The sequence below is a fragment of the Equus przewalskii genome, chromosome 4 (genome assembly GCF_037783145.1).
Source record: "Equus przewalskii isolate Varuska chromosome 4, EquPr2, whole genome shotgun sequence".
Classification (NCBI taxonomy): Eukaryota; Metazoa; Chordata; class Mammalia; order Perissodactyla; family Equidae; genus Equus; species Equus przewalskii.
The window spans coordinates 91,406,502-91,478,590 of NC_091834.1; the positions used below are offsets into that span (position 1 = coordinate 91,406,502).

A 72,089-nucleotide genomic window follows, 5' to 3' on the forward strand; every position below is an offset into this window, starting at 1 on the left:
GTTACCATAAGAGAAAAGATTTCCTTAAATCTGAGAAAACAAAACACATCAAAAACAATATTTCAAAGTCATAAAACATTATAATCATCCTCATCAGTTCACAGTCCTGTATAATCAATTCTTGAGCTTAATCTTCTGTTAGCAGATCGATGAGCTCAGTTTGTTAGAATTCCGTAATTTCTTACCCAGTTCAGTTTTACAATCTGAAAGTTTATCAGAAAGCTGTAGTTTAGAACCTTTGTGTCAGAATCCTTTCCAGGAATTTCTCTAAAGATGAAACATATTTGCAAAAGCAAAAAGCATCACAGTAAAACAGCAACTATCTGTAAATGGACAAAAGACTCAAAAGGGCAATTGACAAAGAAACTTGGCGACTTCTGTGACATATAACACTTTAAGATAATAACTGGAATTATGACTGATAACAGAACAGATTAGAATTTTAGGAATGCTATATAATATTAAGACACATATATTAATAACATTCACCCACATAATACCAACTAAGAAAGTTTATCATCGCTTATTTGACAATGCTTCCCATGTAGTTTAATAGACCAAATAAGCCTAATTAGTTTAGCATTTTTCAAAAGAAACCCTTCTATTCAGGACTCGAATAATTTTGACGAGAAGCTTGTCAAGAATATCAAAAGACTTTAAAACACTTGTTCAAACAACGCTCACTGTGAAACAATGCTCAGGTATCCATTCAAAGTGACAACAGAAACAATCAAAAATCTTAAGAGTGACCTCAGTCATTATTTTAACAAAACAGATTTGTCTTTTAGGCAGACTTACTCAAAGGAACACCTTTTATAACCTCTTTATCAAGAGCAGACCAAAAGTTCAGGAAAATCATCTTGAGAGAAAAACCAAATTTTAATTTCTGCACCAGCTTATTATTAAAACTCATTTACTTAGTTGGATTTACTTTAATCTACTTGACCAGGTATAAAACTCCTTTCAGAATTTCTCCTTCACAAACCTTCTACAACTTTCTTTTTGCCTTCAGAATTTGTCCCAAATGATGCGGGGTCGGTGAGCCGAGGAGTCGAAAGAAAGATTTCTTAGACTCTCAAGATCTGGCAGTAGTGCTCTTTTATTTAGAGAGTAGAATAGCATGGGAACAGGACCCATGGGCAGTCAGAGCTTCTGCTGCCGCCGCTTCTGCTGCCCCCGCTGGCATGGGGACAGGACCCATGGGCAGGCAGAGCTGGTGCGTGGGGACAGGACCCACAAGCAGTCAGAGCTCCTGCTGCTGCCCCGAGTTGAGGGTTAGGGCTAATTTTATAAGGCATAGGTATATGATTCATCTCTTCACAAGACAAAGGAAAGAACATGAAAAAAAGTTAAAATGGTATCAGTGCGGGTGGGGTCTGGTCATTGGGTGATCCCATGACTTTTAGACAAGAATCAAATCGGATTAAGTAAAGGTTAGAAAGGTTAGACACCACCACCCTAAACCAGTTACATGAGATTGCCAGACAGCAACCAACTTAAGTTCTTGCCTCTGGCATTGACCAAGAGCCTCTAGAGATAAGACCATCCCCGCCTCTTCCTGGCACAGAGAGGGAGGCATCTTCACAGATAGAGGTTTCCCTTAGAAATGTAAATGTTTCCCGACAAAGGGGCAAACAAATTCCACTCCTTGGAGCCTGAATCTCATCTGTAGTTTTAAAACTAACCAGCCTCAAAATCCTCATCATAAGCCATTTTAAAATTAAGCAGCCTAAAAATCCTCATCACCAAAGTCTTTCTTTTTTCCTTTCTAGTACATTAGGACAAATTTATCTTTCTTAACCCAACAAAAATACTTCCAAGCTTTATACCTCTTTACTGAAAACATACATTTTAACTTTCCTTGAATACAGAGCTGTTTTCCTTATTAATTTCCAGTAGCTTTAATTATATAGGTTAATAAGAACTTTTAACCCTTAACAGGCCATAGTAAACACTAAAAGGTAAGCAATTACGACTTGTCTTTTATATCAGCATTCTAAACACTTCATACGTTCTAGAAACATGCCACTTCACAATAAAACACAAAGCATGTTTTTAATAGACCCAAACGCTTTTAGCCTCTTTACAATAAGAAGCCAAAATAACTTAGATGTGTTTAGCAATAATGTTTCAGTGTTCTATCCAATTCAAAAATTACCCAGCTACTCAGATTTTTATCATTTAACTTAACTTGGCAAAACTCAAGATTGTTATCAAAAAGAATTTCAAAGCTTTTTGTCCCCCCCCCCCCAGTATACAGACCATAAAACAGTTATTGTACCCACTTTTATCTATTTAAACCGTTTGTTTCCAACAATGATGTTCAGATTACCTATGAAAACGTCACGAGACATTAGACAAAACTGGTCATCATTTAAAGCTACTATTTTGCTGACGAATTTAACAGACAAGTGAACTTATTTGACTAGTAAACCCAGGCTACATACCCGCATCATATGCAAATACCGACAACTCTGACAAGACTATTTTCAATCAAGCCAACAAATTTAAACAAGCTTTCATTTACCAAAGGTTAATTCACATCACGTTAACTTGAAAGACATTGGATTAACTTCTACTACATTTAGAATTTATGTAAGCGCTTACTTTAAGCCAATTAAACAGATCTCTTGATTTCGGCCATACCGGCTGGAGGTAAAAATATCACACATATAATGTACACATAGACACACGTACACAGAAACTGCACAGCTATTGTTTTAAAAATTACTGCTGTGAATCAGGTACAGTAATACAAAAGCTCACCAGTTATGAATCCAAACTTTGTTTTGAGCCTTTTTACTAATACTTATGGAGAAGACACTCAAGATGCTAGATTTTTTTGCAAGGGCAGCTTATGGCTGTTTTTTCCTTTCCCCCTTTTTTTTTTTTTTTTCAGTCTTAGGAATCAGTGATGGGCTAGACAGTAGTTCCTGGAGAGGGGAGATGATAATCCTTTATGAGATAAAGGCACTGGGTGGAATCTGAACTGCCTCTAGAGCTGTATTTCCAGTCTTGCAAGGATTTTCTAAGGACAGTTGCTCTTGATTTCCCAGAAACTGGATTGTAACTTGAATGACATTCTAGGTTGATCTACCTGTCCAATTACATCATAAAGGCACAGAGAAACCCCTCAAGTTTTCTCCCAGAGGGAGTTAGAACGCATCCGCTGGGTGGGCTCTGGGGTGCTTAGGGGCGTTCCCCATGGTGGTAAAGCCAGGGTCCAACTGACAGCACCTGGAGAAAGGGTGCAGAGGCCGATTGCGGGTGTTGACATAGTTATAAGATTGAGTCAAGTCCCGCTCAGCCTGGGCACTTTGTCTCCAAGCCAGCACAGTTGAGGCAGGGAAGCAAGAGGCAAAGGCCTGGAACTGGCTGGAGGCTGGGGCTCCCAGTGCCAGGGTTGAGAGTTAAGTCCCTGGCAAAAGCGTTTCAAGTTTTCAATTTTACAGATGGTCCAGGTTCTGCTCAGATCCAGCCTGAACTTAACCTTGACTTGGTGACAGCAGAGAAGGTGATGAAAAAGACAAAGAAAGGAAAAGAAGAGCTCAGACCTCGCCCTCATGGCCTCTTCCAGAGGGTTATCAAGATAAGAGTCACACAACAGTTCCCGTGCTGGGACACACTACCCTAGCGCGACAGTTCACAGAATGAATCACAGGTCTCCTACCCTCGTAACTGACTCAGTAGGTGACTAAAATACTCAATGAGTCAACCATCAAGAGAGGGCACCCACTTAGGGTTGCTGGGGTGATCAGGCCCAGAAACCCAAAGTTGGGGCTCCCAGGGGTGGAGCCTTTTTAAAGATTTCTTTGTTTCCCAGTTGCAAAGCTCAAAAGGAGGCAAAAATGGCCATGTAACTCCAAGAGAGACAAAAGAAATGGGTCCATTACCTTGAAAATCCCCCCTGAACCTAGGGCAGCATCCTGCCATTGTTCCTCCTGTGGGGTTCCTATAGCAAGGGGTGATGGTGGTGTCCCCAGGCATTGCATCCCTTGTATACCTTCCCTGTTATGCCTGGCGGTAACAGGTGCCTGGTGAATGGTCCCTGAGAGAAAAGGAGAACTTTAAGAGAGATGAGAGAAAAGGAGCCATTACCTTGAAAATTCCCCCATCGGGGTTCCTGTAGCAAGGGATGATGGGGGCATCCCTTGAACATCTTCCCTCTTCTGCCTGGCAGTAATATCATTTCCAAATAAGATATTAGACATTAATTATTAAATGTAAGTTTATCTACTTTTGGCTTCTTATTGCAAAGAGGCTAAAAGCGTTTGGGTCTATTAGAAAGTGTGCCTTGTGTTTTATTGTAAAGTGGCATGTTTCTGGAAATTATGAAAAGTTTTTAGAATGCTGATATAAAAAGACAATTCGTAATGCTTACCTTTTTAGTGTTTGCTAGGGTCTGTTAAAGGTTAAAAAGTCTAATTAACCTATATAATTAAAGCCACTGGAAATTAATAAGGAAAACAGCTCTGTATACAAGGAAGTTAAAAAGTATGTTTTCAGTAAAGAGGGTATAAAGGATGGGAATATTTTGTTTGTTGAGTTAAGAAAGATAAATTTGTCCTAATATACTAGAAAGTAAGAAAGAAAGCATGGGACAAATTCTGAATGTAACAAGAAAGTTGTAGAAGGTTTGTGTAAGAGAAATTTTGAAAAGAGTTTTGTAACTGATCAAGTTGGTTAAGATTAAAATGAATCTAATTAAGTAAATGGCGTTTAATATGAAAAAGTAAACTGGTACAAAAGTTAGAATTTGGTTTTCTCTCAAAGGATGATTATCTTGAACTTTTGGCCTGCTCTAAGTCTACCCAAAAGACAGAAAATCTGTCTTGTTAAAATGATTTCACATCTTCAGAAAGAAGTCTCTTAAAATTTTGACTGTTTTAGCCATTTACCCTTGACTAATTCTGTTGTCATTTTATATACCTGAGCATTGTTTCACAGTGAGGGTTGTTTCCTATTTGAACAAGTATTTTTAAAAAAACTTTTGGCACTTTTGACAAGCTTCTCCCTCAAAAATATTCAAGTCCTAAATAAAGGCTTTCTTTTGATCTGGATGAAAGAAGAGGATTTCTCTGGGGATTTTCAGAGGGCCCCTGGGACTTCACAGAGAAATTTGCTCTCTTCCTATAAGGTGGAAGATTGTAAACTAATTAGGCTTATTTGGTCTGTTAAATTACATTGGAAGCATTGTCAGATAAGTGATGATAATCTTTCTTAGGTGGTATTATGTGGGTAAATGTTATTGATATGTGTTTTGAAAATTATATAACATTCCTAAAATTCTGATGTGTCCTGGCTATCAGCCATAATTCGAAATATTATTATAAGGTGTTGTGTATCACAGAAATAACCAAGTTTCTCTGTCAATTGTCGTTTTTAAGTCTTTTGTTGTTTACAGTCAGTTGTTTTACTCTGATGCTTTTTGCTTTTGTAAATATGTCTCATCTTCAGAGGGATTCATGGAAAGGACTCTGACACTTACTCTGGAACACAGTTTTCTGATAAAGTTTCAGATCATAGAACTGAACTTGGTAAGAAATTACAGGAATCTAACGGAGAAACTGAGGACCTCATAAAACTGCTAACAGAAGATTAAGATCAAGAACTGATTATACAGGACAGAAAGAACTGAGGATGATTATAATTTTTGTGACTTTTATTTGAAATATTGTTGATTTTTTGATGTTTTGCTTTGTTTTTTCAGATTCAAGAAAATCTTCTCTTTTTTCTTGTGCTATGACTTATAGCAATTTGGTGAAGTTATACCTTTGTGAGCAAAACTGAAACATTTGTCTTTTTCTCCCTACCTGATCCCTCCAGAATTTGGAAACTCTTTGTGAGTATGGTTATTTCGTGGCAATATAGTTATTTGCACAAGTTCAATAAGAATCTGTTCTCCTTATAACAGGACACATTGGTTATCTTGCCAAAGCTTTGACTGGAATGTCATATTTGAAACATACAGGCTCGGATATGACAATGCTGCCTTTGAGGAACAAGGTTGACTTTGTGGAAATAAGCCACTTGGAAATACGGGCCTGGTACCTTGTTTACAGAGATTCTGGCAATCTTACCTGGTAAGTAAGGAAGCTTGCTTATCTGGCAGGTGCAAGGAACCTCGAAATATTTTGGGGAATCTCAAGAGAAGAGAGAAATCCACCCAAATCTAAGGTACTGCAGGCAAGGCCTGATGGCACAAACCCTTGGCTTAGCTTTCCTGACCTCGAGAGGTCTTTAAAGTGCAATCTGAGATTTCTCATAAAAAATTCCAGCAAAGCAGATTTAAGAGCCTATATGATCAATAGCTATTCTTGCTGCACTTATGTAAATAATTGGGCCAAGTTTCTTGAAACTAAACTTATTTTGCAAACCAATTAGTCTTAATTTGGCTATCTTTGGTAAAAATGAGGGTGATTTTAGAGAGAAGAATTGTATTTCAGTGAAAAACTATAATATACATTTGCGGATCTTAGATCCTAGTTTTGTTAATTGTCTTTGAGGTTTTTTTTCCTACCTGTGAATTGGACTGGATCCTGAATTCTTCTGCTGAAATATCTGGTTACAAATCTCCAAACTAATGTTTTCAATGTTTTTTTTTACCTCATTTTCATTTGGAATCATTGAGAATTGAACCTGTTCTTTATCCTGAAGCCTTGCAAACTAAAGCTGAACGACTTGATAGAAACTTGAGAGATTCCTGTCTGTTGCTTTGTAAGATGTAAGCCACTCAGAAAGATACCTGAATGCCTGATGACATCATCAGAGACGTTTCAAGCTGCTAAAGATGCTTCACTCTGACATCTAGAAGTCTTCTTGACTGGCTGCCTCCTGGACTCAGGAACTAGTTTATAATTTGCTCCAAACATTAACCTTGTTTTTCTTTTTATTTCCATAGAAATACTTATTAAATACCTGATTGCTTGCTTCCAAAATATAGGCCTAACTTTGGGAGCCCACCTGCGTTGCCGCCTTCTAAAATGACTTTGGACTGATCTATTACCAGGACTAAGAAATGTGTTCAGTGAGATGAAACAATCTACCACTCAGCTTCTGGACTGTGAAACTTTTAGTTTCAAAGGTGGGACTGTAGGGGACCTGGAAATGGCCACCCCAAGATATGTCTCTTTGGCATCAGGATTATTTGAGGCTCATTGCTTTTGATAAACTGGGACAGGGAAGGAGGCTCTGAGGAATGGAACTTGCCCTTTGTTAGGACACATTTACATTTGTAAGGTAAACCTCTATCTGTAAAAGGTGCCTCCCTCTCTGTACCAGGAAGAAGAAAGGAGATGACCTTCTCTCTAGAAACTCTTAATCAATACCAAAGGCAAGGACTTAAATCTGCATTTTATTGTGCTTGTCTGGTAACCTCCTGTAACTGACTTCCCTCCCCCTCCCAACGCTGGCATTTCCTTAAGGATTAAGCATCTTTCCTTAGGCTAGGAACTGATTGCTGTGCTCACCTGTGACCACCCAGCTCAAGACAATAGACTTGCCTCCTGCTTTGCCCACTGAGATAGCAGACCCACTACCTGCTGTGTCCATCAAGCGCTGTGCCTACAGGGCAATCTTGTGACTATTGTGGGAGGGACATTTCAATCATATGTGAAATATCCTGTTTGGGGGTATATAACCACTCTGTGCACCCCACTTCTTTGGTGCCCTTTCTTCCTTCGGGAAGAAAGTCCCCGGGCCATGGTTCCTCATAAAGCTTTGTTTAATTTTCTCTTGCTATTCTGTCTCATGTGAATTTAATTTGTTCTCCGGCCAGATGAACCCACATTTGGGAAGAGGAAATGTCTTCCTCCCCTACACAACCATTCTGAAAAGCAGCTTGGCAGCTTCCTACAAAGTTAAACACAGCTACCACAGGACCTGGCAATCCCCCTCCTGGGTAGTTAGCCGAGAGAAAAGGAAACTAAAAAAAACTGTACACAAATGTTTACAGCAGTTCTATTCACATTCACCAAAAACTGGAAACAAACCAAATGTCCTTCAAATAGAGAAACAAACTGTGGTACCTATATATACTGGAATACTACTCAGCAATAAAAACGAATAAGCTATTGATACAAGCAACAACCTGGATGAATCTCAAAGGCATTATTCGGAGTGAAAGAAGCCAATCTCAAAAAGTTACATACTGTATGATTCAACTCATACGATATTCTCAAAAGATAAAACTATAGCAATGGAGAACAGGTAGTGATTTCCAGTGGCTGGGAGTGGGGGAGAGTGTGATTATAAAGAAATAGCATGAAGGAGTTCTCTGGGTTATAGAAAGTCTCAGTATCCCAGTTGTGATCTGTACATGTGCTAAAATTCATAGAGCTAAATACAAAAAAAATCAATAATAATAAAAATAAAGAAATATATTAGCCAACATCTCAGCACACAAAGATGCACAGTAAGTGTGTGCTGGATTGATTTACAAATGACGTTGAAGATCACTATTGCCCATGTTCCACACTGCCCCAACTTAGTTGAAATTATTGTGTCCACTGGCTGATCGTGCATATGTAAGCAAGAACGAGTGTTCTGGAGAGAGGGCAAGTTAATTATAGACAAACTTGAGGATGCTTTCATCATAGTTGACACAGTCACCTTTGATGTCACCAGGTCCAAAGTTCTCATTTTATACACAGTACAATCCTTTACAGGAAGACTTCAATAAACATTTATTAATTATTTCCCTAACTGCTACTTTTTTCCTTTTTCTTAACAATCTCCGGAATCTTCCCAGGTGAGATTAACCCCAACTCCAAACTTAGAAATAGCTTCTAATTATCTTAAAGCAATCAGTCTTTTATTTCCTTTGACCACCATAATTGATTTAGTGATGGATCCGTGAACCAAGAAAGGCAATTGAGGCCAAAAAGACTGCACTTCTGAATTACTGTGCGAGCTTTGGAGTCAACAGATCTCTTTTTGGTTGTGTTTGAACCTGGAACCATGTCACTCCAAGGACGGGTTACCATCTTTCAATGAGAAGGGGAGAGTCTGCTAAGAGAGCGAGGAGGTGGAAAGCTGAGAGATGAACTGGAGCGTGAGAAACTGGTTCCTGGGCATATCATTTGGTTCTCCAGTCCAGTGTCTCCCAAACTTAATCAGGCGATAAAAATCCCAGGACTCTTCCCAATCGTGCTGCATCAGAGTCTGCAGGGAAGCCTCTCGTCTTACGTTAAGCTAGCCCTAATGTTGATGTTTTCAGGAATACGAACCAGTAAGTTTCCTTTATAGTTTAAGAGAATTTGAGATAGTCCTGTTACTTGCCAACAAAAGCATCCTAACCCATAGAAGCCAGCTAGATTTCTCTCCTTTGTTTTTTCAGTCTTCTCTTTGCGGAGAAGAGAGCATAGGCTCTCAGTGAGCTATGTAATTTACGTGCCCCAGTGAAGTTCAAAAGACAATCTCAGATGGGATTTCCAGAACAACCTGGAAAAACATACAGATTGAGAAACACATCTGTTAACCTCTTTTCCCTCCCACCGCTCCTCCCTCCGGCCCTCCTCTCTTTGATTAAATAGGCCCTGGGACTCCTGTTCAGAAAGACTTCCTGTGGTGCTCAGAATTACTTCTAGAAATCTGAAACCCCAGACTCTCTCCAAGATGTACCTCAGCGCTGAAAATCACCGCATACCTCTAAGTGATGGAAACAGCATTCCTATCATCGGACTTGGTACCTACTCAGAACCTAAATCAGTAAGCTTATCTCTTTTTCTTCTGTTTTAGTTTGTTTTTAAGAAACTTTCATAAAGCATAATCTGTAATTTATTTTGAATGGATGTCACCAATTTACCCCTTTTGTAACAATGAGAGCAACCTCCAAGGACTACTGTTTGGCTAAATGGGTTTTGGACTAAAGGTTAAACTAAATCAGTTTATGATAAAAAATTATCTTAGATTAGAGAATGGGACCTTTCTGCCTCATTTATTGAAATTCAGCTGAGTGCTGATTATTAGATTGAACTGAGACACACAATATTTCTGAGTTATGACTTGTGATTTTTTTTTGTTTATATTTAAGATTTTTTTTTTTTGAGGAAAATTAGCCTTGAGCTAACTGCTGCCAATCCTCCACTTTTTGCTGAGGAAAACTGGCCCTGAGCTAACATCGTGCCTGTCTTCCTCTACTTTATATGGGGAACAACTTACCACAGTATAGTGTGCCATCGGTGCCATGTCCGCACCCGGGATCTGAACTGGCGAACCCTGGGCCACCGAAGTAGAACGTGCACACTTAACCAGGCCAGCCCCTATATTTAAGAATTTTTAGTTCAGTCCAACAAACATTTAGTGAAAACCCACCATGTATGAAGCATTAAGCTATAGAAACTTCAAATATGAAGAAAACAGTATCTCTGCTGCCTAGGAATTAAAAATCTTATAGAAGAGGCAGACTCTCTAAAACTAATTGTAGAACAACGAAGAGAAGAGTAAATGCTCTTCTAGAATTGTACACCGTATCTCTCTGAAAACACAGGAAGGGAATAGTTAAATTCGACCATGAAGATTGAAGTGGGTTTTCGTTAAAATATAGTAAAGTTTCTACTTATAAGAAAAATGTCTTTCTGCTTTCCTCATTGCAATTCAACATTTAATGCTGATTACCAGAATAAACAGTGGTATGTGGAGAATGCTACGGAAATTTGAGTGCTCATGCATAAATGAACTCTGTAACGCTAAGTATGAGTTGGTCAGGCAAAGAAGCAGAGCTGAGGCAGGACATTTGAGGCAGAGGGGAAGTATACAGGTGCAAGGATGTATGGCATGTCCAGGAAAGGCCAATCCCACAGTGGCTGGGACATGGAATTAGCGATGGAGGCAATAGCAGCTGGATCTGGAAACTCAAGCTGAGAGTGGATTATAAAGGACCTTGAATACCATGCCAAGGAGTTGGAACTCCATTCTATAGAACAGGAGAAATTATCTGAAGTTCAGTGTTTTTGAAAGATAACTCTGGGGCAGCATGGAGAACGGAAGACAGAGGAAGAAAAATAAACGGCAGACACCAAGAGTAGTTAACACTTGCATCACGATCCCGCATTCCACTTCAACTGCCAAGTTCCCCTGTTTTTGCTAATGCAAAGGGAAATCACTGTTGGAACAACGACAAGAGTCGGTCATTGGCCCCTTCCTCTTCTTACTTTGCCCATTGTCTCTGTGTGACCTCATTCGGAATCTTGGCTTCAACTACATATATGCAGGGACTCCTGAATTGTATTTCCTATTCTGTTTGTTATATCTGCCGTACACCTGTGGACTGGCTACATAAGAACCACCAGATTTTTTAAAAGTACAGCTTTTTAGGCCTCACCTTTGGTCAACTGAATCTGAATCTCTAGGGACAGAGCCTAAGAACCTGCATTTAACAAGCTCTTTGGCTAATTCTGTCGTACAATCCAGTATGTACTCCATCTTCCACAGGCACCTCTAACTCAACATGACAAAACTACCCTCACCATCTCCCCTCCCCCCCAAAATACTTCTCCTCCTAGCAAATCACACTACCACTCCCAGCCACCCAAGCCAGAAATCTGAGTATATTCCTTCATTCTGCCCTCTTCTTATTTCTTCCCTTCTCCACATTACATCCAATTGATTGTTAAATCTCTGTTGAATTTATCTCAGAAACATTTCCCCAGTTCATACTCTCCTCTTCATCTCCACTGTCACTGCCTGAGTTTAGGCTCTTAATTTATCTTTGAGCTATTCTTCCAGTTTTGTCCCCTTCCAAATAATCATCCAAACTGGGGCTATCAGGATCTTCCTCAGACCCAAATCTGATCGTGTCACTCCTCTGTTTAATTACTTCAGTGGCTCCCTATCACTTATAAGGTAGAATCTACACATCTTACCTTGCGCACTGGTCCTTTATGGTTCAGTGGAGACCTGTCTGTCCAACAGCATCTGCCACCACTCTTCCACCTCTCCCTATGTGTAAAGTACAACTACCTAAGTTCCGTAAACAACTCTCCCACCTCCATGCCTTTGAATGCACTGCCTTCGACCTGGACCACCCTTTCTGCTGCTTTCTTCACTTGGATAACTTCTACTAAACCTTCACGACTCAACTCAAGGACACCTCTCCTTAGAAACCCATTCCCAGCCACCACAACTTGCCACTCCAGCATATTCACATAGCCCCTTGTGCTCAACTCTATTGTAGCACTTATCGCACTATACTGTAATCACTGTTTCTCTGCAATCTTCCCCACGAGACTGTGAAATCCATTATTCAGCTCTGTATTCCCCATATAGTGTCTAGGTGTAATGGGTGTTCAGCTAATGCTTGCCAAATTAATGAATGAATTTGTGAAAGGGAATATACATGTATGTGAGCATCAGAGGGAATGGAGATGTAAATGGATACAACAGTAATAGATAAAATTTTTCTGAATACTTAACCATCTGCCAGGAACTCTTTTAAGTACTTCACACTGCATGCATTTTCTAATTTAATGCTCACAAAATTATGAAAGAGATACCATTTAACCCCATTTTACAGATAAGAAAACAGGCATAAAGAAGTAAAATAAATTGCCCCAAACTTGTAATGCTAAGGAACAGAGCTGGGATTTGAACCAGAGTAGTTTTGGCCCAAATCCTATGCTCTAATCCCTATACTATACTGCCTGTTATGAATATATCTTATGAAACTGCATATTTCTAACTACAACTTTCTATGTGTGTTTCTGTATATGAAAGTATCTAGGAGATATATATATATATATTCCCTTAATATATATATATCTCCTGAAACTCAGTGGGGCTCAAAGTGCTATGTCTACCAATAAGTATTATTGAATACCTATGTGTCTAGTAATATTAAATGCTATGGGTTGGAGACATTCCAAAGCAGTCATGTGACATTTCCCAAAAGGAATTGTAACTCACTTCAGAAGATAAGACATACACCAATTAGAGAATATGACATACGAGGAATACTATTGGAAATGAAGATCATGCATGCACCAACCACATTGTGATAAGAAATATTACCAGTGTTAAAGTACTATATAGAGTCAATAGTATGTCTCACAAAATCAGAAACTCTTATGTGAAGAAAAATACACAGCATGCAAGTGGAAGATTTGGGGTATCTGGAGGAGTTGGGGTTAAGTGGGAAGATGGGGAGTGGAGAGAATGGAGTGTCTTGGATAGAGCAGACTCATGGCTTTCTGTTGCAAACCACACAACTGACAACTCCTTTATCACCTGCCCAGGGCTGAGGAGGCAAAGGCTAGAACTGTCAGTGCTCAGCCAGTCACCGTGAAATAAAATCACCAAGTTAGATTTAACTTCAGAGTCAGTCAGAACTAGAGGTGCAGTCTGATGCCAAAACTTAGTCTTCTCCACTTGACACGCCTGAGATTCTTTTCAAAACCTTTCATTCCACAACAAGAGAGAGAAGGCAGGTGCTGGGCTGAGATTACTCTTTAACTGCAATTCGTTCATTTTTCAGGGATATGGTCAAGTCAGCCAATATTTGCCCTGGGATCCTGTTCAGTTTTGTTTTGCTATAGAAGTTAGAGAGCTTCCAGGCACCAGGGGAAGACTCAGGCTGTCTTCAGGAGGGGATGGAGCGGGAGCAGAGATGGAAGCTAAAATAAGGAAGACTAGTACTGTCTCCTCCAACTTCTGCCCTGTGGACATTCCACCAGAACATGAGGAGACAGGAACTGTGGGAAAGCAGCTTGGAAGAATGTTACCATGGAGCTGCGTGAGGCTGACCAGCCCAGGATCTCCTAACTTACAAAAAAATTTTTTTCTTAATATGCTCACTTTCTTGTAAAGGGGTTTCATGCCTGCAGATTCAGGGAATTTCAGATGGAACCAACATTTAGTAGCACCAAGCACTCTGTGCATTACTTCACTTGATGATCACTAATGAAAACTAAAATGTACCAGTTCTCCATGTGATGTTTCCCTCTGACAGTGTCCCAGAATGCTTTCACACAGGGATGAAATGGTCTGTAACAGCCTCCCAACAGACCTCCCTTCTTTCTGCCACCCTCCCTATAGCTCCAGCTAGGTAAGTCTGATAGTTCCTTGAAATTTGTTCCCTTTTTCTGCTTTGATAGAAATTAATTCAGTTTCTCTGAGTATCAGTCCATAGAGTTAAAAGCCAATATTTATCAAAAACTTTAGGTCAAACTCAAGAATACTGCTGAATGAGCAGATGACACAAATCTGAAACCAATGGTCAGTATTTTGGGTAATTGGCAATAATTCAATTCAATGAATATTTATTGAGAGCCTACCATATGCGAGACATTTTTCTAGGTAACGCAGGTATGGAAACAATGTGCTAGAAACAGGGATTTAAAATCTGTAAGTGGAATGACTGAAAGCAGAAAAAATAAATACGCATATAACTTAAAATATAAGCAAAAGCTGAAGTGCTTTAAGAGAGACAATCCTTGTTCAAAATGAAAGTATCAATGAACAACTCTAGTTGTGAGGTAGGTCAAGAAAGATTAATCTCTGGGGAAAGAGTGGCCTAGGAAGGTAGATTGGGGTTGTAAATGAGCCTGTATTCCTTCCTGGGTGGCCTTGGTTGAGATTTCTCTCGCTGCAGGCAGTTTTCACAATCTGGAGAGTGAGTCAAAGGCTTTGCACTTTGGGCAAAGGAGAGGCGATGTCCAAACCCTGATGAGTAGCAAGGAGGATCCTGAAACATCAAGTCCATTCTGCACCTGAGCTGGAGGAGGTGGAGGGTGCCAGGCTCAGGACCCCTTCTCAGGAGTATGCCATCCTTTAAATAGCCCTTCCTTTCTCCCCAGTGCCCATCTAATTCCCCTCCTCTTTTCAACCCAGGGAACCTCGTTCACCTGGAGAGGGCAAAGCCTTGCTTTTACACCAAGGATTTTTAGATCTTTTTTTTGTTAAAGGTATGCTTTTTTTGGTGAGGAAGATTGGCCCTGAGTTAACATCTGTTGCCAATCTCCCTCTTTTGCTTTTTTCCCTCCACAAAGCCCCCTAGTACATAGTTGTATATTCTAGTTGTATGTCCTTCTAGTTCCTCTACGTGGGGTGCCGCCTCAGCATGGCCTGTTGAGTGGTGCTAGGTGCCCCACCAGGATCCGAACCAGCGAACGTGAGCCACCAAAGCAGAGCATGTGAACTTTACCACTGGGCCATAGATCTGTTTTTAAGCTGAGGATGGGGCGTTGAAGAAAAATAATTATTCAAAGACACTTGTTAAAGCACAGTAAGGAAGACCGTGTGCGAGGGAGGAGCTGTTGTGATGGGTATAGGGACCACTGTGATGGAATTCTGCTAGGGGAAAGATTGGGCTCAACTCTGAACAGCAAGGGCAAGAAGGAATTTACAGCCATGGAGCAGGGTAGGGGTCAGTGGATGGAGAATTACTAGGAGGAAACATCAGGGGTAAGAGGGGATTCTGGCTAAACCGACCTCACAGGATTCTTGCTGAAGACAATCTATATGATCAGACATCACCTGGGGGATGGCAGATGATGAGGAACCTGGAACCTGATTAGATATCAACAGTGGTCAGATATGGAGGGTGAGGGGTTATTGCTGAACTGACTTAGCAGGATTCTTGCCGAAATTGGACAATGCAGAGACCAACATGGAAGCCCATGCTGAAAAGCGTTCAAGGGAGCCTGCTTAGAGTTTGGTCAATGAAAGAATCTTTGTCAGGGATGAGGGTGCTTTCACGGTCTCTTCCTAAAGGGACTAGGGACTCTGCAGGAAGCATGGATAAGTGGTCCTGAGTAGCAAAGACTATTTCTCAGTTTTGTTCTGCTTTCCCATTTTGACAACAGACAAGAGTGCAAGAAATGTTTTATTTTCTTCTCTGCTACGATCAAGAAGAAAACTCATGCAACTAACGCTCAGGAGGCTATCGTCAATACACAGTAAGCAGAGGACTAGACACCCTACCCACCATTCTAAAAGAGGGTGGTGACTTCTCCACTATGCCAATTGTCTTGCATCAACTAGGGTCCAGTGTGGCCGGGTCTTCAACCATTTTTCAGAAAATTTTGTAAAGTAATTATTAATTTTTAAATAATAGCAACTCATTTAGATTTTTGTATGACGTTATATGGGCTAACATTTTGAGGGCCAAAGAACAAAGAACAATTCAATTGGTCATTTTTACTTTTAGTAGAGTGCATATTTTGAGTTCTTTCCAGTACCTGTGACCCCTTCACACTTGCATTCCTGCTGCACGGATCTCGGCTTTGAGAAATCAATCTGCATTTTGTTATGTCGTTCCTCTCTAGAAGCAATGAAGGCTGCACATCCAGCAGCAAAAGTGGTTTGGTGGTGAGGGCAGAGGGTAAAAAAAACACACCAGGGAGAAAAACATAGGTTCATCCTTCAAAAATGTTAACCTGCCAAAGTTAAAATGAATTCAAATGAGAAGAGATGGAACGCATGGACTTCAAGTGAGAAGGCTTCTGAAATCAATCAGGCAAAAAAATAATGAGGACTTGAACTTGGTTGGGGGCTTTGAGGAAAATAATTTGGTTGGAGCCTAGGAAGGAAGTAACTTGGCTGACGGTTACAAATCATTAGCATGAAGTCTACAAAGCTTGGCAACCGAGTGGATCAGGCAAAGAAGAACAAATGGTAGCTGAAGGCCGAAAAGGATGTTTCAGGCCCAGCTTACTACATTCCTTGGATCTAAGGTTTCGAAATTTAGTTGAGTCGCTTACCCCTTATTTTTCATCCTCCTCCTTTTCTTTTTCTAACATCCAAAATCTTGAAGTACGATGTCCTTAGAGAGGGACACATACTTTTAAAGCCAGCATTTGTGTAACCACTGCCCAGCTCCAAAATCAGAACATACCACACTCAGAAACCCACCCTCAAGAGGTAATTGCTCTCCCAAGTTTTATGGTGATTATTTTCTTGCCTTTTTCTAAGGGTTGCACAACTTTAACATGCCTTTCTAACAATATAATTTAATTTTGACAGTTTTTGGACTTTCTATCAATGGAAACATACTGAACCCACTATTTTTTTGTCTTGCTTCTTTTTCTAAATACTATGTTGTAAGATTCACCTATGGGGCTGGCCCAGTGCTACAGCAGTTAAATGCACACGTTCCGCTTCAGTGGCCTGGGGTTCGCCAGTTCGGATCCCGGGTGCGGACATGGCACCGCTTGGCAAGCCATGCTGTGGTAGGCGTCCCACATATAAAAAAGTAGAGAAAGATGGGCATGGATGTTAGCTCAGGGCCAGTCTTCCTCAGCAAAAAGAGGAGGATTGGCAGCAGATGTTAGCTCGGGGCTAATCTTCCTCAAAAAAAATAAAAAATAAGATTCACCTATGTTAGTAACATGTCAACCATTTTTATTGCTGTATAATATTTAATTATGAGGATTTACCATTACTCATTTTACTGGTGGGCGTTTGTATCGCTTCCAGTTTGGAGCCTTACAGACAATATTGCTACAAAGAGTCTCGCATATGTCTCCTTGCACACGTGCATGAGTTTCTCTAGGTATCTACCTAGGAATGGAACTGCTATGCCATTGAGTATCAGTATCTTCAATTTTGGTAGATGATGTCAATCTACATAATTTCCAGAGTAGTCATATACTTTACACTCCCTCCAACAAGGTATGAGAGTACCCCTTGCTCCACATTCTCACCAACACTTGGTGCCTTTTTAATTTATGCAACTCTGGTAAGTGTGAAGTCATCTCTCATTGTGGTTTTAATTTGCATTTCCTTTACTCTGAAAGAAATTGGTCAATTTTTCATATTTTTATTAGCCCTTGGATATCTTTTGTAAAGTGGCTGTGCCATCTATGCATTTTTATTTATTGGATTTCCTTTTTTTGTTGATATGGTGAATTTGTTAAATATTTGGATATGAGCCTTTTGTCAGTTAAATCTATGTGAAAATATCTCTTCTCATTTGTCATTTTACTCTTGTCCTGGTGTCTTTTGATAAATAGAGTTTCTCAATTTTAATGTAGTCACATTTATCACTCTTTTAATTTGTCATTAGTACTTTCTGTGGCTTGTTTAAGAAATCCGTCTTTACCCAAGTGTCTTAGTTTGGATACACTGAAGAACAACCTCTGACAAGGAGATTTGCATGCTAGAGGCTTACCTGTAAGGGAGCGAGAAAAGCAGGTCTGTGCAGAGGGGAGAGTTGAACTGTGATGGACTTGCTCGGCAATCCCACAAGCAGCTCTGAAGGGGAAGGGGTGCTACAGAGTTTTGTTGAAATATCTTGCAAGGAAATATACTTTTATATCAGCCGTAGACGGACTCAGATGTGAGCAGTCAGCAGCCAATACTCCTGGCAGCTGAGGAAATGAGTCCCTCTGTCCTGTGGGGTACACCATGACATCCGCTACAGTCTGCCCCTAGTGCCAACTGCACCTACTGGCTTTGTATGCTAAGTTCACCCTTGAGAACAGCTCTTCCAGAATTCTGTTTGGTCTCTTTCCTAGAAAAAATTAAAAGAAGAGGTTAGCAGGATGAATATAGCTCCTGTCACTAAAGCTGTCTTTACGTTGCAACTTATATTTACGATCTGTCTCCAAGACTACCCATTCTAGATTGCCCACACCCTTAGCCAACATCTCTGCTGGTCTATCAGATGGCTTACTTGATATTCTGACCCAGATGCTCATCCTTGAGTTGTCTGAGTCCTTGGTCAACTTACCCTCTCAGCTCATGGCTGCTGCACTTGGCCACTAACTATCAAAACTGGGACGGGGTGTATCACTGGATCAACTAGGTGCCAAACATTTCCTTCCCTGTCCCCTTGCGTAACAATGGAGGAGCCCTACCTGCTCCCATGATAAGGGTCACTTACTCCTGCCAGTATGGCAACTGCTTTCCTTGACTGATAAACTCTTGAAACAAGGAGGCTGGTTTCCCCTGGCAACCTTTAGATAATAGAGTCTAAAGTTCAGGAATGAGAAGCACATATTTTCTAAGTAGGTAAAGGGAGTGATGCTAAGCTGAATCACTCCTACTAGGTTTTCAGACTCATATGTTCTACTTATTGGGGACACAAAACCACATGATGGATGTTGACCTAGGGTGTATGTTACATCCTGGAGGGTGGCGCCTCATCCTTTTAGGACGCTCCCCTTTCTTAAGTAGAGGAAGGATGCTATTGGCCATTTCAGGAAACAGAATTTTTATTTCACTGAAATTCTCCTTAATTACAGAGTCAAATTCTTGCATTTTAGATTCTCCTATCCTATCACTTATTTGAATCTCCAAATACGGTATTTTATCTGATTTTTCTGATTTTTTTTTCTCTAAAATAAATTTTCCTAAAGAATCTGTCAGAATTTCTATGGAATTCTCTTATGCTACATTTAAGAATTACAAAGAAGTATTTTTCTCATGTCCACCTTTCCAACTAGTTCCTCCACAGTGAATAGAATTAAGTCCAAAATAGCAATGCCCCTTGTTGCTGCTTCCGCCTTCGAAAGGAGACTATTTTTAGCAAGTAAAGAATGTAGGAAATATTCAGCTTTCATAAAAGACTCTTCAATAACTGAATAATTGAAGGCTTTCACTACTATAACCTGCTTCTATGCCATAATCTTTATTAAATGAAGCATCACACATACGTTACTTCAGATGGTCAGTACGTCACTCCTACCTTAGCCCCCGTCTTTCTCACTTTCTCTCTTAAGTGCTAGCCCCTGAGCCTCTTTTCTTGGGTTAATCTTGGAAAATACAAGCATATACTTTAATATGCATTGTTTGAGGCTCTACCCCTTGTATTAAATCTACTTTAGCTCTGTACTTAAAATATCACTTCCGGCCCACAAAATCTCAGTGATGTTTCTGACGTTCTATTTACTATCTCATACTGAGCTTTATTCTTTTCATTAATATTGTGTATACACCTGAGGGAAAAAAGAAGTATTTTTATTTTTTCCCTGTAAATTTCTGGATTCTGCCTCGACTCCTCTTCCCACTGTGCTTTGTCACACTTGCTGTCATCCGTAACACCTCATTTTACAGTTTTGGGGTTTTTTGCCTCAATTACTCTTCGGGCCCTATTAATCTGGTTCTCCATTAATTAACCAAAGAAGTATTTCTCACATTCCTGGAATGTGTGTCTCTTTTCCAAGCTATTTGATATTTGTGACTATGAATCCTTTTTTCTAATACCATCTGTGTAGCCAATTTGTTCATTTATCATATCCTCTTAGCTTGTCAATAGGGATGACTTTCAACTGAAATAGGGAAAGAAAATGCAATTTATGCTCCCAAGGCTTTCTATTTCCAGCACAGGACTGTAAAGTCACTAGAAATATAAGAGATTTCTTGTCTCACTCATTCTACAACAAATCAATAGCTGTGGGTCAGAGTTCACAGGTCTGGTATGATCTGTCAGGCATTCAGTTAGAACACTGAAAATACAGAAACGAGCACAAGTAGGTCTTAACATCTGTGAACGAGATCAGAATGTGCTCCATCTGAATATGCGGTCAATAAAAATCTACAAATCATATTAAACCTCTTCTCTGCACACAACTGAAAAGATGATTTGAAAAGTTTGTTTGATGAAATTAGGTGTTTGTCTTGTTGGAAACCTCCATCAAGGCTTCCGTTTCTCATTAAGAAAAAAAATTAACTAAAATGAGACATACTCTTGTATATTTAAAATGTCATCATAACTAAAGAACAGTAATTTATGTGCAATCTGAAAAACAGATAACTCATACCTCAAGCATTAGGAATTCGTCAAGTGTTTTGGTTGGTTCTGTCAATGTTTGGGGGAGAGGATATTCTCATTCTTATGTTCCATGCAGGTTAATAAAATGAACAAAGGTTTTACTACCAAATTCGATTAAAATATATCATGAAAAATCTAACATGCCCCCCCCAATAATCTTTTTTTCCCAGCTTGATTGAGATATAATTGACATACAACAAACTGTGTATATTTAAAGTATACAATTTGATGAGTTTGACACTTGCATATACCCATGATATAATCACCACAATTAAGATGGCGAACATGTCTCTCACTGCCAAAACTTTCCTTGTACTCCTTTGTAATCCCTTCCTGCCACCCCTGCCCACATACCCCCACCCCCACCCCAGGCCAGCACTGAGCTGTGTCTGTCACTATAGATTAGTTTTCCTCTTCTAGCATTTTATATAAATGGGATCATAAACTATTTATTCTTTTTTGTCTGGCTTCTTTCCCTCAGCATAATTATTTTGATATTTATCCGTGTTGCTGTATGTATCAATAGTTCATTTCTTTTTGTATTCTGGTATTCCATTCTGTGCATATATCTCAATTTGCTTACCCAAATCTTTGGTTTATAATTGAGCCTTCTTCAGTGAAATTGTGCCCTCCTTAACATGGCTACCATGAAATGTCCTGTCGCTGGTAAAATTGATCAAGTTACATTTCTGAAGCCACAAAGCTGAGGGCAGACCTAGGATGGATAGAGTTTCCCCCTGAGGGTGGAAAGCTCTGTAGGAGGTCGGTTTCTCCAGTCCCTGGACACTGTCTTCCAGTCACAACACCATGGAATTGGGAATCTGTCATTTTAGCTGTGAAACAAGGTAAAAAGTGCAAAGCGACCTGATTAAGAATGATTAAACCAAAGGAAAGACCCACTTCTCTTCTCCTCCACACCAATCCCCTTGTCATTTCAGACCCTTAAGGGGAGCTGTGCGGCATCGGTGAAGGTTGCCATTGACCTGGGGTACCGGCACTTTGACGGGGCCTACATCTACCTGAATGAGCACGAAGTTGGGGAGGCCATCAGGGAGAAGATAGCAGAAGGAAAGGTGCGGAGGGAGGACATCTTCTACTGTGGAAAGGTGAGATCGTCCCTTCACCCTCCATCTCCTTAATTAATGGTGGATCTGATGTCACTTTTCTCTGCTAAAGAATGTTGGACTCACCAAGAGGAGCTGAGCTCTCAACTGCCAAATTCCTGAGTCTTGCCAAGAATTTCCCCCTTGAAGATTAGGGGAAAATTCCTTCTTCATACATGGGCATTGATTTAAGACAATATGGGAAGAGCCAAATCTATAAAGCAGAAAAATTGGGGAGTGGAGGGACGTGGGAGGTGGTTCATATGACATAAGAATTTGCCAAAGCTTTCTTTTAAAGGGAAAATTTCTTTTTCTTTTGTGTATGCCTACTTGTCCATAGATCATTAATTTTTTTATTGAGATGTAATTCACACATGCTCTAGTTTGAAAATCCAAGCCACAATTTTTCATTACCTAATACTTTAGAGATCAAGCAATTTCTTTTTCTTTTTGTTAAGCTAAGTTTCTGTTATCTTTTTCCAGCTTTATTGAGACATAATTGACATATAACATTGTATAAGTTTAAAGTGTACAACACACTGATTTGATACACTTATATGTTGCAAAATGATTAGCACCATCATGTTAGCTAACACCTCCACCACATCTCATAATTACCATTTCTTTTTTGTGGCGAGAACATATCAGATTGACTCTCTTGGCAACTTTCGAGTATACAATACAGTATTGTTAACTACAGTCACCATGCTGTACATTAGATCCCCAGAACTTATTCATCTTATAACTGGAAGTTTGTACCCTTTGACCAACATCTCCCCATTTTCGTTTATAGATAGCTGTCTAATTATTGATTTTTGTTGGGGATAAGGAGGCTGGGGTCTCCTCCGCTGCCATTTTGATGACATCATTGGTTCAGCCAGAGATCAAGTAATTTCTTAGTGGGAATTGGCAGAATTTCCCTGGGATCTGAGTAGGACCAAATGAGAACAAAGGAGCAGTGAAAGGGAATCTAAACCTTTGGAATAATTGAAAATTTCTCCAGCTTCTGCACCGCCCATCACAATGTGACGGATCCAGAGCAGTCACACACACAACCCTATTTCTTGCTCAAGAGAAGCAGACCTTTTGTCAGAATGACATGAAAAGCACCATGCCAGGTCAGAACAGCTAGTCTGGTGCATGTTCCCTAATTACACAATGAGGACAAGTGAAAGTGCTAAAGGTCAGTCAGGAGATGAGCACCAGGTGGGGGAAGACTCTCTCTGAATTAGGTACTCTGGGTTTCAGGTGGATCTTTAGGTCTCTGGTACTATATTCGGATAAAGCTATACTCTGGATGTCAAGAGTTATATCAGCTCATCCTATGCCCAGATGACAGTGCAACATAAACATATTTTTGTGAAATGAAATGAGTGAATAAAATGTGCATGAATGCTTTTTAAAGAATAAAGGGCTGCATTACAGTAAACAGAATAATGTGAATGTTAGTTAACAATCCCCCTGTTATTCTTGCAGCTGTGGGCTACAAAACATGAGCCAGAGATGGTGCGTCCAACCCTGGAGAAGACACTCAAGGTCCTCCAGCTAGATTATGTGGATCTTTACATCATTGAAATACCCATGGCTTTTAAGGTGAGCTCAGATGCCTAAAGATTAGGCCTCTGCCCTTTGCAAACCATGAGCCAGCAGCTATATGCATGAAGTTAGTTCATTACTTAGCACCATAGAAGGTGTGGTGTTTTGTTACTATAGATCAGATAGCACTGACCTAGCCCAACAGATGCCCAGAAAGATTATGTACAACAGACTGAGGTCTGGATCCCAAGTTTCTTGATTCATAATCCAATGCACTTTCTATTATATCATGTCTTTACAATGATAGTTTAAATTCTCTCCATCAAACCAACATGTAGTCTCCTAACTGTCGTCCACATTTCAGTTGCCTGGCATCCAGACACCTTTCTTCCCACTCACACAGTCATGAAAACATCCCTGCACCATATAATGCAAAATAATATATACAACTGAAAACTTACCCTCCACCCCCTCCAAAGGGAAATAATCCAAAGAACAGTGAAGTTTTTGGAGCTAGCTCCAAGATCAGGAGATCTATGTGATGTCCATTCCTCTAGTTCAAATGCACTCCTTCCTTGAACTTTCTAAATCTATGAGCTCAATGTCAATTTGAGCACCAACAACACCCCCAATATACGCTGCTGGAGAGGAGTAACTGCTGTAAAAGTTCACTGAGGGAAGGAGAGTTTGAAAAACGAAATTGGCCGCTTGTTCATGAGGTAAATCAGATCCAACTGGTCAGGAAGAACAAGGACTCTCGGCCATTGCAGTGGCCAGAATTCCTTCACGTGACCAACCCGGCTGCTCCCGCTCTGTTCTCTGGAAGTACTTTCTTTACTGACTCTCCTCTGTGGTCACATCCAAGAAGAACATCAGGGAAGATTCCCCTTTTGCATCTTACTTCAGGTAGATAGGGGTTCGGAGGCTTCACAATGGCCTTGATAATCGCAGCCCCCTATTGGTCAGGGTGGGATTTCACGGACAAGACAATATCCCTTAAAAGCTTGATAGGCTTTCAGTAAATTCACATTCAGCCAACTCCATGAATGAGTAATTAAAACTGGAAATATTCTATTTCTTGCATCTAATCCTTGGCCTGTGGTTTCTGTCTCTTAGTAATGAAGCTCCTTGTTCTCCTCATTTGCCCAGTCTTCAGCTTAATGGCCTCCATATGGCTTGAAATATACAAAAACAGGGAGGCACAGATAACTGGGTGTTCCTTGCACCCAGTCTGTATCTCATGAGTGGTGCACTTTTGTCAAATAAGGCATCCACGGCCTGAGGTTTTGCCTTCAGAGAGACACTGAGGACCAGAGTTCTCCCCAGGTCCAATTTTATTTCCTCTGGGATTCTTATCTTCTTGCCTTGGCTGGTACTGACTTTTCTATCTCTGGAAGGCTCAGAGCTAAACTTCTGCCATCTTGGATTGCATCCAGGAGATGAAAGTACCCATTTTAGCAAAATACCATCTTACCTCTCGTCTTATAGGCCCAGTAGCAACAAACGCATTTATGTTTCTTCAGGACCTGACTGAAGACTGTAAAAATGACCAAAAAACTCCAACACCCACTGTTTTTCTACTCAGTCCCCTAAAGCTCCAATCTTGGTAGGCCCATTGTCTGAACCTAAAGACACCACAAGGCAACAATTTTTTTCTTTTTGAGGATGATTAGCCCTGAGCTAACTACTGTCAATCCTCCTCCTTTTGCTGAGGAAGACTGGCCCTGAGCTAAGATCCATGCCCATCTTCCTCTACTTTATACGTGGGACGCCTACCACAGCATGGCTTTTGCCAAGCAGTGCCACGTCCACACCTGGGCTCCAAACTATCGAACCCTGGGCCGCCAAGAAGTGGAAAGTGTGAACTTAACTGCTGTGCCACTGGGCCGGCCCCCGACAAGGCAACAATTTAACCAGATGTCATGCTATTGCATAGCAAGAACTGCCAATTCTCAGCTGGAGATGGGAAAATCCTCACTGTCCACAATCCCATATTGACCTAAAATTCCACATTTTTGGTCTATTACTTACTATATCCTGACATCTTTATATTAGTCAGGACTCTTGTTATAAATGGCAGAAATTCAACTCAAATTGGCATTAGCAAAAGAGGAAACTAAGAATTCCAAGAGACATCTAATTCAGGCACAGCTGGATCCAGAAGTTCAAACTACTATCTGTACTCTGGCCCTTTCTCTATCTCTGTATTCTGGTTGGCTTCGTTCTCAAAAATCCTTCTCTGTATGATGGCAAAAGGGCCATTGACATGCCAAGCCTACATTGTTGACATAACTTGAAAATTCAGAGAGAGATTGTACATTAAACCTCATGGAGAAATATTGATTAGCCTTGCTTGGGTCATGTACCTATTACCGACTAACCTTTGGTCTAAGGACATGGATGACTGATTGATGTCTATGGCCAAGAGTGCAAGCTGGGTCAGCCCAGCCAAACAACATGGAACGAGCTCCTTCAGAAGAGATGGCACAGAAATGGTAGAAGGCAAAATAGAAGATTTCCACTATACTCATTAGTTAGAGGTAGCTTTGCACAGTGGTAAGGAGCATGGGCTCCAGAGCCAGGCTGCCCAGTTTGAATCCCAGCTCTGTCGCATATGAGCCAGAGGACTTGGTCAAGTTATTACCTGATCTCTTTCCACATCACCTAAACCTGGTTCTGGGGAAAGAGTATGGACTTTGGAGTCACACAGAAGAGGGACTTATTTCCAGCTTTATTACTTACTAATATAGTCACTTTGGTGTCTCCAAACTTCAATTCCATTATCAGTAAAATGGAGACAACAGGGGCTGGCCCCGTGGCTGAGTGGTTAAGTTCGTGAGCTCTGCTTTGGTGGCCCAGGGTTTCACTGGTTCAGATCCTGGGCACGGACATGGCACTGCTTGTTAGGCCACGTTGAGGTCGTTCCACATGCCACAACTAGAAGGACCCACAACTAAAATATACAACTATGTACTTGGGGGATTTGGGGACAAAAAGCAGAAAAAAAAAAGAAGATTGGCAACAGTTGTTAGCTGAGGTGCCAATCTTTAAAAAAAAAAAAAATGGAGACAATAATAGCTAACTTGCCAAGTGTTGTGAGGAGTCGTTAAAATTAGCCGTGTGAAATTATTGACACAATGCCTGAAATTTTATAGACAATAAATGAAAGATAATATTGTAAAATGTTCAGGTGGAAAGGAACCTTAGCAATTATATATCCCAACAACTTTTTTCACAGAACAGAAAATTGAGGCCCCAAGTGATGCCAGGTTTAAAGTCCATGAGAACTGGAACCACATCCTGGGTCCCCTGATGCCAACCCCACCCTTGTTCACTATTACACTGCCTCTCCTGTCTTATCCTCACAAGCCTAACAATTCCAATACCTGCGGACTACAGTGATTTCTGGATTTCAGGCTCTTGCGAGTTATAATCTCAGCCCTCCTCCTCACTCGGTTAACTTTGACTCTTGTTCAAATGGCACGTTGCTAAACTGAGTCTTAAAGATTTGGAAAGAACCTGTATTTAAAAGTGAGAAAATGAAATTTACCTCTCTATGGCTGACTAAACTCTTTTTGGAGAAGTAAATAGAGAATTTATATTCTTATTTTTAGATGGGATTGAGGCTCAAGGACACAGAGAAATTAAAACTTTTAACAGTGAGAAATGACACAATATAATGATGTTACCGCCCAACTGAGCCTGTAATTCCTGTATTTGAGAAATCAATCTTTGAAGTCAAAATAGCACATGGTTTTGAATTTCATGATTTTTTAAACAAAAAAGACTTTCTTGCTGAAATGTTTTAGCACTGTACTATTTTTTAAATGTCAAGTTAACAAGCAGACACAATTTCGGAACAATAAAATACAAAAATACCTGATAAGACTTTTTAAAAAGATGAATAAAGTTGCTGCTGAACAGGAATGAGAATCAATAGCGTGGATTTTTAGAGGATTGGATTATCCTTCTAATAATGCCTCACAGTAAGGAGCCGGAGTGGAGGAAAAAGACAATGGACTTATCCGGATGAAGGACTTAGAGAAGTAGGCACATGGAATCTTAAGGGGGACATCATAGTAACATCTAACATGGGTTTAGGCTTGATAAGGACTTAATCAAAATCTGGGAAAGTAAAAATTATTTAACAGAATTCACGATGGAGGCATAAAGCCATTTTGGAACAGAAGTGAGATTAAGAAATGCAAAAGGCAAGAAATATGATGGGAGACTAGAGTGGAAATGTGGGTCATAAGCGTGGAGAAGGTCAAAGAGCTTAGAAGTCAGAGACAGAAAGGATAATTAACATGAGTGATTACATGGCATTGGGGAGAAAGGAGCTCTTTTCCTGCTCTCAGTGAGAAAATTGAGACAAAACAGTCTTCACTAAAGAGAACAACGGAGAAAGTGTTATCACCAGGGAAAGAGTCACTCAGGTGAGATGGCAAAGGAAAAATTAGGGGAAAAAAATTCAAGAATATAATGGATTTTGTCCAACTGCTTGATTTTCACCAAAAAAAAAAAAAACAAAGACTTCCATGCTGCCGGCCAAATCCAATAGACACTTTGTCCTCATATTATTTGGTTTCTTTCAACACTGTTGACTACTAACTCCTTCTTTAAATATTTCCATCTCGTGACTTCTGTGAGATCACCCTCTCCTGATTCTTTGGTAGCTTCTTCTCTTCCAACCTCCAAATGTTATGCCCAGTATTCCATCCTCAGTATTCTTGTCTTACTCAGCATACTCTCTTCTATAGGTGATCTTATTCAGCTGCATGGATTGAATACCATTTTATACACTGAGGAGTCCCAAATTTTATCTTCAGCCATGACCTCTCTCTGAGCCTCCCTCTGAGGTTTCTCTGTTCAATTGCCTCCTCAAATATCCATTTGAATAGTCATGTCAAGCTCAAAATATCCAAAACAAAATTCTTGATTCCTAGCCCAGGCTTAGGAAATGATTACCACCATCCACCCAAACAGCCCAGGAATCATCTTTTATTTCTCTCTATCCCATTTCAAAGCCCTTAAGAGATGAGTCCCACTTTTAGATATAGCGAAAAAAAGAGAAATAGAAAGACAGTGTTCCACACCATAATCAGTCTTAGTTGGGAAAGGATCACCCTAAACTAGAGAAGGCAATTTCATACTCAGATGGTGTGTGAGGTAGAAAAAGAGATGCCGAACTTCCGGAGGGCCCAAAGAGGGAAAAAAAGAACCACTGGGTGGTTAGCCAGAACTGAGAAGTAACATGCTGTGCATTTCCCTTATACTTAGGGAGCATTCCATTCATCAACTGTACTTTCTTAGTTGAAGAATTCCCTCTCACCTTTAGTGATGATCTTTTGTTTCTTATGAGAGTAAGAAATTTATATATTTATAAATATATAAATAATTAAACTTGAATTGCTTTTACAGGGCCAAGTATATTGGTATACTGACAACTCAAATTCCATAATTTTAATCCCCAGATATAAATCAAATGAATTACAATTATTCTTTTTTTTTTTTTTTTTTTTTTTTGCAGCCTGGAGATGAAACCTATCCGAGAGATGAGAATGGCAAGTGGTTATATCACAAATCAAATCTGTGCACCACTTGGGAGGTAAGTTCAAGTGGGCCTCTTTAAGACTACATTTTTATTTCTTTGAACAAGTGCAGAAGTGCTCCATTCTCCTTCTCATCTCACTCTGGAATACCTATAATCCTTATGTTGCATTTCCTAATTGGGTCGGATATTTCTCAGAGAACTTTCTTCATTTCTTCTTAGTCTTAATTCTCTCTCCTCCTCCATCTGAAGCATTTCCGTATTTCTGTCCTCAATGTTGCTGATCCATTTCTCTGTGATATCAGCTCTATTGTTGAGGGACTCCATATTCTGCTTTATGTCATCCATTGTGTTTTTCATCTCCAATATTTCTGATTGGTTCTTCTTTATAGTTTCAATCTCTTTTGTGAAGTAGCTCCTGAACTCATGGAATTGTCTATCTGCATTCTCTTTTAACGTGCTGAGTTTTTTAATGATAGCTATTTTGAATTCTCTGTCATTTAGGTTATAGATTTCTGTGTCTTCAGGATTGACTTCTGGGTACTTGTCATTTTCCTTCTGGTCTGGAGATTTAATATATTTTTTCATATTACTACACAGTGGATTTTTGCTTCCACATTGTGGTAGTGTTTGATCACTGCTTCCACCTGTTGCCACTGGGTGGGAGTCAAAAGCTGCATATTCTGAGCCTATTGCAATCCCCAGGACAGCTCCCAGCTGCTGGGCTGGGCACAAGGCCAGGGGGAAGGATGCTTTCTTTCTCCTGCGCCACCTTGGAGGCTTCTCACTCTGCCCCTGCTATCTGCTCTCCTGGGGTGTTGGCTTGATGAAGACACCCCTGTAATATCTATTCACCTCTGTGGGGGGCTTTCCTCTGAGCTGTGAGGGACTTCAGAGATCTATGGTGTTCCTTAAGAGGGCCACTGCTCCCTTCTCCTTTTCCTCTCGGAGGCCGTGTGCAATCCCCAGGTCGTTGCCCTTCAGGGAGGAAGAGAAGCTTTCTCTTACCTTCTTCCATTTCCTCAGGTCAGGGGATGGCACTCCAGGACCTCCACCTTCCCAGGTATGGCTGTGTGGATCTCTCAGACATCTTTTGTGTTGTATGAATGTCCTCTGTTAGAATATAAATGTTCTTTTCATTGTACTTTAGAGGGGTCAGTTTATGGGGAGGGGTCACTCTGCCATGATACTAACATCACTTTCCAAAAGACTACACTTTTAGACTGTGATCTGACTATTCTTGTCTGGTTTATGGGGACATGCAGCCTTTACTCCCAATGGAAAGCAACAGAACAGCCATTTCTAACCATAAGCAAAGATGTCTAAAATCTCTGCTTCTGGGTGCTGAAAAATTCTTGATTTTGCTTTGATGGAAAAGAAGAATGCCAAAGATAAGGAAGAGAGAAGGGTGGAAGAAAAAATGAAGTAAAATAGATGTTCTAATGTAATAGTAAATTTTGAAAAATATATAAATGAGATAAACTCATAAATCCTAAAAGTTTCTCAAATTGAATTTTAAAAAATCAATAATATGACATCTAAAACAAACAAACTTAATTGGGTGGTGAACACGATATAGTCTACACAGAAATCAGAATATGATGATGTACACCTGAAATTTATATCCTGTTATAAACGAATGTTAGTTCCATAAAAATAAATAAATAAATAATAAAAGAAATAAACTTAAAACAAAATGATACATGAAAAACTGAAAATTAATTCTGGTTCCATTTCTGAGCAGGCTGCTGGCACCTTCCCCAAGATCACAGGAGTGGGAAACCAGGAGAAAATAATAAGAAAACTCACAGATTCGTGGGCAGAGGGACAGATGCTTTGAACAGATTTGATTATGAGATAATGTGGCAGCTTTCACCTAGAGAAGAAGGCAGCCCACCAAGCAGTAAGGAGGAGGGACTATTGGAGTTCTTTTTGCTCTTACTCCTCTCCTGCTATAGCCCTAGGACAAATATTGTCTGCTCCACGCTTGCAGAAACTTAGGACTTGTGTTCAGATGTCTTCAGGAGTCAAATCAGAGCAGCACTGAAATCTTGCACTTGTGAGAAGCCGAGAAAAACTTAAGTTACTACCTGACCGCTGGCAGTTGTTTCTCTTGCTCTCTAATTCCAAACTCCAAAAGCTGGGAAATTAGACTCCAAAGAGTATCTCTTTCTAATAGACATCCCCCATAGGTGACAGCCGAAGATCTGAACTGTGGAGTTGTTTTAAGAGGTGAGGAGGCACTGACTGGGTTTTCTGGTGCCTGGGGCTCTCCACCTGGGAGACCATGTACTCACTCCTGACCTCGTTGGAGCTGACTAGGCTTGGAGTCTGGTGTTCCCCTCAGAGGACTGCCTGAAAGCATAGCCAGTATCCCCAGGAGAAAATGAGCTCACAGCCCAAAATGGCAAGGCATTTATTTCACAAGGAAACAACGTCTCAATTACAGATCCCAACATAAACAAAAGAGAGGACCAAGAACTTTTTAATCGGCAAATGAATATAGTCAAGGAGATAAGAAAAGATAGTAGCAATATGAAACAAGAACAAGAAAACCCTTTTTGAAAACAGCAAAAATAATAATTAGAAAACATCAAGAATGCAATAGATATGATAAAAAATAAAATGGATATAGACAAGGAAAAAAATTATCAGATTGAAAGATCAGAATGAGGAAGTCTCCCAATACGAAGAGGGAAAGGACAAGAAAACTTTTAAGTATGAAAGAAAAGCTAAGAGATGTAAAAGATAAAATTAAAATTTCCAGTCTCCACACAATAGGAGCCTCAGAAAGAAGAAAGAAAAATAAAAAGAGGTAATATTTGAAGGAAAAAACCCCAGAGATATTGAAAGGGCATGGATTACCAAAGAGGAAAGAGAAGGAAAACCATACCCACATGCATTTTGGTGAAATTCTAGAATAGCAAACATAAAGAGAAAATATTAAAACTTCCAGAGTATAGCAAACAAGCCAATAACAAAAACAAAATAGAGTAATAAAAAAATAGGCAACCCAAGAGAAAGCAGGAAAAAAAGAAAAGAGGGGAAATGAATAGATGGGGAAAATGGAAAGCAATTAGAAAGATGAGAGATCTAAACTCAGTGGTGTCATAATCACAGTATATGTAAATAGCCTAAATAACCCAATTAAAAGGCATAGGTTGTCAGAATGGATTAAAAGCAAAACCTCACTATATATTATATACAAAAAATCCATTTTAAATTAAAAGATACAAACAAGTTAAAAGTAAAAGGTTGAAATAAAATAAGAAAAGATATACTAGGCTGACATTAATCAAAAGGAAGCTGGAGTAGCTATTTTAATATCAACAAAGATTTCAGAGCAAAGCGTATTACCATGGACAAAGTGTGTTTTACAATAATAAAAGGGATCAATCCTTAATATCTATGCACCTAATAACAGAACTCCAAAACATGAAGCATAAACTAAGAGAACTGGAAAGAGAAAGAGAATAATCCACAATTATAATCAGAGATTTCAAAACCTCTCTCTCTATAATTGAGATAATAAGTAGAGAGAAAATCTATAGAATATAGGAGATTTAAACATTATCAACCAACTTGACCTTGATATTTATAGAATCCTTTGCCAAAATTTAATAGAATGCTATTTTTCGAGTTCACATGGAACATGTAACAAAATAGTCCATTTTCTGAGACATTAACAAATCTGAATACATTTTAAAATATTCTCTCTACTTATTATCTCAATTATAGAGAGAGAGGTTTTGAAATCTCTGATTATAATTGTGGATTATTCTCTTTCTCTTTCCAGTTCTCTTAGTTTATGCTTCATGTTTTGGAGTTCTGTTATTAGGTGCATAGATATTAAGGATTGATCCCTTTTATTATTATAAAACACACTTTGTCCATGGTAATACGCTTTGCTCTGAAATCTTTGTTGATATTAAAATAGCTACTCCATCTTCCTTTTGATTAATGTCAGCCTAGTATATCTTTTCTTATTTTATTTCAACCTTTTACTTTTAACTTGTTTGTATCTTTTAATTTAAAATGGATTTTTTGTATATAATATATAGTGAGGTTTTGCTTTTAATCCATTCTGACAACCTGTGCCTTTTAATTGGGTTATATATTCTCTATCTGAAGTATGCTGTCTGATAAAATTGGAATTAAATTTGAAGCTAATAACAAAAATATATCTGAAAAATCATCAAATATTTGGAAATTAAGAAGCATACATGTAAACAACCCATAAGACAAAGAAGAAATAACAAAAATTATATCTATATATAATCTATAGCTAGCAACACAATTGGAAGTTAAATTTTTTAAAATATTAAATACTTAGAGATAAAGTTAACAAAATCTGTGCAAGACTTATACGGTAAAAATCACAATACCTTACTGAGAGAAATTTTTTAAAATCTAAATAAAGAGATATACCATGTTCTTTGATAGAAAGACTGAATACAGGTAAGATGTTAATTCTTCCCAAATTGACCTACACATTCAATGCAATCCCAAAAGAAATTGAAAAGCTGATTCTAAAATTTATAAGGAAATACAAATAACATAACAATAAAAGATTCAATTTACCAAGAATATACACCAATCTTAAACACGTATGTACCAAATAAAATATCTTCAAAATCTATAAAGCAAAAATTGATACAAAACAGGAAAACATTGATAAATCTACCATTATAGTGGGAGATTTCTGACATATTACCTTTAAATTATTGAGAAGTCAGGAAAAAGGAAACCTAATTTTACATATAACATATGTAAGTGTATATAGACACACATATGTACGAGAGAGAGACAGAGAGAGAGGAGAGAGATGCTTCTATCCAAAAATAGGAGAATATACATTTTTCACACACACTAAACATTTATAAAAATTGACCAGGTAACATGCCATAAAGAAAACTTCAACAGATTTCAGAAAATAAGATCATTATTAATATGTTGGTATACATTGTGAAAATAGAAGGGGAAGATATGGTATACAATATTTCCCAGACTCATTCCTTTACAAAATTCCTGCCTGTCTCTTCTCCCTTTTTTTTCCTCACACAATTTCTATTAACATACACAGGGACTTTGTTTTCTAAAGAATTCATAGTCATCCTTATAAACCCTTATTCTTACTTGTTTTGAGGCTTCTTTCTTGACCAATTGGCTCTCACTCTCCAGGCTTTGGAAGCTTGCAAAGATGCTGGCTTGGTGAAATCCCTTGGAGTATCCAATTTTAACCGAAGGCAACTGGAGCTCATCCTGAACAAACCAGGACTCAAATATAAGCCAGTCAGCAACCAGGTACCTCTTGACAGGGGGCTGGGAGGTAAGGGCGTGGGAGCAGAGAATCCAATATTTACTTAACAGAAAGAAGCCCAGAGTAGGAGTGAGAAAGTCTCGTAGTCACTCTTCATATATCTCCTCATAAGACCCTGGGCAAGTCTTTTGACTTCCCTCAATTTATGTCTCTTAAGAAAAAAGATTTGGAAGTTCAAATTTATGCAAAGGTAACTCCAAAAATATTTTGAAGAAAAATAATAAGGGGAACAAAACCTGCCAGATACTGACATATAAAATATTAAAAATAATGTAAGCTTAGTGCAAGAACTGACATAAAAATAAATACAAAATAAGAAATATCTTAGGAATGGGTCCAATTATACTAAAAACTTAGCGTAAAACAAAATAACACAAACTAATAGCAAAGGGATGGATTTTTCAGTAAATAGCATGGGGAAAATAGCTGGTGATGTAGAAACAAATACAGATATTTGCCTCATGTCATACTCCAAAGTGTCCCTTTGATCAGGAGCTAAAGAAGAAAGAGGAAATTGTTTGTAAATACTACAAAATGATTTTAGTTTTCTGGAGCTATGGATAGAAAAGAAAGCCACGGGAAACTTATAAAGAAAATTGATACATTTCATAGCATAAAAATGCTAAACTCAAAATATTAGCAACAAAGAGCAAACGAAAATAATTATATATTTTTTTAAATATAATAGATAAAAGGAATCGCATCCTTATGAATTAAAAGCCTAATAAAAATCAATGGAAAAAATCAATGAGAAAAAATACTCAGCAGAAAAATGGGCAAAAGAAATGAACAGAAATTCACAGAAAACAAATTGCAAGACTGGTAAACATATGAAAAATGTTCTACTGCACTAATAATTACAGAAATTTACATTTGTTTTGTATTGTATAAAAAATTAGCAAAGCTTTTGTTTTATTTTTTAATATAACGTTTCATATAAGCAAGTGCTGAAGTGCTGGCAAGTATAAATTGGTTCATCCTGACTAGAAAGCAGTTTGCCAATAAGTAGCAAGAGCCTTAAAAATGTTCAGTTTTCTATTTCTAGGAATTTATCCTCACGAAAAAAATCAGATTGCCCAACATGTGTGTTTGTCATGGCACTGTTTAGAATGGTACACAAAAAAAGGAAACAACATAAATATGAATAATTAGGGGAATGCTTAAATAAATTATAAAACATTCCTATTATGTGAAATCTTAACAAAAGATGTTCTTGAATCGTTTTTGAGGAAGAGAAAAATGGCCATGATGTTAAGGGGAAAGATTAGGATACAAAATGTAATACGTATGAAGATGATTATATTATAAAAAACCATGCATAGAAAAATGATTGGAAAGAAATATATCGAAATACTAACTGTGGTTATCTCTGGCTGTGGATTTTACAAGTGAATTTTGTTTTCTTCTTTATGCCTTTCTGTATTTTCCAAGTCTTCTGTAGTGAGCATATATTACTTTTATAATGGCAACGAAATACTATTATCCATCTTGTCCAATGGAGATAATGATACCCTCTTTACCCTACTTCATAAAACATAAGAAACCACACTAAAAAATGCTCTTGGATTGAGTAAATATTCACATATTGGGATTATGGTTGGGTCGTTTGTTTGACTCATTGTTTTTAGTAACTTCAAAAGAGCCTGGTATGAGTTCATAAGAGAAAGAATGAATTATTACCTACATCATGACAATAGCCCACAGCTAAACTAGAAGTGTTGCTATATTTACAAGTACCACTTCCAAACTGACACCTGAGCTGACGCTATCCCAGACGCTCTCGGGACCCGAGAGCAACAACCTTTGACTTTCTAATGGATCTCAATCCATCCCTTTATTCCCACCCAGTCCCTCATTAGCACACCTCCTTCTTGCACCCTCAAGAACAATATTTTGTTATAAAATGTTGAAATGATAAACAGATTTCTTCTTACAAATATACAGAGAAAGATGGTGACTTTTGACCTCAGAATGAAAAACAGTAAAAATTTGATAGCTGTCTCCTCAAGCCAAGGAGGAAATAACCCTGATTCATTGGCATGAGAATATGGATCAGCTTCACAAATATACCCCATGAGGGAAGCAAGATGTCTTGGAAGATCATAGCCTAAGCCTATTCATATGTTCCGTGGTGTTTGAAAGTGGAGTATGTCAATACTCCAGAGATGGCACAGATCAAAGGGCAGGTCTGCTGGTCACCAGCCATTACCCGGTGCACTGGGTAGGACCACCTCTCCTCCAAAGATACAAAATGAGCAGCTTGCAGCGCACAAGCATGAGCAGCTTTCAATCCAGGTGCAGGATGAGCATATTATGGGCATTATACAGAGTGGACACATTTTATGTGTAAAGGATACGGACCTGCAGACCTTGCATAATTCAAAATTCACATATTTCAAAACTAATTTTCTCATTAGAGTAAATCTAAAGTAAAATTGGCAAATTTTTGTATTTTTCATTGACTTCATGAACAAATTCTCATAGAATATAGCCTCACTCTGCACTTATTCTCAGGGCCTGAGCATTCCAAGCTTCCTTAGTACTACCTATGACGTCCCTCTAAAGAAACGTGTCTCCTGGCTTTAGTCTGTCAGAAACCCTTCCTGGTGGGCAACTTGTCATGCAGGGCTTTCCCAGCCTAGTTCAAAGGAGACCACAGATCCACCTCAGGCCGTTTAATTTCACGCAAAGTTCCAACGCCTATTCTACTAATGAAGGAAGGGAGCGGGGAGGACAGGAGAAGGGAGGGAAGGCGAAAGGAAAGTTCTTCCTGACTAAGTCACAGGTGTCCTGGCACATAGGAGTCAATAAATACCTCTTGAGAGACTTAATTAATAAAAGGAAAATGCAACGCAGTTTTTTACAGAAAGACGGAAAAGGATGGGATTAATGAACTAAAGGGCTTTTGCTATTTCCCTTCACGGATTCTATCCAGCTTCTTACGTTCATATTGTGAGACTTTGTTATCTAAAGCTGTAGCTTTACCAAATAGTTCTGTAAAAGCCCCAGACGTGTCAAGACGCTGACAAGTTACATCAATTTTACATAGCAAACACGGAAAAGTAAAGCCTGCATCCCCACGGACCCATTCACAAACGGTTGTAACCAGCCCCTCGCAAAGAAGGGAGCAAGTGTGCCTAGATAATGCTTCTACTTGAAAATGAGGAAGTTCCAGGGCATTGATGATATCAGAAACCATCACCACCGTCCACCTTCGCCTGAGCATCTGGTCCCAGCCTACTCAACGCGGATCAGTCCCTGGCCTGAAACGACCCCATCCGGCTGCAGCCCTTATGAAGCTCAGCCTACACAGCTCTGCAGCGTTGACAGTCAGGTCTCCTATGATTCAGGCTCTGTCCTCTCTGTATGGCTGTTGTTTTCATTCACTCAACAAATAGTCACCGAGCACCTGGCTTCTGCCAAGCACTTCACTAGGTTGTAGGCATACAAAAGTGACCAAAGACGGACAAAGTCTTTGCTCTCGTGGTGCTAGCTATCTAGTGGGAACCGACATTAATCAATCATCAAAGTTATTTATTTAGAAACTGAGAGAAATGCTGTGGAAAGAAGGAATGTGGTTCTCTGAGTTCATATGCACTTGGATCATATTAGTTTACCCCACCTCACCCCACCCCACCCCAGAATTCCCCTCTCTGAGTGACCCTTTAGGGATATGTCCTAGAATTTTTATCTAAGAAACATCTATGCAAAGATTTATGTTACATCAGATTATATTATTTTTATGTTATAGTTTATATTATGTTTGAGTTTATATTACATTAACTCAAAAGTTTTTGTTGAGTACATGGTTCTAGTATGTTGCCAAACGCAATTCTGTAAAGTCCCAAATTTGCTCAGTCACAGATTTTGGATTCGCATGCCTGTTTGTTCTATTTTTAATTGTACTAGCCCTATTATGCATGCCTTTTGCTACAAACCATACAAAATCCTTTTTCAAAGGATATTTTATAAAAATGTTCAATATACATATAAACACAAATACACATATATATACACACATGCGGATATACACATACATACATATAGATATTTAATAGGCCAGAGACAGGTAATGGCACACCACCTGATTAGTGGGTAAAATTAAATGTTGTGTTTGGAACAAGCAGGCAGCCATTAAATTAAGGAATTTTAGTCTCTAAACAGTAGAGTGACGTGATAAAAGATGTCTCGGAAAGAGAAGTCTACTAACAATGAACAAGTTGAAAAGAATAAAAGGATTGGAAGTGGAGAGTGATGTTGGGAATGAGAGAGGGTAAAGGAAAGAAATACAATGAATGCTACGATTCCTAACTTATTTTAGTCTATGTGTCACCTTTAAGAATTGCTCAAGAAATGTTCCAAAGGGGGAAAAAACCACAAGTGTTTCTTAGGGAAAGATTGTTCTTAGGGGCAAGATTATAAGGAAGTGAGGGGAGAGAGAAGAAAGAGGAGAAACTGACATCAGTAAAAAAGAAAAGTATATCAAATTAGGAGAAAATAAGACCCACCGCTAAGAACCACAGTTTACCGTTCCACTTCTCAATAGCATTTCCTTGTGCCTTCTAGAACTTGTCAAATATTCAATATTCCAGATGGTGAAAATAATAAGTACATTCCTAAAATATTTTAATTAAGGCTTGGTTGATTTTAATTAAAAAGAAAAGAAAAGCGTAGGTAAAAACTACCATAGTGTTTAAGAAGAAGCTTGGAGAAGAACTTTGTTGACGCAGGTATTTGTAGCGCAGGAATCTTGTCAATGAGATACTGAAAATAAAAGTAGGCTTACATTTAGTGGTATAAAGAACTCTCAGGCAAGAAGATAAAATTTATCTTTAAATTTAGTTTTATACATGCACCACCTCTTGTGAAAATATTCTTAGATGTTTGATAGTTCAGGACAGGTTTCTGCAACATGTCCCTTCTACTTACCAAGACCATAATCTGAACTTTTAGACTGTATGTTTGCCATGGAAAATTCTGTTTGCTAGAATTTTATTACAAATAACTGAGTCTGTCCAGTTAAAATTTTTAACTATGATAGCGATACAAAATTGAAGTTGTCCCCCAATTATTTTAGAATTAACTCAGATGGAGACCTCACCAACCTTGTTCTAATTAATCTCACTGGTGTATAAAGAATGTAAACTCTCTCATTAGGAAAAATATTTAAGATTTGCCTTATTATCCGTAATACTTTTACATGGATTTTATTGAAGAACTTTTTTTGTTTGTTTTTTCGGTGAGGAAGATTTGCCCTGAGCTAATATCCATTATCAATCTTTCTCTTTTTTTGCTTGAGGAAGATTTGCCCTGAGCTAACATCTGTGCCAATCTTTCTCTATTTTGTATGTGGGTAGCCACCTCAGCATGGCCACCGACAAGTGATTTAGGTCCACACCCAGGATCGGAACCTGGGAACCTGGGCCGCTGAAGCGGAGAGCACGAACTTAACCACTACACCAAGGGGCAGGCCCTAAGAAAATTTGTTTAATTATGTAAAATTGCATTCATCTACAAATTTAATTTTGTGCTCTGCTCTTCAATGCAACCACATAGGTTGAGTGCCACCCATATTTCACCCAGCCAAAACTCCTGAAATTCTGCCAACAACATGACATTGTCATTATTGCATACAGCCCTTTGGGGACCTCCAGGAATCCAGTCTGGTAAGTAATGTTGTATCTCTCTTCAGGAAGTGTTTCCTTTGGTGCAGAGTATGAGGCTAATGTGAATTACCTGGTTGGAATGGCTCTATTTGGCTATGTGATCTCAAGAATGTATCTTAACCTCTTCGAGTCATTCTCCATGTAAACAAATTAGAGCTAATAAAACCTTCCTCGCTGAGGGTTGTAAGAACTGATTACACTATATGTATGAAATTACCTAACAGTGCCTGAAACATAGAAAATGCTCAATAAATATTAGTTTAGGTATTATTTGACAAAGAGTCTCTGTGGCTGTATTCTGCAATTTTAGAATTTTTTGATCTCTGTATTCAATGGCGACACTTCCACTGTGATGTGTTCCACAGACTCAAGTAGAAATTTTTTTACTCTGATCCCAAGAGTTGTGCCTCTGTTTCTTCCACTTCAGTCTTCCTGCTTTCCCCTATATGCCTACTTCCAAACCAGTTCTCTCTGTAAGACCCATCAAAGAAATGTGGTTTACTTTCCGAAAGAGGCAGCTCTATAAACTTGCCACTCTCTTTTTTTTTTGTGAGGAAGATTGTTGCTGAGCTAACGTCTTTGCCAATCTTCCTCTATTTTATGTGGGATGCCACCACAGTGTGGCTTGGCGAGCAGTGCTAGGTCCACACCCGGGATCTGAACCTGCGAAACCCGGGTCACTGAAGTGGAGCGCATGAACTTAACCACTACACCACCGGGCTGACCCTAAACTTGCCTCTCTTCATCTTCCCATACTAAAAGCGACTCTTCATCCAGTACTCTGCACTCAGAGAAAGAGGTTAGAGGTGACCTGAAGTGTCCTGGTAGGAGGCCAGGTGAATGGGGAGACAAGGGAGGAGAGTGAGTGATCAACCATTGCTTCTCATTACTTGAGCTGAATACGATGCATGTTTTGATTTTTTTAAAGGGTGAATTTATCTTCCCCACCTTTGTTAAAGGATGCACTTCTCAACTCACTGGGGAAAAAGTATAATAAAACAGCAGCTCAAGTTGCTTTGCGTTTCAACATCCAGCGAGGAGTGGTAGTCATTCCTAAAAGCTTTAACTCTGAAAGGATCAAAGAAAACTTTCAGGTAAGAGAACTGCTTCTGGAAATGTAAAAAATAGAGTATTTTTTATTTAGAGAATTTTCTGTTCAGATTAATAGGAAACTTGTAATGCCTTCATATTTCATCTTATACCAGCGCCCCGACCCACTCTGCCCGTATCTGGATTTAATTTTAGCTGAATTTAAAACAATTCTCAGTACTTTGGGATTGCTTTGCTGCTTGTACATTACCCCGTTGCCTTATTTCTTCTGTTCCCTTACCTGTCCACCACTACCCACTCACTTCACGGCCAGCACAGCAGGAAAAGAAAGAGTAAAATTTGAAATTTGCAATAGTTAACTTTCCACCTTAATGACTCTGGTAAAAGTTGGGGACAAAGTTGGAAATTATTCAAGAGGGTCATTTAGATTACACGAATACTAATTGCCTTTATCCCTTCTATAAGTAATCTATATTCTGCATCGTAACTTACAGGTGAGAAAAGAGGCCACTGGACAAATGAGCGATTAATATACTCTGGTACTCCTAAAGACTAATCTGCTAAATAAATACAGCCATGGTAAAGTACCATGTAAAGTCAATGAATTGCCCATCGGGTAATAAGTTAAATTTCAGAAGTAGGTTGTTTTTTCTCTTACTCCCAATTAAGATAAAAATGAGATAGTATTTAATCCCCTCGGATAGAAAAATGATGAGAATGTTGATGATGCATGGGAAAATAGGCACTTTCGAATACTGCTGTTAGAAACACTAACTGCCATAAAATTTGGGGAAGGAGAATGCCATTTTTCCAGATCGATCAAAATTCAAATGCACGTATCCATTGACCCAACAATCTTATCCAGAGGTATTTGCACATACATGTACACGTACATAGATGTTTATGGCATTACTTATCATTTAAAAAAACTGGAAACAATCTACAATAGAATGTTTAAAACAAATTATGATATATTACAATTACAGTGAAATATTATATAGCCATTTAAAAATCATAAAGTGAAAACTTAAGTACTGACATGGGAAGATATCCACACTATTAGACAATTTATCTTCATGGCTTTTTTGCTACCACGTGACAGAACACAACTCAAGTTTAGCCAAGAAAAAGAAACATAGTTTATTGGCTCATATAACTGGAAAGTCCACAGCTAGGTCGTACATGACTGGACACAAGGATTCAAGAGATTTATAAAAGGATTGAATTCTCTTTCTCTCTCTCTTTCACTCTCTCTCTCTCTCCACATGGTGGCACAAACAGTCTGGGCTAATCTATTACTCACATTCAGAAAAGATGACCACAGATAAAAGCGTCTGTTGGGGTCTCTGTCAATCCCCAATTATTCCTTTGTAGATCATTGGCCACCCCCATATTAATCATGGTGTCCATTGAGCAGGTGCCTTGATTGACTCCCTGGGCTGCATCCCTATTCCTGACCTGGAGGAGGTGAGGTCATGGGGCAAACACCCCACGAGGTGGGGGAAGGGAAGTTCATAAAATGAAAAAATGGATTCTGTTATTTCACCCTGACCACCCCACTGACACAGCTCTCGTCAGGGTTACCAGTGACCTCCACATTGCTAGATCCAACAATTAGTTCTCAGTTCCAGTCCTATTACATCTTTCAACAGCGTTTACACTCTCTTCTTGAAACATTTACTAGAAGAGACGCAGGTTTCGTGAGGGGGATATCAGGAGCTCAGTTTTGTGATATGAGATTCTCACTCACTTAGGATCATTTGAGCCATGAAAATAGAAAGAGAACTGAAAATCAATCCACATAAAATAAGGAAAAACCGTATAGAAATAATGGAGGAAGGGCAATTTGGAAGTTTATCTTAAAATTGAAACAAAATTATGAAAGTAATTTTACGTATCTTTATATTCAACAAAATTTAGGTAACAATTGCATATGTGCACTAAATCTTAGAAGAAACAGTGAATCAGAGCTGATTTTTTAAAATATGCTTGACAAAACTATGGTATAACACAACATGACATCTTCTTCTTCCCAGAGGTTTTTGCACTGTGATCATAAAGAGAATAATTTTTGTAAAATTTCAGAGGGCTTCATCTGAAAGAGATTTTTTATTTTTGAGGAAGATTAGCCCTGAGCTAACTACTGCCAGTCCCCCTCTCTTTTGCTGAGGAAGCCTGGCCCTGAGCTAACATCCATGCCCATCTTCCTCTGCTTTTATACATGGGATGCCTACCACAGCACGGCTTGCCAAGCGGTGCCATGTCCACACCCAGGATCCAAACCAGTGAATCTCAGGCCGCCAAAGCGGAACGTGTGAACTTAACCGCTGCGCTACTGGGCTGGCCCCGAAAACTTTTGATTTCTTACGCAATACTTGAATGATAAATGATGAAAGAAAGGGCTCCCTGAAAAGAGCACTTAGAAGTAATCCGTGGGGGATGATTGAGCAGATTGTGTTACATGGATGCAGCGGTTAAATGAATATAATCTGTCTATATATTTTGACAGAAAAGATCAGCAAGACTGCGTGAATGAGAGAATTTTCAGAAAAATAAAGACAGGATACAATTATTGCGTTTTGCTCTCAGTGTGTTCAGTGTTTGGAAGGAATGTCTAGGAAGAGGGATAGTTGGTGGGTAAGAAGAGGAACTTTCGCTTTTTATCCACACGCGTCCATGCACTTCTGTACCGCTTCATCTCTTTACAGAGAACATATATTTATGTATTACTTAGAGAATGAAAATTTGTAAATGGTTAAATATACTAAAATAAAAGTTAAGGGATAGAAAGATAAAACAATAAAGAGAAGATATATTACAGATAGAGAAGCCAAACATTAAGAATATAAATAAGCTAAAATAAAATTTGAAAATGTTAATAAAGGACAATTGTAAAACCAGAGTGTATCTGGGGCCTGCCCAGTGGCGCAGCAGTTAAGTGTGCACTTTCTGCTTTGGTGGCCTGGGGTTTGCTAGTTCGGATCCCAGGTGCAGACATGGTACCGCTTGGCAAGCCATGCTGTAGTAGGCATCCCACATATAAAGTAGAGGAAGATGGGCATGGATATTAGCTCAGGGCCAGTCTTCCTCAGCAAAAAAGAGGAAGATTGGCAGCAGATGTTAGCTGAGGGCTAATCTTCCTCAAAAAAAAATTAAAAAATAAAATAAAACCAGAGTATAAAGTGTACAACCTAAGAAAAATTAAAACAATGAAAATGTAATTAGAGTTAAAAGGTAGAAGAAGAGACATTAAAAATGATGAGAGAGAGGATTAAGATAAAACAAAGCAGGGGCCAGCCCCATGGCCAAGCGGTTAAGTTCATGTACCTCTGCTTCAGCGGCCCAGGGTTTTGCTGGTTTGAATCCTGGGCATGGACATGGCACCACTCATCAGGTCATGTTGAGGGAGCATCCCACATGCCACAACTAGAAGGACCCACAACTAAAAATACACAATTATGTACTGGGCAGCTTTGGGGAGAAAAAGAAAAAATAAAAATCTTTAAAAAAAAAAAGGAGAGACCTTCTTAAAAAAAAAAAGATAAAGCAAATTAAAAGTTTAAAAATTACATAACAAATTTAGAGAGTAGGGAATATTTAAAAGAAAAAGTGTTTGAAGGCCATAGTCCAGAATCTAAGTTCAGCATCTTATCCAGAAACGATAGGAATTCTTTACTCTTGGAATTTCAGATGTCAGAATGTTACTGAAAATTCAGTTTCTGGTCCCGATGCCAATCCAAATAATGAGAACAGAGTCTTGAGTGAAAAAGGAAAGCTTTGCTTTGCCAGACTGAGGGAGCAAAGCAAGGGCTAGTGCCTGAAGAATTGCTAGCTTCCTGTTAAGAAATGGGTAGGGGTTTTTATTTGGGATTTTAGGTAGGGGAGGGGAGCCGTGGCCTTCCTGGTCAGCATTTTCCCATCTGCCTATGTCTGGGGCTGCTTCCAGCGGAGGAGACAAAGGATTTCTCAGATGAGTGTCCTTGGCTGTTTATCTCCATTGTGGAAGGCAGACTGATGTCAGGAAGCTGAGGAGTTGGGCCTGGGAAGCTTCAGTTTCCAGATATTCTCTGGACCTTAGTTTCTCTGTAAAAGAGCTTCAGGATCCTGTGATAGCCACAGCTTTAGCGGGAGCCCAGCTTGAGGCCATCTGGACTTTAACAATTTGTAACTTCTATCTGGTTGTAAAGCTCAAGGAGTCAGAGGTTAAAGAAACAAACATTTACATATGAGTGTGACTAAAGACCCAGGGAACTGGGAATGTGTGCTTTTAGTTTTAACCCCATGCATGCTGGGTTCACTGTCAGGGAACCAATATCAGGGCTGATATTAACCAAGAGCCAGTAACATGAATATATGTTGTTTCAGAGCATTTGGGATTTCTTGCAAGATGTCCCCAGCAGGATTATCTTAAAGACAAAGGGCAGAAGAGCATTCCAACTCCACGTCAGTTCAACTAGTTCAACTGCTCTTAAATATTTACAGAGATGTTCATAAATCTTTGAAGGGCTCCCACTGCTGACCCCACTCCCTCATCCCAAGCTTGACCCAGCGTCTACCATTATAAGTATCTGTCTTTTATTTCTATTTCAGATCTTTGACTTTTCTCTTACTGAAAAAGAAATGCAGGACATTGAAGCCTTGAACAAAAATGTCCGCTTCGTGGAAATGCTCATGTGAGTTCTGGGGGATCATTAATCAGGTGCTGACCGGTGGTGTTAGAATGTCAAACAACCAACAGAGATCTTATGAACCACACCTCTGTCCACAGAAAGTACAAGGGTCATGGCCAGCAGGCAGCATGTTCTGAATATCAAACAGGTCTAGTTGAATTACATCCGTGCTAGGAGCTTCCTACAAATTCACGTTTTTATTTAAAAGAAGATTGCTGGCATTTATATAACATCTCATGACTTAGGTTAAGGTATGGCAGGCTAAAGACCTTGAGGAGAATTAAGCCATAGTGTACAAAATGTTAATACAATAGTGGCACAATTATTCAAACAATATATGTATTTCTTCCTAAAAATTAAAGTGATGTGGGGCTGGGCCCCTGGCCGAGTGGTTGAGTTGGCGCGCTCTGCTTCGGCAGCCCGGGATTTTGCCGGTTCAAATCCTGGGTGTGGACCTAGCCCTGCTCATCAGGCCATGCTGAGGCAGCGTCCCATATGCCATGACTAGAAGGACCCATAGGTAAAATATACAACTATGTACTGAGGGGCTTTGGGGAGAAGAAGGAAAAATAAAAAAATAAAAGTGATGTACAAATTAGAGCAAAGTTATCAATAAAAAAACAATTACTAGGAGACAGGCATGAGAGCATGGAAGAAAGAGCACCAGGTTGAGAGCCAAGAACCTAGAGTTTTAGACACATGCTTGCCTATAAGATTTGGCAATAAGAATTTTGCCTATAAGCTGACTTCCCACAAGCAAAATTCCTTACACTCCTTCAAAATATTGCCAAATTCAGCTAATCAATGAAGTAGCCCTTTATTCTCTAAATATTACAGGTCCTTTAAAATAAAAAAAGAATATAGTTCATACGTATACACACACACACACATATATTTGTATAAATACAGACACATCTTTTTCTTCTTAATCATTCTTTATTAGTATTTCCAGTTCTTCACGTCACCTGGATAGTCATCATCTTGTTGCAATCTTCTTTTTCGTGAATGTTTAGAAAATGCTCATTAAGATGGTTTGTATAGTTTAGACACTTATCTTATTGGCCCCACTACTTTTCACGAGTCAGAAAGCGCTTTGACTGTGCTAATACCAAATTTCTGAATCAATTTCTAAATGAATAAAACAGCTTTCTAATGTAAATTTTCCAGCGGAAAGAATTACTCAACATCAAAAGGCACTACCTAGCCTCAAGAATAAGAGTGAACACCAACTCAGCACTAACCTACACTTCTAGGTTAATTAATAGCTCTTGAAGATAAATGATTTCTACTGAATAAATAACATTAAATTAAGAAGAGATAGTAAGATATAGTCAATCCACCAATGTACTGACTTTTTTACAGTTGGTGACATTATTTGGTTTGACACGACATATTTAATACCTAATTATAGCAACACTGGGAAAATAACTCACTGTACCAGGAAATAACTTGAAAAATCAGCAAGAAAAAGAAAGATTAGGCCCCATTCTTCAAAAAAAATGTCTGATTTAGGGATATGGGGCCATGGTTCTTCTCTATTTTTCATCCAATTGATCTTTGACATTTGAGAACCATTTTTTGGTTTTATATTTTGATTTAAAGCTCATAGTACTTGCAGAGAACTGAATCTTAGATACGTTCCATGACAGGCACACACACGTTCATCCTTTTATGGACCGTTTCACCATCGTTGTTTAAGAGAGAGTTTCATCCTTACCACCACCACCATCATCATCATCAAGGAAACTTACTCTGCTGTCATCACCTTTATAGACCTCAAACTTTCAGTTCTCAGGGGGCCTAGGGAGAAGGGCAAGTAAAAACTCTGAGGAGAAGAGGGTGACACTGACTGGCAACAGAGCTTTGAAGAGAAGCGCCTATGTAGTTCACTGAAATGGGAGGCAGCCTGTATCAGGAGAGCAGAATAGAGGAAGGAGCCGGGATGAGGCCTGGAAATATAGGCAGGCATTGCTTACCTCCTGTGTTTTGTTCTGAGCAAAATGTTGAAGTGGAGGCAATCTGCCTCCCCTAACACACGCACTTACACCCAGGGTGCTGCCCAGGGTTTCACTAAAAGGTGCTCACTTGAGGAAAAACAGAGGAGGAGAGTGGGTGAGAAATAGAAGGGAATGCATAAGAGAGGAGGGGGCGGGCAGTGAAACTGTCAAAGGAGTGAACCTTTTCCCTTTGGGAAATTGTTTTGGCAGGTGGCGTGATCACCCCGAATACCCATTTCATGAGGAATACTGACTTCAGGGAGCTTCTGAACTGCTTTTTCCCTCCCATGTGCGCCAGGACCTTTGGCTGGGTGGTTCCACCAGATGTGGAAATGAACGGCATTTTCCTGTCCTCAGATGAAGTGGTGATGGAAACGATTACTTTTGGGTAGTGTAAGTGACTTTGACCTAGCTATGTTGCAGAAAAAAAATGTTTAAATCTGTTGAAATAATTATTAGAAATTATCAGTTAAGATTTTATTAGATCAATGTCTTCTGGGTTCCCAGACAGAAAAACATCAGGCTTTAGATAAGACTTCAGAGGCAACATATGAAGATAAATAACCTGAATCGGGTACTACCACTGGTAGCCTGAGTTTGTTAGTACTTAACAGGGCAAAAAAGAGGGTGGAGAGCTGCCACATGCCAGTGTGCTGGCAGTGGCCTTGATGGTTTGGACGACTGACTGTAAGACAGACACAGCCAAGATAAGATCCACACGTGCATTATTAACAAGGCAGTGATTTGCTGCACCTTGAGTAGAGAGCAAGAGCTAAGTGTAGAAGGGTCTTACAATAAAGCTAATTAAATACCACAGCAGTCAGCAAAGCCATTGTGACTTAGTTGTTGTCTGTTTCCACCCAATGTACATTTGTTTAGTTTTTACCTAGCTTGAGGAACAGATAATTGCTGGTTTCCTCTTGCATGCTTTAAAGGGCCTGAGCTCCAACCTGACTGGTGAATCATACTCGCACTGACTGTCACTCTTGCCCCCATTCATCACAGGGCCACCGTTATACAAAGTGGCTTGAGACAACCAACATACACAAATAAAGCCTTGTATCGTAAACAGTCCAAAGATGACTGTTTTAAAAGAAGGCATTTAAAAAGGAGGCTTTAGGAAACATATTGAAAAAAGAAGTTTTAGGGGCCAGCCCGGTGGTGCAGGAGTTAAGTGTGCACGTTCCACTTCGACGGCCTGGGGTTTGCCGGTTCGGATCCGGGGTGCGGACATGGCACTGCTTGTCACGCCATGCTGTGGTAGACGTCCCACATATAAAGTAGAGGAAGATGGGCACGGATGTTAGCTCAGGGCCAGCCTTCCTCAGCAAAAAGAGGAGGATTGGCAGCAGATGTTAGCTCAGGGCTGATCTTCCTCAAAATAAAAAAAGAAGTTTTAAAAATTATTCTTCTGAAGATTTTGAAAATGTTATTAGGATATCTGTGAATTTTGAGAAAGTAGCAAGTTCAAAAGAACACTGGTAATTTTACTGTATGTAAATTTTTTAAGTGAATAAGAAGATTATTAGAATTCCACAATAGATATATAGAAATAGACGTAGAAAATAGGTAGAGATGTACCTATTTTCAGTTTCACTAGAGCAATATATTCTATTCATTCACATGAAGTCTTTCTCACAGAGCAAGAGAGTTCTTCAAAAATTATGTTTGTGCAAGACCGACTGTTTATAGGCAATCTTCAATGACTAGAAAACATACATTTCTGAGAAATGATCACTTCAAAAAAAACTGATCTCTACTCATTGTTTCTGTTGATTCTAATATTAATGCACACAATGCTGTCCTCTGGAAAATGTCTTGTTCACAAGAAATAATAAAATACGATGATTTGTTTCACCTCATGATTCTCCATTTTGTTCCCTGGGGTGGGGGAAGGAGGGAGACTCATCTGAATCCAATTAAAAGACCTTTGATCCTGTTCCTACTGTACGTTAGCACTGGTAAGAGAGGGAAGAAAAGGGGCACCATTATAAAAGAACAGAAACCCGAGTCCTGATCCCTGTTGTCAAACCCCTTCACAATATTTTGAGGGGGCTGGTGTGGAGGAGGGACCACACCTATCAAACTATTTTTAAAAGGCGAGCATTGGAAAAGAGTCCCACCATTTTTCAGAGGAAAAAAATGTATTTCTAAAGATTGGAGGAGTAGAGTCCTCTCTTAGTTACAACAGAGATGGAGGGAAAAGAGTTGGAGACAGGAAAGAGGAAAGTCAGGAAAGAGTGACAGTCTGATATAAGCTTCCAACACCGGCCTTGATGTTGGTTCCCCTACATTAAACCCAGCATAAATGGGGTTAAAACCAAAGCACTCCTCCCCTTTCCCTGCTTACTCCTCAGCTTGCTGGCACCAGCATCCACTATCCACCATGGAGGCAGACAACCACAGACACCCACTTCCAGGTTTCCTTATCTCGCCACCCCCCTTCCTGCAGGCAGCCTCACAAGGCCAAAGGCAGGCTGACGGGAAAGCACCAACCAACATGCCTTCAGTCTCCCCTCCCTACAAGCAGCCACATCCCTTGCAGCCTTTAAAACCTCTTGCCTCCCATCATTTAGGGAGACAGACAAATCTGAGGGCTCACTCTTGTCTCCCGGCTGATATCATCCAAAATAAAAACTCTTTCCTTTCCATAAGCCTGGTGTTCCAGTTTTTATTTGGCCCCTCGTGTGGCAGGTAAAGAATCTATTTTTGTAGCCGGTAACGCTTCTGCATGTCACTTCTCCCTCCACTCTCACCGTTTCAAGCTTCGCATCTATTTTGGGGATGAATTGTGTCCCCTCAAAATTCATGGATTGAAGTTCTAGCCCCAGTACCTCAGAATGTGACCTAACTTGGAAATAGGGTCATTGCGCATGTAATTACTTAAGATGAGGTCATATGAGAGAAGAGAGGGCCCTAATCCAATCTGACTAGTGTCCTTATAAAAAGGGGAAATTTGGAGCCAGCCCTGATGGCCTCGTGGTTAAAGTTCGGTGCTCTCACCGCTTCAGCAGCCCTGGTTCGTTTCCTAGTTACAGAACCACACAACCCGCCTGTCAGTTGCCATGCTGTGGCAGCAGCTCACATAGAAGAACTAGAAGGATTTACAACTAGGATATACAACCACGCACCGGGGCTTTGGGGAGAAAAAAAAAGGGGAATTGGCAACAGATATTAGCTTAGGGTGAATCTTTCCCTGTGGGTGTGGAAATCTCTTTACACATATAAAAAAAGGGGGAAGCCATTCAGACACAGGGAAGACACCACATGCAGATAGAGGCAGAGATCAGAGTGATGCATTGGAGTGATGCTTTTCCGAGTAAGGGAACCCCCAAAGATTTCTAGCAAACCACCAGGAGCTAGGGGAGAGGCATGGACTGGATTCTCCTTCACAGCCCTCAGAAAGAATCAGTCCAACACCTTGATATTCATCTTCTGGCCTCCAGAACTGTGAGACAATAAATGTCTGTTGTTTAAGTCACCCAGTTTGTGGCACTTTGTTGCAGCAGCCCTGGCAAACCAATACACCATCCCTCAGTCAGGATTTCCGGCATCTCCAGCTGACGTCAGTAGTAGAAATGACCTTACTTAGTCAATGTTTTGCTGAGCTCAGGTATGGATGACCAATAATTTTGACCCTCTTGGGAACTTTTGCAACCCCAAAGATGTTTGTTAACAAAATCAATCTTCTTTCTAATCAGAAGCCTCTGATCAGCTATGGAGTAAGATGTATCAATAGTGACATCTCTTGCCTGGAAAAGGAGCGGAGGCCAATAGCATACCATGCTCACTGATTCAGAGAAACACATGGACTGAGCAGCAAGGAGTAACTGCCACAGCCTGCAGAATGTCTCCGGATCTGCCTATCCCTGACTGTTGTCACTGGCGGACTTCCCTTGGGCACTGTCTTCCACAGATAATGACACAGAGGACATTGCAAGAGCCCATGACAGGCGAATAGATGATGATCCCATGTCTGCAGGCTTCAACACTTTGAGATGTGCCCACTTTATGACCATAGTTATGGGAATTAACAAAGGTTGAGCTAAATTATATTCCCCAGGCTTGGTAATATCTGGAACTCCCTTAAAATTATAAGCTTCTGCTGGTGATTTCAATTTCTTTTTTTTTTTTTTTTTTTTTTTGAGGAAGATTAACCCTGAGCTAAGATCTACTGCCAATCCGCCTTTTTTTTTTTTTTTTTTTTTGCCGAGGAAGACTGGCCCTGAGCTAACATCCATGCCCATCTTCCTCTACTTTATTTGTGGGACACCTATGACAGCATGGCTTGCCAAGCAGTGCCATGTCCACACCTGGGATCTGAACCTTCGAATCTTGGGCTGCTGAAGCAGAACATGTGCACTTAACTGTTGCACCACTGGGCTGGCCCCTCAATTTCTCATAGCTGCAGACTAGTAACTAAATCCGGGTATCTTGTGGAGCCCTGGTCCTTGAATGTGAACTCTCCCTAAACCTGAACTGTAGCCTCCATGTTGCTACCTCCAAATACCAAATCTCTGAGTTCTCACTTCTATTGGCTGGGGCAGGAGGTGGGGAGGGATAGATAATCATTTTTAATCATAATCTCCTTCTGGGCAGTGGTATTTCAGCCAGTGTGCGGGCTGAGATGGAGAGTGTGGTGGACAGGAGTAGCAGTGGTCTTGACAAAAGTCCACGGACCATGTAGGACTGCCCCACCCACCTTAAATCTGGCTATTGGTAAATCTTCCTACAGAGGCTATGTGGCATCCTTAGGAGCATTCGGGCCCTGCTAATCCTGTCTTGCAGGTTGTCAGGAAGGGATGAAGTTTCCAGAAGACCCAGAGCTGGGTAGTGCTCACTTTAAGTCCTGCTGAGGGCCACACGGAGGTCAGGCAGGAGAACCTCACCAGAAGCCAGTGGAAATGATTGAACATATTTTTTTAACTGTGTTGCTAGTTGATAATGTACTATTGAGCATTTTTGTATTGATGTTTGTAAACAAGACGATTCTGTAGTTTTCTTTATGTATACTCTTTGACTAGCTTCTATTATCAAATAGTGCTCATTCATTATTGAAAAGAGTGAGATTTTCTTTCATATTCTCTGCTCTAGAACTAATTAAATTAAGTTTAAATTATTCGTTCCTTAAAGTGTTGGGGAAATTTACCTGATAATTTCATCTCTGTCAGTAGCGAGCCTGTACATTTGCTATGTGGTCTAGGATCAATTTTGCAATTTAATCTTCTCAAAGTGTATCAATGTCATATAGTTTAGCAAGTGTAAATAGGTATTTATTCATTTAGTCAGCATATTCTTTTGTGAGCCCCTCTGCTGGGCTCCATCCTAGGTAGTTGGGTTAGATTAGTAAACAAAACCAAAATCCCTGAGCTCTCATTCACGTGGACTCTCTGGATTCCTTCACTTTTCCTAAACCTGTGGGTATTTTCCCCTCTCCATTCTTATTTTGTATGTCTATGATCTGGGTTTTTTTCCTATTAATTAATTAGTAGCTTATCAAGTTATTCTTGCTTTTTCTGGATTTCCCTTAGGGCAAATTTCCCAAAGGAAAAAAAAATTCATTGAGTAGTGCTTCTGTTTTTCTGTTTCCTAATTCATTAACATCTTGTTTTCTTTTACTGAGCTCTTGTCTATTTTTCCTAGCTTGTCCATAGACTTCTAACTTCTTAGGTTGAATGCCTATTTCATTGATTCTTGTTTGTTTTTCTTTTTCTTGTTTAGTGATAAAAACACCGAATATAATGAATTTTTCTCTGAGCACCAATTTAGTTAAGAATTCATGAATCAATTTTGTTATTTTCTAGATATTCTGAATTTTGGTTTTGCTTTCTCCTTTGATTAATAGTTGTTTACAAGAGTTTCTGTCTTATTTTAATTTCTAGTGTTCAAGCTTTTTTTATAGCTTTTATATTCTGCTTTTAATCATGCTGAGTTCAGAGATCATTAATCAATGTTTTTAATATTTCATGGGATTGTGACAACATACATTCTATTTTAAAGTATTGAGTTGGATATAATCGACATACACAAGCAGGGAGCCTGTGTTATACATTTTTACCATCTGGTTCTAGAAAAGCTATTTTGAGTAAGTGGTTCTTTCCTTTAAAACAGAGGTTCTTAACTGGGGGCAATTTTGTTCCACCCTCCTCCAGGGGACATTTGGCAACGTCTGCAGACATTTTTGTTGTCACAACTAGTGGTGGAGTGGAGGGAGGTGATGCTGGCATTTAGTAGTGTCGGGGATCAGAATTGGCCACCCCAAAATGTGTCTCTTTGGCTTGATTATTTTTAAGGAAAGAGACTCTGAAAGAAACTTTTACCTTCCCCCTAACTGCCTAAAAGAGTTTAAGATAGAAGCCTGTCCCCAGGACAGGCCATCACCATAGATAACTCTGGGTATCAGTAGACTGGGAGGGTCCTTGCTAAATCCATTCTTACGAAAGTTCCGTCTACCAAATATTTGCTTTTCCATTTCCATGTGAACTACCTTCTTCCCCTTTGAAGTCCCAAACCACTACCCCCAACATCCTCCTTTGTCTGTAGCTAAAGATGGTATTTAAGGTGGCAAGATTCAGCCATTCTGGCGAGTTACTCAGTTTTCCTGGGTTTCTCCCACATATCCATGTTCTTAAACTTTGTTTGATTTTCTCCTATTAATCTGTCTCATGTCGGTTTAACTCTTAGACCAGCCAGAAGGACCTAGAGGGTAGAGGAATTGTCTTCCTCCCCTACATAGGTAGAGGCCAGGGATGCTGCTAAACATCCTACAGTGCACAGAACAGCCCCCACAACAAAGAATTATCTGGACCAAAATGTCAACAGTGCTGAGGGTGAGAAACCCTGCTAACACGAGAGTCTTTCTTGATAGATGTTAAAATGTGCTTATTCCTAGTGCCGTAATTTCAGCTCACTGCATATAACTGAACACTAATCCATGCAGGCTCATTTTTATAGTGCTTAAAGTAAACTGCCCATCCTTTATAACTCATCTATGTTTTTTCTTATGCATTTTATCTTTTCCCAGATTGTTACACTGATAACAGGTTTCAAGCTTTTAGCATTTGAGTTTAAAGCACACAGGCAAATGAGTCCCAATGAAAATGCGTTAATGCAGGAAACAGAAATTATAAATTATTTCCTCAGTATGAGTCAAAATTGCTCTGATAAGTAACCGGCTGCTATTAAAAGATAGAAGCAATCTGAGAGATTAGATTAAGCTGGTAATCTGCTTTCCTTCCTGCCCCGAATTTCTTGAAATAACTAAGCAGAAAGCCAATTAAATAGTCCAAATCCATAGCACCTCTGGGATAAAGAAAGGGTACCGTGAGCAAACCAAAATCCTGAAGGGTAGAAAGCAGAAGTAATTGGATTGACAAAGAAATAAGAGTAGAAGACCGTAGCCAGAGTACTTTCAGGAAACTACCGCTGCAGAGATAACAGCAATTTTAGACATGTGTCAAACTTAGAGTCAATAAAAAAAGAAAGCAGAAGTTCCATTGAGCTCCCTTCCTCCAGGGCTATTCCCTCCCAGACACACACACCGTTCTGAGGGGCTGCCAACTGCCATGGTTGCTCTTCAGGCTGAAAGCCACTGCTCTCTAATCAAAGCGAATACTGTTCCAGAAGAGGGCAGGGAACAGAATATTGAGACCGGAAAGAGAAACAGATCACAGCCTGGGGTAACTTCAAAGAATCACACAAAAGGCAGGATTAAAAAAAGAAAACCACGAAGCCAATGCTGGCATTTACTTCCAGGATAAAGCGATGGAGTGGGGGAGGGGGAAACATAACAATAGAAGGAGGAAACAGGAGGACATAGAAGTATTAAAGGGGTCCCTTTAAAAGGGGACCCGTGTATTACACTGGAGGAGACCAGAATTTGCCACCCCAAAATATGCCCTTTGGCATAAAGATTATTTTGAACTGAAGGCAATTGAGAAGAAACAGATATAAGAAAAGCTCTCTGCCCTCCCCCTATTTGTCTAAAAGCAGGACATAAATTTACAAAGGTGTCCCTCTTCCCCTCTCTACCAGGAAGGACAAAAGTTAATCACCAGAGACAACTTTAGACCCTTATCAGTCTGGAGATGCCACCAGAGGAATCTACATCACAAGCTACTAACTAGCCTTTATCTACCGTTAGTCTCCCATATATTTGCCTTCAAAATTTGCCCTTAGAGACTCAAACCCTTTTCCTCTGTCTTATCACTTCTTTAAAACTTTGTCGTTCCTTTGCTAAGAGGCAATATAAACCCAAGTTCTAAGCAAACCTTTGAGTTACTCATCTCTGAATACTCCCATACGTTATATGCACAATGCACATGTTAATACACTTGTTCGTTTTTCTCTTGTTGATCTGTCTTTTGTCGGTCCAATTTACAGAACCCCTGCCAGAGAACCTAAGATGGGTAGAGGAAGAGATGACCACCCCCTCACATGACTGTGTCATGTATAAATTCATATTCTCCTCCTCCCAACAACTCTTGGGAGGAGGCACAGGAGCCCTGAACAATTATCGTGGAGGCCATAAGACCAGTTATCTCCTCTTGCCAACTTCACGTGCCTTCTGGGCAAGGAGCCAAGCTAAGGAATGAGAGCGGCACATGGGTTCTACCAGCTAACTGCAAGAAAGACAGCAGCAGGGTTTTGCCTAAAATGACCTTGGGCAATTGGGAGTGAAGGAGGCAGAATCAGAAAGCTGGAGATTCCGAATGCACTGATGACATCCAAAATTCTAGGAGCATTCTTCCAAAGTGTGTGGCATGAAAAGGACTGCCCTTATAAACAGGTGTCATCAATCACAGCTGAACGGACTATTAGCACTATCAGTTTGCACCTCCATGGTCGTAGACCTCTTTGGAATGCCTCATATATGCTTTGGGATAAGTCCCTGCAGACAGATTTTTACTGTGTAATAGAAAAGAGCAGATCCTTGCTGATATCTAATAACCTTGCTTGTACCCACACAGGCACGTAGGCCAAGTTTGAACAGCAGCTGATCTGAGTCTTGGCAGAACATCCTGGATCTTCTCAAAACATGAGAACATGGGAGGCTGGTGAGGAGATGCTACAAGGCCATTTCTCACTCACTCCCGTATCTGCCAAGGAGGCTGAAAGGAGGCAGTTTCTCATCTCCTCCCAGGTTCTGCTGAGGATCTGAGGCTCTCTGTCTCGCCCCCTCGGGGTCCAGCTGCAGGCTATCACGTGGCTTAGCAGCAGCAGGGCATGCACCCTCAGCAACAGGAGGGACAATTATTCACGTGGCAATCGTCTGAACCCTTGGTTTTGCTGTTGTCCCGAGGGAGGCTGAAAAAAGGAAGTTGTCATTATTATGAGGGACATGGAAACTGAAAAAGATTATGCTGCTATATTCAGAAGGAAATGATAAAATTTCTTAGATTTCAATAATGATTTTCCCCTGAAGTTTCTGCTGGTACATAATAATATGTCTTTGCTTCTTTAACTGATCAATAGTCTTAAGAGACACCAACATCTCTGTTTTCATGTTGCATTGTGCGACTTTATCGCCATTGCCGCTCTGGCTTGCAAAAAAGTTGCTAAAATGTCCCATTTTATAAATATAATTTTTTTGAGCAAACATATATCTTATCTACCTCCAGGAAGAATTAATAAGTCAGATTATAAGATTTATTAAAATTTAATGGAGAAAGTTCTTATTCCAATTATCCAATAGAAACAATATTAATAACTACAAAAAAACTATATGCCAACAGAATGGATAACCTAGAGGAAATGGATAAATTCTTGGACTCCTACAATCTCCCAAAGCTCACTCAAGAAGAGGCAGACAATTTGAACAGAACAATCACAAGGAAAGAGATTGAAACAGCAATCAAAAACATCCCAAAGAATAAAACCCCAGGACCAGATGGCTTTCCTGGGGAATTCTACGAAACTTTCAGAGAGGATTTAATACCTATCCTTTTCAAGCTATTCCAAAAAATTAGGGAAGATGGAACACTTCCTAACACATTCTATGAGGCCAACATCACGCTGATACCAAAACCTGACAAGGACACCACGAAAAAAGAGAACTACAGGCCAATATCACTGATGAACATAGATGCAAAAATTCTAAACAAAATTTTGGCAACCAGAATTCAGCAATTCATCAAAAGAATCATACATCAGGATCAGGTGGGATTCATACCAGGGACACAGGGATGGTTCAACATCCGCAAATCAATCAACGTGATACACCACATCAACAAACTGAGGAATAAAAACCACATGATCATCTCAATAGATGCAGAGAAGGCATTTGACAAGATCCAACAGCCATTTATGATAAAAACTCTGAACAAAATGGGCATAGAAGGAAACTACCTCAACATAATAAAGGCCATATACGACAAACCCATAGCCAACATCATACTCAATGGGCAAAAACTGAACCCCATCCCCCTGAAAACAGGAACGAGACAAGGATGCCCTCTATCACCACTCTTATTTAACATAGTACTGGAGGTCCCGGCCAGAGCAATCAGGCAAGAAAAAGGAATAAAAGGAATCCAAATAGGGAGGGAAGAAGTGAAACTCTCACTGTTTGCAGACGACATGATCTTATATATAGAAAACCCCAAAGAATCCATTGGAAAACTGTTAGAAGTAATCAACAACTACAGCAAAGTTGCAGGGTATAAAATCAATTTGCATAAATCAGTAGCATTTCTATACTCCAGTAATGAACCAACAGAAAAAGAACTCAAGAATACAATACCATTCACAATCGCAACAAAAAGAATAAAATACCCTGGGGTAAATTTAACTAAGGAAGTGAAGGACCTATATAATGAAAATTACAAGGCCTTTCTGAGAGAAATGGATGACGACATAAGGAGATGGAAAGACATTCCATGTACGTGGATTGGAAGAATAAACATAGTTAAAATGTCCATTCTACCTAAAGCAATCTACAGATTCAACGCCATCCTAATCAGAATCCCAATGACATTCTTTACAGAATTAGAACAAAGAATCCTAAAATTCATATGGGGCAACAAAAGACCCCGAATTGCTAAAGCAATCCTGAGAAAAAAGAACAAAACGGGAGGCATCACAATCCCTGACTTCAAAACATACTACAAAGCTACAGTAATCAAAACAGCATGGTACTGGTACAAAAACAGGTGCACAGATCAATGGAACAGAATTGAAAGCCCAGAAATAAAACCACACATCTATGGACAGCTTATCTTTGACAAAGGAGCTGAGGGCATACAATGGAGAAAAGAAAGTCTTTTCAACAAATGGTGCTGGGAAAACTGGAAAGCCACATGTAAAAGAATGAAAATTGACCATTCTTTTTCACCATTCACCAAAATAAACTCAAAATGGATTAAAGACCTAAAGGTGAGACCTGAAACCATAAGGCTTCTGGAAGAAAACGTAGGCAGTACACTCTTTGACATCAGTATTAAAAGGATCTTTTTGGACACCATGCCTTCTCAGAGAAGGGAAACAATAGAAAGAATAAACAAATGGGACTTCATCAGATTAAAGAGCTTTTTCAAGGCAAATGAAAACAGGATTGAAACAAAAAAAAAAACACTAACTGAGAAAAAATATTTGCAAGTCATATATCTGACAAAGGCTTAATATCCATAATATATAAAGAACTCTCGCAACTCAACAACAAAACATCAAACAACCCAATCAAAAAATGGGCTGGAGACATGAACAGACATTTCTCCAAAGAAGATATACTGATGGTTAATAGGCACATGAAAAGATGCTCATCATCGCTGATCATCAAGGAAATGCAAATCAAAACTACACTAAGATATCACCTTACACCCGTTAATTACAAAAATATCTAAAACTAATAGCAACAAATGTTGGAGAGGTTGCGGAGAAAAAGGAACCCTCATACACTGCTGGTGGGAATGCAAACTGGTGCAGCCACTATGGAAAACAGTATGGAGATTCCTCAAAAAACTAAAAATAGAACTACCATACGATCCAGCCATCCCACTACTGGGTATTTATCCAAAGAGCCTGAAGTCAGCAATCCCAAAAGTCCTGTGCACCCCAATGTTTATTGCAGCACTGTTTACAATAGCCAAGACGTGGAAGCAACCTAAGTGCCCAGCAACAGATGAATGGATAAAGAAGATGTGGTACATATATACAATGGAATACTACTCAGCTGCAAAACAGAACAAAATCATTCCGTTTGCAATAACATGGATGGACCTTGAGAGAATTATGTTAAGTGAAATAAGCCAGCGAGAGAAAGATAATCTGTGTATGACTCCACTCTTATGAGGAATTTAAAATTATGGACCAAGAACAGTTTAGTGGATACCAGGGGAAAAGTGGGGTGGAGGGTGGGCACAAAGGGTGAAGTGGTGCACCTACAACATGACTGACAAACATTAATGTACAACTGAAATTTCACAAGATTGTAACCTATCAACAACTAAATAAAAAAAAAGAAACAATATTAATATATCAAATATTAATGTAAATGTGAAGAGGAACACAAAGATTTCTAGAGATTTCTTTTTTATGCTTTAAATGCACTGTTTCTAAGAAAAAAAAATGTTTTGCTAAGGTGGTAACAGGGGCTGGCGTGGTGGCATAGTGGTTAAGCTCGTGTGCTCCACTTCAGTGGCCCAGGGTTTGCGGGTTTAGATCCCGGGTGCAGACCTACACACTGCTCATCAAGCCATGCTGTGTCAGCATCCCACATACAAAAGAGAGGAAGATGGGCACAGATGTTAGCTCAGGGACCATGTTCCTCAAGCAAAAAGGAGAAGATTGGCAAAGGATGTTAACTCAGAGCCAATCATCCTCACACAAAAAATATGTAAATAAAGTTTAAAAAAATAAAATAAAGTGGTAACAGAAAAAAATGTTTAAGAAAACTATGTGATATAGACAAGGAGAACTGATTGGTGGTTGCCAGGGAAAAGGAGGGGTGGGGGGAGGGCACAAAGGGTGAAGTGGTGTTCCCACAACATGACTAACAATAATGTGCAACTGAAATCTCACAAGGTTGTAATCTATCATAACCTTAATAAAAAAAAATAAATTAAAAAAACACAAAAAACTATGTGAGTTTAATTGATGGTTAATTGTTTACATGGTTATTTGGAAATATGTCAAGAACAAAAATTGTTTTCAAACAACCCAATTTTTTTTTTTTGAGGGAGATAGCCCTGAGCTAACTACTGCCACTCCTCCTCTTTTTGCTGAGGAAGACTGGCCCTGCACTAACTTCCATGCCCATCTTCCTCTACTTTGTACGTGGGATGCCTACCACAGCATGGCTTTTTGCCAAGCGGTGCCATGTCTGCACCTGGGATCTGAACCCTGGGCCGCCGAAGCGGAATGTGCGAACTTAACCACTGCACCAACTGGGCTGGCCCTCAAACAACCTAAAAATTTTAATATCTGGTACAGAGTTATATAGGGAAGAGTTTTATATAATAATCAGGATGATTCCTTGGATAAATTAGACTGGTTTTATACTTTTGGATTAGAAATAGCTAGCTTTTGCCTGATTTCACCAGTATAAAATTATTTAGCATATTTTCTTGGGTTTATTTTCTAATAAAAAGGCTGATTAGAGTTTTCTAAATTTCCTCTGCTGATTTTGATGGGAAATAAGCGAATTCATATAAGATTATAAAATATTAAAATTATGCGTCAAACTAAATTAAATTATAATAGATAACTCTCCACAAGAAGGATTCTTACAACGCTATAAATCATACAATTTTTCAGCATAAATTGTAATATCCAAATCCTTAGTTTTAAGCCCTTAAACAAATATTAAATTGAGTTAATTATTGAATTATCTTTGGATACCTGGAAAATTTCTAAGTAAGTGTTAAAAGTGAGACAACAGGCCCAAAATGGAGTCACTTATGCTAAACACCATGTCACCAGAGTGGGACTTAATTGCCAGTTTGCTTAGTACAACTTCCTTGTTCCTGCTTCCCTCCGCCGATAAAAGGCTTTCCTCTTGTCCAGCTCCTCAGACCACCTTTCTATCTGCTGGATTGGATGCTGCCCGATTCATGAATAGTTGAATAAAGCAAAAAAGATCTTTAAAATTTACTCAGGTGAATTTTGTTTTTTAACAGAAGATAAAGATAGAAAACATTGGTCACTAAATGTCATTTTAATTTACACTTCTCTCTTATTTTTACAAAAACTATAGGATGGCCATCACTTAGCAGATGATAGGATGAAAATGCCTTTAAAGGATAATGCACATGCGTATTTTTTCAACTTAAAATTTGTTAAGATGATAGATAATTAGTACTCATGGACAAACATAACTAGATAGTTCTTACTTCTCTGCCTTTTAATTTCTCTGTCGGGAGGATGTAAAAATTTGTTGCTACAGTGGAGATCTCAAAAGCCCTCTCTTGAAAGCCAGATCCTGAACAGGCCTTTTCCTTTCTTAAGAGACATTACAGCAACCCCTAAGCTCTGGACCTTTCTAACTATGCTAAACCTCTTTCAATATTCATAAAAGTCAAGGTGATTTTTTTCTCAGGATACAAACTTTAATTTAAAACCTTAAACTTGTCTCATTCTAATTTGTCTGATACTCATCTCTGATGGCAATATGATGCTATTTGGTGTTAAAAAATAATCAAGGTAATTTCTAAATATTTTACTTAAAACATTATGTTACTAACAAATCATTCTATTCAGATAACTCTGACCCAAACATGCCACATTGCCAGAGGTTTAAGAATTAACATCTATGAGGCGGGTCTGGTGACACAGCAGTTAAGTGTGCACGTTCTGCTTTGGCAGCCCAGGGTTCGCCGGTTCGTATCCTGGGTGCGGACGTGGCACCGCTTGGCACGCCATGCTGTGGTAGGCATCCCACGTATAAAGTAGAGGAAGATGGGCATGCATGTTAGCTCAGGGCCAGTCTTCCTCAGAAAAAAGAGGAGGATTGGCAGTAGTTAGCTGAGGGCTAATCTTCCTCAAAAAAAGAATTAACATCTAAACTTAATAGTAGATATTACACCTTTAAAGTTGTTTATGTGTTTGCCAACCTACGAAAGTAAAGGAATTTTCTAACTTGTTTGTGAAGTCCAATAAAATTATTAGAGATAATCCAACATCCGAAGAAGATTTCCTTATTAAGCTTAAAACCAATGAAGAAAATGCATTATCTGACTACTACTACTGGTTTGCATCAAACAGAGACCAAAACTTTATAGTCCACAGAAAGATAGTTATTTAATCTAGTTTCTGGAAGGAAAAAGAACTTATTCCATTATTGATAGAATCTTATCTTTTTCATAATTTTTATAAACCTCCAAAAAACTGAAGCTGTAGGGCAAGGACTGAAACCCCTACTTAAAGAACCACCTGAACATTTACACGTGAGTTTCATTTTATTGTTTCAAGCTTTGATATATATTTTAGTAATTATTTATAAATAAATATTATGGTTGAATCGAAGCAGTTTCTTGCCAAAAGAGTAACATGCTGATGCAAAAACATAGATTTTGTTTTCCTGCCTGGAAGTATCTTCAATAATCAATGATAAAAGCTTACTTTACAGGTTTGTGTGTGTGTGGGGGGGTTTTTTTTGGTGAGGAAGATTGGCTCTGAGCTAACATCTGTGCCAATCTTCCTCTATTTTGTACATAGGATGCCTCCACAGTGTGACTTAGCGAACGATGTGTAGGTCCATGCCCAGATGTGAACCCATGACCCCCAGGCCACCGAAGCAGAGCACACAAACAGCCCCTATGCCACCAGGCTGGCCCCTAGAGGTAGAATATTTTTTTTAATGTATGCAAAGTAGACACATCAAACTGAAGAGTCCACATTATCCCCAAAGCTCTAAGAAGAAAAAGGCAAGCTAACGATAGTTAAGATCAATACTGCCCTGCTTCTGGAGAAGTTTGCTCTTGGCCCAGAGTTTTACCTCCAGCCCTCATGATAATGGGATCTCTACCCCAAAATCTCCATAAATTCTCACTATATTAAATTGTTATTAAAATTCCCTTAAGACTTGGCTTGAATTCTCTACTGACAGATTCCACTGTGATACATCCTGATCTCGTCAAGTATTATTTAATTTACAGACTTAGTTATATACACAGCAGATGCCAGCCACATGTCCATAAAGGACACCCAGAACACACCTCTACAGATGAACTGATCTAGAAGCGCTACGACACGGATGAACGCTGAGGACATCATGCTAAGTGAAAGGACCCAGTCATAAAAGGACAAGCACTGTATGGTTCCACTTATCGGAGATTTCTAGAGTAGTCAAATTCACGGAAACAGAAAGTAGACTGGTGGCTGCCAGGGCCTGGGGCAGCCCAGGAGTGGGCAGTTAGCATTTAATGGACGTGGAATTTCAGTTTGGGGAGATGCAGAAGTTCTGGAGCTAACTAGCGGTGATGGTTGCACAACAATGTGTCCAGCCACCTTTGAGGGGCCCCACCGGCATCCCCCTGGCGTTGGGACTTCGGCTGGAGCCTCTTCCTGCAGCCACACAGCAGCTTTTTAACCCCCCAGGAGCCCTGTGCCAAGCCGTGGACCAAATGGAAACAGTAAAGCATTTTGCAGCAAATAAATAAATATGCTACAAATTAAAAAAATAAATAAAACCTGATATCAAAAAGGATCTAAGACACTGGATTTCACTGATTTCTACAACAATTCTACTCTGGCAAGAAGTTTCAAAACTGCAATGTGTGTGATCCGTAACTTATCTGTGATGGGGAACCAAATAACAGTTAAAATATTCCATTAAGACGAGCACACAAAAAACAGCTTATTCAAACTCCGTGAAGCTACTTTTCTTGCTAGGCCTTAGGTTTCCAATTTTCTCTTAATCTTTATGGCTGTCCTCATCCCTTTGTGCCCTCCTCCACTAGCTGATAGCCAGGGACCGAACTGTTACTATAGAGCCACTCCTTTAACCCAAGCTGACATCCAATTGATAAGACTGAGTCAGAAAGGTCTAACCCATTATAGCCAAACCTGCTCCATTAGGACCTCATTTGACCAAAAGGGGAAGTTGAGAAGTTCCTATGAGGGAAGTGGTGCAGTCTTGGCCTAATTAAAAGGTGGTGCTGACAGAAGGACCCAAGCAGATGTTACACAGAGACAACTGTTGTATATGCTCCATGACTAGACTCCCAAATTCTTCTGGAGAATCCATAAACTAATAAAGTTCTTGAATACCTGTGTCAGCCTTCTTATTTTTTTTTTTTTTTTTTGAGGAAGATTAGCCCTGAGCTAACATCTGCTGCCAATCCTTTTTTTTTTTTTTTTTTTTTGCTGAGCAAGACTGGCCCTGAGCTAACATCCGTTCCTAGCCTTCCTCTACTTTATATGTGGGACACCTGGCACAGTATGGCTTGACAAGCGGTGCCATGTCCGCACCCAGGATCCGGGCCATCGAACTCTGGGCTGCCAAAGCAGAACATGCGAACTTAACCACTGCACCACGAAGCCACCTCCTGTGTCAGCCTTCTTAAGGACGGAATGTCCAGACTGATCCCTATAGTAGCTGTCAGCTAACTATCCAATGGGGAAATGGAAGTGTATTGTAATAAGGCTTTTATATTCAATACGAAGCTGTTTGACAACAGTCTAAGTTAAACATGCGTCAGGAAAACGTTAGGGCAACCATTTAAAAAAGAACTGCAGAGCTAAGTCAATAGTAGTGATAAACATAATCATAAAAATATTCAGTAAATACAAAAGAAGGCAGAAAAAGAAGAAAAAGGCATCAAAGAATAGGTGGGACAAATAAAAAGCTTTTAGCAAGATGGTAGACCCAAACTCAGTGAAATTCATAATTATAGCCAATGTGATTTGAGAATTCAAAATAAGTAAAAGTCAGAGATTGTCAGATTAGATAAAAATGTAAGACCCAACTCTATGCCATCTATAGGAAACTCACTTTAAATATGAGTTAGAAAACAAAATAATGAGATCACTTTACACCTGTTAAATTAGAAAAATTGGGGGATACTGGCCTTAGAAGTGCTGAGGGAAGTGTGTTCTCTCGGCACGGTCATTCAGGAGAGCAGTCTGGCACTTGGCCTGAGTAAGTCTGCATGCCAAGTCTGAGTATTTATTCCCACCCATGTCCAAAAGAAAATTCCCACCCGTGTCCATTAGGTTGTGTGCACAAGGATATTAGTGGAAGTGTTGTTTATTGTAGTTGGGTGTTCAGAACAATCGGGGTGCCCACGGCAGGGAAGAAGTTAACCCAACTATGGCAAATACATCCCATGGAGTACTACGCAGCCAGGAGAAGTGACAGGCTAAGTGTGGCAACATGGATCTTTAAAACATGGCACTGAGAGAAGAAATAACAAGAATAAGAAACAGGATGAGATCTATAACAACACAATTTACATAATGGGACGCATGCATTCTAAACAACATTGCCCATTTTAGAGCAATACAAACAAAAGAACGTGCATTTAAACTGTTAGAATGGCTGCTCATATATGTTGGGGAGTGAGAAGATGAAAAGGGATAAATGACAATGCATCAATGCATAGGGACATGGATAAAAGCAAAAGAGGAACCTCACACAAGCTAACAATATTAATGTGTCATAAAGTGAGGCATAGGATTAACTGCACCCCGACTCATGAAGTCCGACTCAGGAAAACATACACATAATAAAATGTCAGATAGTGGAGCCTGTCAGTATTTTCCTGTAGACGTTCTGACCTTTTTACCATACCCTAAAATTATGTAAATCGCCTCTATTTTTCTAATCGTGTCTAGTTGTTTTGTCTTCTGTAGTTAAATTTAGATCTTTAATTCATCTGAAAATACTTTTGCATTTGCTATCAGCATAGCCATAACTTTATACATTTTTAATGGAAATCCAGTTGTCCCAACGCCATTATTCAAGGGGCCATTGTTTTCTCACTGACTTTAAATGCTCCGTTTATTATACGCTTAATTCCCATATGTCATGAGTCTTTTTTTTTATCATTTCACTTTTTATTTTTTATTATTTATTTATTTATTGAGGAAGATTAGCCCTGAGCTAACATCTACTGCCAATCCTCCTCTTTTTGCTGAGGAAGACTGGCCCTAAGCTAACATCTGTGCCCATCTTCCTCTACTTTATGTGTGGGGCGCCTACCACAGCATGGCTTGCCAAGTGGTGCCACGTCCACAACCCGGGATCTGAACCAGCGAACCCCGCCCGGGCTGCTGAGAAGCGGAAGGTGCGAACTTAACGGCTGTGCCAGCAGGCCGGCCCCAATGAGTCTATTTCTGGGGTCTTTTTTATTCCTCTGATCTATTTGTTTATTCCTCTGCCAAAACTACTAATTAGTGTTACCTTATAATATATTTATATGTATTTATTAATATATAATATATATTATATATATTTATAATATATACACTATAATACATTAGTATCTGATAGTTTCTCCTTCACTATTACTCTTTTCAACAATTTCTTGGTAATTACCACGTTTTTTTCCTTCGGATGAAAATAGAAAGTTTTCAGTATCCCCCTAAACGCACCATTGCGATTCTCTTTGAAATTACAAAAAATGTATATATTATTTTGAGAAACATTGCCAGCTTTGTCATATTAAATCTTCCCACCCAAAAATGTGGTGTATCTCTGTGTTCAGTTCTTGTTTTATGTCCGTTAGTAAAATCACACAGTTTTCCTCAGCGTTCCATGTTTCCTGTTTGATTTATTCATGGGTAATTTATAGATTTGTTCCTACGGTAAATGTTTTTTTTTAATTTTCATTTCTAACTGGGATGCTATTACAAAGAAAATCTATTGATTTTTTACTGTCTCTAAAGATCATTCTAAATTGTCTTTTATATATAATAGTATATTTTTATTTCAGTATCTTGACTTTCCAACTTTCAGAAGGTAATAGGTAATTGGGAATTGTTGTCCTTTCAGAGTGAGCAGGGGAAAAAGGAATTTAGATTCAAACTATTCTATTTTATTTTACACACACATGCACACACAAACACACTGGTGAGCAGAATGTTTACAATATTATTTAAAAATTGGAAAATTTTAGGGGCTGGCCCAGTGGAGTAGCGGTTGAGTTTGTGCACTCTGCTTGGGTGGCCTGGCTTCGCAGGTTTGGATCCTGGGCGCTGACCTACACACTGTTCATCAAGCCATGCTGTGGCGGCATCCCAAGTATAAACTACAGGAAGATTAACACAGATGTTACCTCAGGGCAATCCTCCTCACCAAAAAAAAAAAAATTGGAAAAAAAATTTTGTTTTTAAAGATTGACACCTGAGCTAACAACTATTCCCAATCTTTTTTTTTCCTACTTTTTCTCCCCAAATCCCTCCAGTACATAGTTGTATATTTTTTTATAGTTGTGGGTCCTTCTAGTTGTGGCATGTGGGATGCCGCCTCAGCTTGGGCTAATGAGTGGTGCCACGTCTGTGCCCAGGATCCGAAATGGCAAAATCCTGGGCCGCTGCAGCGGAGTGCATGAACTTGATCACTCGGCCACGGGGCCAGTCCCAAAATCGGAAAATTTTAAAGCATTTAGTTCACCAATATATAAAGTAAAGGTTGTATCCAGAAGTAAATATAAACATAATAAAATGAGGTATTTAGGAAAAGGAAATTATTTTTTGATATATGAAATTAAGTGGCTATATATAAAATTAAGCAGCTTCTATGGGTGAGGGACAGGTCCAGGCACAACAGGAAGCTTGAAGTTTAGTGTAGAAAACCATTAATAATATTAAATTATTTTAAATAAGATAAATGTACATTCAGTTATACCAATAAGCATTTATTGTAACATTGTATCATATAAAATTATATCATAACATTATATCAACTATAAGCAATCCTCCCTTTGCATGTGAGACTTTCTAAAAACACCACACAGGGGCCAGCCCAGTGGCTCAGTGGTTAAGTGTGCAAGTTCCACTTTGGCGGCCCAGGGTTTCCCAGCCCGGATCCCAGGTGCAGACATGGCACCACTTGGCAAGCCATGCTGTGGTAATCATCCCACATATAAAGTACAGGAAGATGGGCTCGGATATTAGCTCAGGGCCAGTCTTCCTCAGCAAGAAGAGGAGGACTGGCAGCAGATGTTATAGCTCAGGGCTAATCTTCCTCAAAATAATAATAATAAATAATTAATTAATTAAAGGTTTAAAAAAAAAAAAGAATAGTTTGAACAGTTTTTGCTTTTGTCTTTTTCTCACCTGACTTGTGATACAGACAAACATCTTTTCTGCACTTTGGAGAATTGTCATATTCCTTTCTACATTTGGATCAGATAGCACCATTTCATCCTTTGTGCTTTCAATGTCACGAGATGTCTGTGAAAGTCCCTTTAATGGAAAGTTTTTTGCTGACGTCATTTCCTCTGGGACACCCTCCTTTTTCCTCCCAACCACTTTCCTCCTTTATGTCGATAAACTCACCTTCACTCAGCTCCTCTGGCGGCGGACCTAGAGGCTGTCAGATGATGACAGTGGAACATTGCCACCATCACTGATCTTGTTTACAACTCCATTTATGCTTGACTCAAATTTCACTTCCAGCAATATCACTTTTTGTTTTATTGGTTTTTTTCCCTCCATTGATCCTTTTTGGCCAATTCCCTATTTTAATTAGCCACTCTTGTAAAATGTTGTGTGGGTCTATCACTGGGAGGCAAGGAAACAATGCAACTACAGGCTTTGCTGTCTGTGTGCGATGGGAAAAACAGATGCACAGGGACCAATCACTGACTGATGTTTGGTGACGATTGATTACTGCTTATGATGGGCATCTGTTTTTCTATGTAGTAATTTGTGGACCAAGGAATTAGCAGCAAAGCTTGTACTCTACACAATTAATCACAGTTAAGATTCTGTGACAACTGAAATGTGGACCACGTTGTTGGGGGACTGAAGCTGCCTAACTAAACTATGGAAACTGAAATTTGTACATTTTAGAACCACGCAAAGCAAAGATTGCCTGTGTATCTATGTCCATTCATGTTTTTCTATCAAAATACCTTTCCAGAGGTGTAAGCCAAGTCAGAAAAGCTCAAATGCATGGAGCTCAGTAGGTCTCTATTGGGAAATCTTATTGCAGCATCTTTGAAGAAATTGACAAGCTGATTCTAAAATTCATATGGAAACACAAGGGGCCAGAATAGCCAAAACAATCTTGAAAAGGAAGAACAAAGTTGGAGAACTCACAATTCCTGATTTCAAAACTTGCTACAAAGCTACAGTAACAAAGAGAGTGTGGTACTGGTACCAAGATGGACATACAGATCAATGGGAGAGAATTGAGAGTCCAGAAAGAAACCCATACATCTATGGCCTATTGATTTTCTACAAGATGTCAAGACAATTCAATGGGGGAAAAAGTCTTTTCAACAAACAGTGTTGAGAGAAGTGAATGTTCACATGCAAAAGAATGAAGTTGGACCCCTACCTCACAACATGTACAAAAATTAACTCAAAATGGATCAAAGGCCTAAATGTAACAGCTAAATCTATTAAACACATAGAAGAAAACACAAGCACAAATCTTTGTTACCTTGTATTATAAAGCTGGGTTGGATTTTGGAGGCTGGCCAGATAAATCCAAAATTCATAGGACAGGCCATTGGGAAAGGTAATGGTCTCTTAGATATGAAACCTAAAGCAAACTAATGAAAGAAAAGATTAATAAGTTGGACATCATCAAAATTAAAAACTTTTTTGCTCCAAAGGACACCATCAAGGAGGTGAAAAGATAATCCACAGAATGAGAGAAAAATTTAGCAAATCATCTATCTGATAAGGGATTTGTATTTAGAATATAGAAGGAACTATTACAACTCAATGATAAAAAGACAAGTAATCCATTTTTTTAAATGAGTAAATGATCTGAATAGGCATTTCTCCAAAGAAGATATATAAATGGCCAATAAGTGCATGAAAAGGTGCTCGACATCATTAGTCATCAGGGAAATGAAAATCGAAACCACCATGAGATACAACTTCATACTCACTTGGATGGCTACAATCCAAAAAATGGAAAATAATAAGTGTTGACAAGGATGTGGAGAAATTAGAACCCTCATACACTACTAGTGAAAAAGAAAATGGTCCAACTATTTTGGAAACAATTCAGCAGTTCCTCAAAATGTTAAACAAAGAATTACCAAATGACCCAGCAATTCTTCTCCTAGGTATATACTCAAGAAAAATGAAAACATATATCCACACAAAAACTCATACATGAGAGTTCATAGCAACCATTAGAATGACAAAAAGTGGGGGGAAAATCTGTATAAGTCAGAATTCCACCAGATAAACAGGACCAGTATGTACATATGTATGCTTCTGAGGAGATTTATTGCAAGGAATTGGCTTGCTTGACTGCAGGGCTGTCTTGGGAAGTACAAGAGCCGTAGGAGAGGCCATAAGAAAGGACAGACTGGAAGCTCTCAGGCAGGAGCTGATGCTCAGTCCATGGGCAGAATCTCTTCTTCCTCAGGGAAACCCCACACAACTGACCATCATGCAACCCAAGTGTCCATCAACAGAAAAATGGATAAACAACATCCATACAATGGAATATTATGCAGCCATAAAAATGAATGAAGTACTGATTCATGCTATAACATAGATGGACCTTGAAAACATTATGCTGAGAAGCCAGTCACAAAAGACTATATATTATATGACTCCATTTATAGAAATGTCCAGAATAGGCAAATTCATAAAGACAGAAAGTAGATTAGTGGTTGCCTGGGATTGGGAGATTCGTGGAAATGGGGAATGGCTGCTAAGGGAGTTTGTTTGGGGAGTAATGAAAATTACTGGTACTTCTACCTGGACCAGAAGGGAGGCCAAATTCCCTGAAATTCCCTCCACTGATTTGTCTACTAAGACTGAGTCAGTCCTATTCAAAAAGGTGTTTGATTTGGGCCCTGGCATTATCAAGTCTAGTGATTTTCAGACTTGTTTTTAACAGCAGAAACCCATTTTGCAAATAAATTGTATTTGGGACCCCAATATATAAGAAATATAAAAGCTGTTTTCGAAAAAGGAAAAAAATAAAATTTTTTAAAAAAGGGGCTGGCCCCGTGGCCGAGTGGTTAAGTTCGCGCGCTCCGCTGCAGGCGGCCCAGTGTTTCGTTGGTTCGAATCCTGGGCGCAGACATGGCACTGCTCATCAAACCACGCTGAGGCAGCGTCCCACATGCCACAACTAGAAGGACCCACGACAAAGAATACACAACTATGTACCGGGGGGCTTTGGGGAGAAAAAGGAAAAAAATAAAATCTTTAAAGCTGTTTTCAATTGACATAATGCAGCTTACAAATTCAAATTTACAATATTAACTTATTATAAAGTCAAATAATTACAACAAAGAGGCTGTTTTGATAAGCCCTCAAATTAAAAAGGATACTAAATGTTATAGCAGACTATAGATACAATTTTTTTTGAGTTCCATAGTATTAAAAATCCTGACACAATACGAG

General features: G+C 39.3%; 1 protein-coding gene across 2 annotated transcripts; it reads left to right on the forward strand.

Annotated features, from left to right (window-relative positions):
* The first annotated feature begins 8,648 nt into the window (after positions 1–8,648).
* Positions 8,649–49,460, forward strand: AKR1D1 (aldo-keto reductase family 1 member D1). 2 transcript variants are annotated; one of them, XM_008508562.2, is made up of 10 exons: positions 8,649–8,749; positions 9,534–9,708; positions 21,649–21,816; positions 23,290–23,406; positions 28,880–28,957; positions 34,082–34,204; positions 39,777–39,886; positions 40,815–40,980; positions 45,527–45,609; positions 47,814–49,460. In XM_008508562.2, exons 2-10 carry the CDS (start codon positions 9,616–9,618, stop codon positions 47,854–47,856), a joined length of 981 nt encoding a protein of 326 aa, XP_008506784.1. In that variant the 5' UTR covers positions 8,649–8,749; positions 9,534–9,615; the 3' UTR covers positions 47,857–49,460. The 2 variants fall into 2 exon arrangements, with proteins under 2 accessions (XP_008506784.1, XP_070473943.1); XM_070617842.1 differs by lacking the exon at positions 8,649–8,749 and adding an exon at positions 8,752–9,229.
* The last annotated feature ends 22,629 nt before the right edge of the window (positions 49,461–72,089 follow it).

Coding starts and splice junctions, on each gene's coding strand:
- AKR1D1 (XM_008508562.2), top strand. CDS start 9,616: ATGTACCTCAGCGCTGAAAATCACCGCATACCTCTAAGTGATGGAAAC. Junction 9,709..21,648: donor CCTACTCAGAACCTAAATCA/GTAAGCTTATCT, acceptor TTGTCATTTCAG/ACCCTTAAGGGGAGCTGTGC. Junction 21,817..23,289: donor ACATCTTCTACTGTGGAAAG/GTGAGATCGTCC, acceptor TTATTCTTGCAG/CTGTGGGCTACAAAACATGA.